Source organism: Triticum aestivum, chromosome 7B (genome assembly GCF_018294505.1).
Source record: "Triticum aestivum cultivar Chinese Spring chromosome 7B, IWGSC CS RefSeq v2.1, whole genome shotgun sequence".
NCBI lineage: Eukaryota > Viridiplantae > Streptophyta > Magnoliopsida > Poales > Poaceae > Triticum > Triticum aestivum.
This window is the reverse complement of record NC_057813.1, coordinates 576,755,776-576,827,864: the sequence shown is the minus strand read 5'-3', so window position 1 is coordinate 576,827,864 and position 72,089 is coordinate 576,755,776.

Here is a 72,089-nt window from a genome sequence, read left to right as displayed (position 1 = left end):
TTTGAGTTCACTCATCATTGACATCTCAAACTTCTCCGACATTAGCTTTCCAAACTTCTCACTAAAATGAGGGTTAGTTGAACCAAATATAATATCATCAACATAGATTTGGCACACAAATAGTTCACCATTAACCCTTTTAGTAAAGAGTGTGGAATCAATTTTCCCAATTTTAAAGCCTTTTTCAATAAGGAACTTGGTCAAGCATTTATACCATGATCTAGGAGCTTGTTTAAGACCATAAAGAGCTTTGTGAAGTTTGTAAACATGATTGGGTTTCTTAGGATTGACAAAGCCGGGAGGTTATTTAACATAAACTTCCTCCTCTATTTCACCATTTAGAAAAGCAATTTTAATGTCCATTTGGTACAATGTGATATCATGGTGATTAGCATAGGCATGTAAGATGCGAATAGACTCAAGTCTAGCAACGGGAGCATAAGTCTCACCATAGTCCATACCTTCGACTTGTGTGTAGCCTTGGGTGACGAGACATGCTTTGTTGCGAACTACTTGTCCATCTTCATCTTGCTTGTTGTGAAACACCCATTTGGTACCGATGATGTTGTGGTTGTTGTCGGGCTTCTCAAATAATGTCCAAACTTGGTTCCTCTCAAAGTTGTGTAGCTCTTCATGCATAGCATTTATCCAATCCGGATCTTCCAATGCTTCTTCGGCCTTCATAGGTTCAATGCTAGAGATGAAAGAATAGTTTTCACAAAATTTAGCTAAACGAGTTTCAGAGCGAGTGATTCTCCCAGTTTGAATATCATTGTAGATTTGCTCGACGAGATGGTCTTTAGCAATTCTTGCTCGAACTCGCGAAAGCTTTTGCTTGGATCTTCGTTGAACATCTTCTTCATCTTGTTCTTATTCTTGGCCTTCTTCATTGTTGGTGTTGTCTTTCTCTTGTCGTGGTGGATAAGGAGGTTGTTGACGTTCATCTTGATGCACTTCCTCGTTTCCTTCATCTTGGTGTGTCCCACTTGTGGATGCTTTCGTATCACCTCTTGGTTCACCTTGTCATGAAGTAGAAGCTTCCACTTGGACGGACGAGGTACTCTCCTTCACCTCCGTTGGACGAACCTTGCCAATAGACAAGTCTTGGATTGCTTCCGAAGGATCTTTGTCTCCTACATCAATTGGCAGTTGCTCTACTTGCGAGCCGTTAGATTCATCAAACTTCACATCTACCGTCTCTTCAACCTTTCGGGTGAAATTCTTATAGACACGGTATGTGTGAGAGTTTGCGCCATAACCTAGCAGGAAACCTTCATGAGACTTAGGAGCAAATTTAGAACGATGATGCTTATCAAGAATGTTGCACTTTGAGCCGAATACTCGAAAGTATCCCACTTGGGGTTTGTTACCGGTGAGGAGCTCGTATGCCGTCTTGCCGAGTAGCTTGTGAAGATACAAGCGATTTGTTGCATGACAAGATGTCTCAACCGCTTCTGCCCAAAAGTGCTTCAGATCTTGTACTCATCAAGCATCGTTCTCGCCATTTCGATGAGCGTCCGGTTCTTCCTCTCAACAACTCCATTTTGTTGAGGTGTGTACATAGCCGAGAACTCGTGTGAAATCCCTTCTTAGTCAAGAAAGGTGTCCACATTTACGTTCTTGAACTTCGTTCCGTTGTCGCTGCGAACCTTTTTAATCTTCACTTCAAATTGATTTTGAGCCTTCCTAGCGAAGTTCTTGAAGATCTTTTGGACCTGCGATTTATCATCAACAAAGAACACCCACGTAAATCTGGAAAAATCATCAACTACAACTAGACCAAAAGAATTTCCACCGAGACTCTTGTAAGAGTTGGGACCAAAGAGATCCATGTGAAGTAGCTCGAGTGGCCTCTTTGTGGTCATGGTGTTCTTCACGGGATTCCTTCCTCCAACCTGTTTACCAGCTTGACAAGCACTGCAAAGTCTATCCTTATCAAATATGACATCGTTAACTCCAAGGATATGATTTCCTTTAATAAGCTTGTCAAGGTTTCTCATGCCAACGTGACCTAGTCGTCTATGCCATAACCAACCTTTTGAGGATTTAGCAATGAAGCAAGTTTTAGGTTGAGCCTTTTTAGTGAAATCAACAATGTATAGATCACCTCTACATATGCCGGTAAAGACCATTTTATGATTGTCTCGATGAAACACTTGGCAATCTACTTTAGTAAATAGGACATTGAAACTGAAATCAGCAAGTCCAGATACTGAAAGTAAGTTGTATCCAAGAGATTCAACGAGCATGACATTTTGTATGGAGCTATCATGTGAGATGGCCACCTTACCAAGGCCAACCACCTTACCCTTTGAGTTGTCACCAAAAGTGACATACTTTCGAGGACTATCATTATCAGCAAGCTCACGAAACATGTCTTTATCTCCGGTCATGTGATCGGTGCATCCACTATTAAGGACCCATTCCTTTCCTCCTGACATATATCCCCGAAGATTTGCCATAAGACCAAAATGTCTCATTGCATCATCAAGAACGAAGTCACTCTCATCATCCTCATCATAGTATCCATGTTCGACATCGTCATGTGGTGGATCAAATCCTAGAGAGGGTGATTCGTTAGAGTGATTTTGACAATGATCTTGTCTATGAATTTTTATAGCTTCGGAAATAATATCACTAATAATACCAACATTTCCTTTGGCACGCATAAGGTTTGTAAGCTCAAATAGATGAGCACCAAACATAGGATCACTAGAATTCATCTTACTCAAGGCAATAGACTTATGAAGAATTTCATCAAGATTTTTCAAAGAGTAATCAGGAAATCGTTCCTCAAGAAATTTGCATATAGTGTAGGCACACTCAAGAGTAGGCAGTTTAATAATCAAGTTTCTAGGCAAGCCTCTAGTGATAAGCTTAACAGTTCTAACATTCCTAATCATGTCAATAGACTCATCAAGGGTAGGATGCATAGGATCAACACAAGGTGCACAAGGACTAGCAATGTACTTGTTCAAATGATATTGATTGAAAATTACAAGCATCTCTTTTTTCCACTCATGAAAGTACTCCCCATCAAGAACAGGCACTCTATGTCTAAGAATCCCCAAAGTAGACTCATCCATCTTCCTCCAATGGTGATTAAACCAAAGAAATGGAGATCAATGCTCTGATACCACTTGTAGGACCTTGAGAAGAGGTGTCTAGAGGGGGGGTGATTAGACACTAAGTACCAAAGTTACAGTTTTTAGCCTTTTTAAAGTTTAAGTGGAGTTTAGACACAATTTTGACATTCACAAGACATAGCAAGCAAGCATGCAAAGAGTATATGAGCAGCGGAAAGTAAAGCATGCAACTTGCAAGAATGTAAAGGGAAGGGTTTGGAGGATTCAAACGCAATTGGAGACATGGATGTTTTTGGCGTGGTTCCGATAGGTGGTGCTATCGTACATCCACGTTGTTGGAGACTTCAACCCACGAAGGGTAACGGTTGCGCGAGTCCACGGAGGGCTCCACCCAAGAAGGGTCCACGAAGAAGCAACCTTGTCTATCCCACCATGGCCATCGCCCACGAAGGACTTGCCTCACTAGCGGTAGATCTTCATGAAGTAGGTGATCTCCTTGCCCTTACAAACTTCTTGGTTCAACTCCACAATCTTGTCGGAGGCTCCCAAGTGACACCTAGCCAATCTAGGAGACACCACTCTCCAAGAAGTAACAAATGGTGTGTTGATGATGAACCCCTTGCTCTTGTGCTTCAAATGATAGTCTCCCCAACACTCAACTCTCTCTCATAGGATTTGGATCTGGTGGAAAGATGATTTGAGTGGAAAGCAACTTGGGAAGGCTAGAGATCAAGATTCATATGGTAGGAATGGAATATCTTGGCCTCAACACATGAGTAGGTAGTTCTCTCTCAGAAATGGTAAGTTGGAAGTGTAGGTTTAGTCTGATGGCTCTCTCCACGAATGAAGAGGAGGTGGAGGGGTATATAGAGCCTCCACACAACATCTAACCGTTACACACAATTTACCAAACTCGGTGGGATCGATTCAACAGACTCGGTCGGACCGATTTAGTAAACCTAGTGACCGTTAGGATTTTTGGTGGGACCGAAATGCAACTCGGTAGGACCGATATGGTTGGGGTTAGGGCATAACGTAATCTCGGTGAGACCGGTTACACAAACTCGGTAGGACCGATTTTGGTAATTAGCTAACTAGAGAGTTGGTCAGGCAAACTCGGTTGGACCGATTATCAAACTCGGTGGGACCGATTTTAGTAATGAGTCAACCAGGATGTTTGCATTATAATCTCGGTAGTACCGATTGCTCCAACTCAGTGAGAATGATTTTGATAATGGGCATACATAGAGAGATTACAATCCCATCTCGGTGAGACCAAGATCCCTATCGGTGAGACCGATTTGCCTAGGGTTTGTGGCAGTGGCTAAGACATCAAAACTCGGTGGCGCCGGATAGAAAGAATCAGTGGGGCCAAGTTTGACTTTAGGTTTAGGACATATGTGGATGTGAGGAAGTGGTTGAGGGTTTTGGAGCATATCACAAAGCACATGAAGCAAGAGGCTCATTAAGCAACACCTCATCCCTCCTTGATAGTATTGGCTTTTCCTATAGACTCAATGTGATCTTGGATCACTAAAATATAAAGTGAAGAGTCTTGAGCTTGACGCTTGAGCCAATCCTTTGTCCTTAGCATCTTGAAGGAGTTCCCACATCCTTTAGTCCATGCCACTCCAATGTTGAACTTATCTAAAATATACTAGATAAAAGTGTTAGTCCAACAAGAGATATGTTGACATTAATTACCAAAACCACCTAGGGAGCACTTGTGCTTTCACCAAGGAGCAGTGCCAGCTCGACAGGATCATTGCCATGGCAGGAGAGGCCTTGGCCGTGCCGATCCCGACCGAGGAGCCGGCTGACGAGGCCGCCTTCAAGCCTTCCAAGGAGACCAAGAAAGTGAAGCGAACCCGGAGGACCCCAGCTGCAGCAAGTACGTTGTCATAGGCACCCGCCTCGACAGCAAATAGGAAGGCGAGCTCGTCGACTTCCTCTGTGAGAATCGAGATATCTTTGCATGGACCTCCAAGGACAGGCCGAGTATCCCGAGGAAGTACGCTGAGCACAAACTCCATGTCCGCAAGGACGCCAAACCTGTCTGTCAACCCCTGTGACGTTTCTCCGAAGAGAAGAGAAGAACCATCGGTGAAGAGGTCGCCAAGCTTTTGACGGCTGGCTTCGTCATGGAAGTGTTTCACCCCGAGTGGATGACCAACCCAATCCTCGTCCTGAAGAAGAACAAGACCTGGCACATGTGTATCGACTACACCAGCCTCAACAAGGCCTATCCCAAGGATTTGTACGCCCTCCCGCGGATCGACCAAGTCATCAACTCGACCGCCGGGGGCGAGCTCCTGTCCTTCCTGGACGCTTACTCTGGCTACCACCAGATCAAGCTGGACCTGGCCGACACCCTGAAGAAGTCCTTCATCACGTCCTTCGGGGTGTACTGCTACATCACCATGTCATTCGGCTTGAAGAATGCCGGTGCCACATTCCAACGCTGCATGCAGAAATGCCTGCTACCGCAACTCGGCCGCAATATGCATGTTTACGTGGACGACATTGTGGTGAAGACCAAGCAGCACCTCACGCTCCTCGACGACTTGAATGAAACATTCGCCAACCTCCGTGAATACAAGGTCAAGCTCAACCCGGAGAAATGCATTTTCAGCGTCTCAACGGGAAAGCTACTCGGCTTCCTCGTCTCAGAACGCAGCATCAAGGCGAACCCGGAGAAGATCAAGGCCAATGAGCGCATGCGCAAGCCGGCTCAGCTGCGCGATGTCCAGAAATTCACTGGCGGCTTGGCCTCGGTCAGCCGGTTTCTCAGCCGGCTGGGCAAGAGGGCCCTACCCCTGTACCAGCTAATGAAGAAGACGATGCCATTTGAATGGAACGACCGGGCGGACGAGGCCTTCCGATACCTCAAGCACATGCTCTCCACCGCGCCAGTCCTGGCCGCGCCGGCCAACAAGGTGCCGCTGTTGCTCTACATAGCCGCGACCTCACGGTCGGTCAACACGGTGTTGGTGGTTGAGCGACCATAGAAGGGCAAGATCCAAGCCGTCCAACGCCCGGTCTACTACCTGAGCGAGGTGCTCTCCAACTCCAGGCAGAACTACCCGCACTACCAGAAGATGTGTTACGGCGTGTACTTCACCGCCAGGAAGCTAAAGCAGTACTTCCAAGAGCATGTCATCACCATGGTCAGCACGGCCCCTCTCGGCGAGATCATCGAGTGTCAGGATGCCTCTGGCCGGGTCGCCAAGTGGGCGCTCGAGCTAGCCGGCCACACCATCACCTATGAGCCCCGCACCACGATCAGGTCTCAGGCCCTGGCTGACTTCCTCGTCGACTGGACCGAGACCCAGTACCTGCCGCTGCCTCCCGACTTGACAAACGGGTGCATGCATTTCGACGGGTCCAAGATCCGACTCGGCCTAGTGGCCGGCATCGTGCTGTCGTCCCCAAAGGGCGACCGACTCTGTTACGCACTCCAGATCCACTTCGCCGCCTCCAACAACGTCGCCAAATACGAAGCCCTTGTGCACGGCCTCCGGCTTGCCAAGGAACTCGGCATCCGACGCATCCTGTGCTACGGCGACTCAGATCTGGTGGTGCAGTGTTCCGGTGAGTGGGACACCCACGACTCCAACATGGCAAGCTACCGCTTCCTCGCCCAGAAGCTGTCCGGGTCCTTCGAGGGCTGCAAGTTCCTCCATGTTCCGCGCGCGGAGAACGAAGAAACTGACGCGCTCGCCAAGATTGCCTCGTCTCGGCAGTCCATTCCATCCGGCGTCTCCATCGAGCACCTACACAAGCCGTCCGTCAAGACGTCTCCGGACTCCAAGTCCATCCACGTTCCAGATGACCCGGCCGCTTCTCAACCCAGCCTAGGGGCTACTGAACCCAGCCCGGGGCCTGCTCAGCTCGACCCGGCCACCATCATCCTCAACCTGGCCGTCGCCATCCCCGGCCCGGGGGCTGCTCAACCCGGCTCGGGGGCTATTGACCCGGAACCCACCCTGGTGGCCGTGTTCGTTGTGGTGACGGCTCCGTCTTGGGCCCTGCCAATCTCAGAATTCTTGGAGAACGGGGTTCTCCCCATGGACGAGGTTGAGGCCCGGCAAGTGCAACGCCGGGCATCCGCCTACAACATCATCAACAACGAGCTCATCAAGCGCAGCTCCACCGGTATTTTCCAACACTGCGTCGAGCAGGACAAAGGCATCGACATCCTCCTCGATGTACACTAGGGCGAATGCGGGCACCACGCCGCGTCACGATCCCTGGTGGCCAAGGCTTTCCGCCATGGTTTCTACTAGCCCATGGCCCTCCAAGACGCCGAGTCACTCGTCTTCAAGTATGAGGGATGTCAGCGCTTCAGCAAGCGCAGCCACAAACCGGCATCGAAACTCCGCACCATTCTGATCGCCTGGCCCTTTGCGGTCTAGGGACTCGACATGGTGGGACCCTTCAAACCTGCCCGAGGCGGCATGACACATCTGCTGGTGGCGGTGGACAAGTTCACCAAGTGGATCGAAGCAAGGCCAATCAAGAAACTGGGTGGGCCAACAGCCGTCCGGTTCATCAAAGACATCATGGTTCGCTACGACATGCCGAACAACATCATCATGGACAACAGCACCAACTTCGCCAAGGGCGTGCTCGAACAATACTGTTCCGCCTCCGGCATCCGCCTCAACCTGGCCTTCGTTGCACACCCGCAGTCCAACAGGAAGGTCGAGCGGGCCAACGGCCTCATCCTATCCGGCATCAAGCCGTGGCTCGTCGAGCCACTAATCTGCTCACCCGACAGCTAGCTCGACGAGTTGCCGGCCGTCCTCTGGAGTCTCCGAACTACGCCGAATCGGTCGACCGGGTTCACCCCGTTCTTCCTCATCTATGGAGCCGAAGCCGTCATACCGACCGACGTCGAGTTTGACTCGCCACATGTCACGATGTACACCGAAGCCGAAGCCAAAGAAGCCCGTGAAGACGGCGTCGACCTACTCGAAGAAGCTCGCCTCCTGGCGCTCAGCCGTTCGGCCATATACCAGCAAGGCCTGAGGCACTACCACAACAAGAAGATCAAGTCCCTCGCGTTCCGCGAGGGCGACCTTGTCCTACAACTCGTCCAAGAGCAAGCCGGCTAGCACAAGCTGTCCTCTCCATGGGAGGTCCCGTTCATCGTCAGTCGAGCCTTGTGCGACCGCAACGCCTACCTCATCGACGCACGCAATTCAAACAAGCACAAGAAAGACACCGCTGGTGAAGAAACGACCCAGCCGTGGAACGCGGAACTCCACCGCCCGTTTTACAGTTAGCCGCATGAGTGTATGTATCATTGCCCTTTGTAAACAGATGAAACTATGGGGTCCCCGAACGATGCTCGGGGGATGCCTTTTGCCGACCAAGATATTGTGTCCCCTACTCTTATGCATCACTATGCTCCAGAACCCGACCACCGGTCCGACTCGCTCGACCTGGAGGCTCGGGGGCTGGTCGGATCGATCGCCACCCGTAGCCTTCATTGGTGATTCCTGATAAGCAAAGGATGCCGCGGCACCCAACTTCGACCTAAGCCACAGACCCGGCTTCGGCTGTCGGCTGGCAAGCACAACGGGCCAAAGCTCTGGCGCGTTTCACACTCCAAGTCCAAAGGATGCCGGGTCGATCAACCCGGCCCATCACTTTAAAATATAGCAGCACGACCGATTGCTCGCCAACCGGCTCCACTGGGTTGCCGCCAGCCGGCCTAGTGGGTGTTTCGCCCGTGCTCAATGTTTTAAAAACCTATGTACTGCGTGCTCCTCTCATAGAGCCGAACTCCTTGTCACGGACCGGAGCCTCGGCCATCTAACTCGCGGGGGGGGGGAGGTTTGAGAAAGGAAAAGCGCAGGAAATCGGTTCAAAAAATGAAAAGCAAAAAGAAAAAAACACTCACGACATATACACATCACATAAATAGTTAAAGGCCCACGACCAGAGTTCAATACACCCAGCAACCCCCAGTGGGTGGGTGGACCTGCTACCTAAAAAAATCTACGAAGTCAACTCAGGCATCTCCAGCGCCGGGCCGCGACGTCGACGGCTCTCCCCTGGCGGCCTCCGGGTCCAGCGAGGTACCGGTGTCCTCCTCAGCACCCCCGTCACGGTAGATTCCTGTCTCATCGGAGTTGCCCTCTGGGTCTTGAGGAAGCAGGCCGTAGTCGTCACCGGCCACGACTCTGCCATCTTCCACCCACTCCAGGTGGAACTCGTCGTGGAAGGAGAACTCGGCGATATAGCTGGCCCGGGAGGCGATCCGGAAGGGCTGCTCCTGCAGCTACTGCTCCGAGCCGGCCCTCTGGCCCATCAACATGTCCAACTGCAGGTCCGAGTGCCAAGACAGCACAAACGGAGCACCATCTCGGCACAAGCACGAGCGGCGGAGACGTGCCACTGATGAAGCCGGTCCAGTCCCATCTCCAGCCAGCGCGCCAGCCACGTAAAGCTGCTCGGCGCAACCGAGCCCGGCCAGAGCGCCGCCGTTATCGTCGTGCCGTCCTGGGACAGCTGCCCCATCTGGTCGCCAAGGACCCGCAGGCGGGCCTCGGCGGTGGTCATGATTTCCGGGAAGGACCACGCCACCTGCGGATCGGTCCCAGAACTAACAGCCCCCAGCGGGTCGCGCTGGAAGCGGACAGCCTCCTCTGCCAGCTGACGTGTCTTCGGGAAGGCCCCTGTCAGAAAACAAAGCAAGTCAGAAGAAAGGACAACATAGACAAAAAATGGATCACAACCCGGTGAAACTCAAGAAAAGCACTTACTAGAGAAGGATTCTTCCAAGCGCTGCGCTTCGAGCAACATACCGTGCCGCTCCCGATCAATGGTGCGGTTGCGCTCCTGGAGCGCCCTCTCCAAGTCGGCCACCTTGGCAAGGGTTGCCTTGATCTTGGCGTCCTTGTCCTCGTTCGCTTTCTCAGAGGCCTCGCGATGGCGAGCCTCGTCCTGCCGGGCTCCCTTCGCCGCGGTGACCTGCCCCTTCAGCCGCTCCACCTCGGCCTGAAGCTGGCCCTTGTTGTCGACCAGCCTGTCACGCTGATGGTCCACCTCGGCCAGGGCCCGATGCACCTCCACCACCTTGGCGGCCCCCACCTTGAGGAGCTCCACCTCGGCCTTGATACGGCTCTTGTGGCCCGCCAGCTGCTCCGGCAGCTGGTTGGCCTCGTCGAGCGACCGCCGGGCCGCCGCCGCCTCCGCCCTCGGTTGTGCCACTTCAGCACCAAGATGGCCGGTTTCAGCGACAAGCCGGTCATAGTGATACCCGGCCCGTAGCAGCCGGGTCTGCCGGGACAACACCTTGGCTGCAAAAAAGAAGATTCAGAAAAGGAAAAAGAAGAGCAAGACTTAAGATTTGGCCCAACTGTTACACAGTTGGCCCGAATCTCGGGGGCTACACCCAGTGGGTGCGCTAGCGCGCCCCCACTAGAAAAGAGCATGAAGATACATGCGACGACGTGGAGCTCCTCCTCCTTGGCGACAAGCTGCTCCTTAAGCTCCAGATATTTGCCCAGGAGGCGGTAGAAGGCGCTAACACGGTAGGTGTCGAGTTGCTGAAAAAAGGCAGCGATCAGAACAAAGACAACATTCTATAGATTCGACCCAACTGCTACGTAGTTGGCCTGAACCTCGGGGGATACACCCAGTGGGTGCGCTAGCGCGCCCCCACAAAGAAGAAGATGCAGGAAAAAGCTTACCAGCACGGCGCGCTCCAGATCCCGCATCCGCTCTACCTCCGCCTGGGCGAAGGCCTGGAGCCGATCCGTCCGCCCGCAAAGGCGACGGCTGACGATGTCCCTCGCCGCCTCCTCCTGGGTCTGGGGCCCGAAAACCGTGGCGCCCCCGCTCTGCGCCGGCTGTGACACGGCGGCCCGACCCCCCCCTAGTCGGGGCACCGAGGACCCAGACGCCGGGACGACCGGCGACACCACCACCGGCTCGACAACCGGGGTAGCCTGCGGCGCCGCTTGTGGCGCCTCCTCCAAGACGGTGTCGTCGCCGCCTTTGTCGACCCCTGCCCGCCCGACAGCATCGATCCACGATGGGGTGTCGTCCTCCACCTCCACGACCTCCTGGTCAAGGACCACCATGTTAGCCCGGCCTCCTTGGCTATGCCCCCTCATTGACGACGGCTCGAAGACCGTCGCCGCCACCATCGTGCCCTCGGGCATCTCGCGCCATGTCGGCTCCTCGTCGGCTCACGCCCATGCCGCTGCAGCGTCAATCGAGGCTCGGACCGACGCCGCCTCCAGCTCCGCCTCGGCCCTGTTCCTGTCCCTCTAGGCCAGGCCTTCAGCGTCGGACGGGTCCATGCCGTGGTCCGGGTCTGCCTGCTCCCCCTCCTCGTCCTGGTCAACGGGGCCAGACCGGCTCCTCCGGAACGCGGCCTCCTCAGCGGCCACGACGTCCGTAGCCGCCCTCGCCAGCGCGATCGGCGACCTAAAAGAAAGACGAAATGAGCAGAAAGACGCAGCCGACTCGACTACTCGGAGGCAGGCAGAAGAAACTTACCCTGGCAAGACCAGGACGGTGGCCCTCCCCGGTCTCTCTCACCCGGCGCCACGCTTCCTCTTGGACGGCCTCACGCTCTCGGCCGGGTCCGCCGTGCACTTCGGTGCCCGGGCCCGCGGCGCATCACTGTCCTTCCTGTGCGGACGGCTCGCACCGCTCCTCGCGACGACCCAGCTCCCTCCGCGTCGCCGCCTCCGCCTAACGCCACTACATCGGTTTTCAGCGTCACCATCAACTTACTCAAGAAACACAAAAGAAAAAGCAAGAAGGCAGGACATACCCGCGCGACACCCAGCGCCAGTGTCGACCTCGTCCTCCTCCTCTCCGCCATGTGCCGCGGGCTCCTCCGACGCCGCCCGAACCACCTGGGACGGAGCCTAGGCGTAAGGGTGCCAGTTGGCATTTAGAAGCACCTCCCGTGTCGCGTCAGGACGAACGAGGAGGTGCGCAGCAGCAAAGTGAGATGGCCAAATACTCAACAGAGGCGCTGGATTCAGTTAGTAGTACGGCGCCTTGCTGAACCGCCAGTCGTCCCCAAGGTTGGCCTTGGAGATGTCATTTACCCAGCGTGCAATCTGGTCCACCGACAGGCGCGCCGACCCCATGCGATTAGGGTCCTGAAGACCGTCCATCTCGCCGATGAGGTAGGTGCGCCACTGCAGCGGGAGGACCCGACGCGTGATGAATGCGTCGATAAGGTCGATGCCAGTGAGCTCCTCCCGCGTCTTCATCACCGCCACCCGCTCGCATAGATTGAGGATCTCCTGCAACGGGTTCCTGGGGTAGTAGCCCCAGTTCATCTTCGCCCGCGGTGGCGTGATGGCGAAGGCCGGAAGGTTGATGCGGTCCGCGTCCAAGTTGCAGACGTATGATAATCCCCAAGTCCAGGGAATCATCATAGAAATTCCCAGAGGTGGAAATGATAAGTATGGAGTGTCGGACCCACAAGGAGCTAAAGGTAAGATCAATATTCTCTCAAGACCTATCTGTCACTGATACGACTCTACGTGCACCGAACCTTTGCTTCCAACTAGAAACAACAAATAAAACTGTGTTGCGGGTATAAAAAGGATAACTTTGTAAGATATCGGAGAGCTAAGATATAAAAGTAGGTGTTGTTATCATAAAGTTAGAATATACTACTAAATAATATAAGTAGCGAGTGTGGAATAATGGTGGATCGGTGTGCGGAATTGTCCTAAGCAATTGTTAACAAGATCGATAGTCGTCATTGCAATTTCATATGAGGGAGAGGCATAAGCTAACATACTTTTCCATCCTTGGATCATATGCACTTATGATTGGAACTCTAGCAAGCATCCACAAATACTAAAGATCATTAAGGTCAAAACCCAACCATAGCATTAAAGCATCAAGTCCCCTTTTATCCCATACGCAACAACCCCCATACTCGGGTTTGTGTTTCCGTCACTCACGCAACCCACTATAAGTGAATCATGCACGTATTGCAACACCCTACAGCGGGAGTCCCTCACGCTTGCGCGACACGGAGGGCACCATAGGACAGCATCAAAGTGAAACATACAACTCATACCAATCTAGATCATCAATCACCCCAAAGACAAAAGATATCTACTCAAAACATCATAGGATGGCAACACATCATTGAATCATAATATGTAGCATAAAGCACCATGTTCAAGTAGGGATTACAGCGGGGTGCGGGAGAGTGGACCGCATAAAAGAGATGAGGATGGTGATGAGGATGGTGATGTTGATGAAGACGATCATCGCGGCGATGATTCCCCTCCCGATGGCACTTCGGTGCCACCAAGAGAGAGGAGGAGAAGTTCTCCCCCTTGTGCTTCCTCCTCCATGGCTTTCCCCCTCTGGTCCGTGGCCTTCATGGCGATGATGGCCCCTCCGAGATCCTCCTTCATGGCCTCCGGTGATGATGGCCCCCTCCGGCAAGGTGCCAGAGAGGGCCTAGATTGATTTCTCATGGCTACAGAGGCTTGCGGCGGCGGAACTTCCGATACAGGTTAATTCCCGAGGGTTTCTGTATTTATAGGAATATTTGGCGTTGGTTTCACGTCAGGGGGGTCTATGAGCTGTCCACGAGATCGGGGGACGCCCCCACTCTCGTGGGCAGCCCGGGACTCTTCTGGCCCAACTCCGATGCTCCATGGTGTTCTTTTGGTCCATAAAAAATCCTCAAAATTGGCACGTCATTTGGACTCCGTTTGGTATCCCTTTTCTGTAAAACACAAAAACAAGGAGAAAACAGAAACTGGCACTGGGCTGTAGGTTAATAGGTTAGTCCCAAAAATCATATTAAATGACATATAAATGCATATAAATCATCATAGAAGGATAATATAATAGCATGAATACTTCATAAATTATAGATACGTTAGAGACGTATCAGCATCCCCAAGCTTAATTCCTGCTCGTCCTCGAGTAGGTAAATGATAAAAGAAATAATTTATGAAGTGTGAATGCAAGTAGGTGCATAAGTTTGATCAAAGATAATTTCAATCACCTTTTCTAGCATCAATATGTGTCATAATAATATCTTATCTCATAAAACTTTTCATGATCAAGTAACAATCTATTCACAATGTCAAGTATGGTTCAGAAACTTCATTGAGAACTAACAAACTATAATCTCAGTCATTGAAGCAATTGCAATTTATCATAACATCAGAAAGAGTCAAGAATAGAGCTTTTCAGCAAGTCCACATACTCAACTATCATATAGTCTTCTACAATTGCTAACACTCACGCAATACTTGTGGTTATGGAGTTTCAGCCAGACACTGAGAAAGATAGGGGCTTATTGTGTTGCCTCCCAATGTATTCACCTTTAGGTGATGTCAACAATAATAGCCCATGCTAACTTACATCCAATTTGATATATATATATATATATATATATATATATATATATATATATATCATGATCTTTCAAACATGAGGAGCTTGCCAAAGGATAAAATGAAAAAGGGAAAGGTTAGGATCACCTTGACTCAAGCATAAAGTAAAAGCATAAAGTAAAAGATAGGCCCTTCGCAGAGGGAAGCAGAGCTTGTCATGTGCTTTTAGAGTTGGATACACAAAATCTTAATGCGAAAGAACGTCACTTTATATTGCCCTTGTATGTGGACCTTTATTATGCAGTCCGTCGCTTTTATTACTTCCACAACAATATCGTATAAAGTTTATTTTCTCCACACTAATAAGTTATGCATATTTAGAGAGCAATTTTTGTTGCTTGCACCGATGACAACTTACTTGAAGGATCTTACTCAATCCATAGGTAGGTATGGTGGACTCTCGTGGCAAAACTGGGCTTAAGGGTATTTGGAAACACAAGTAGTATCTCTACTTAGTGCAAGGAATTCGGCTAGCATGAGGGAGAAAGACAAGCTCAACATGTTTGGAAGGTCAATGACAATATACTTTAACTGAGATGTCGAAAACATAAACCATTATGTTGTCTTCCTTGTCCAACATCAACTCTTTTAGCATGTCATACTTAATGAGTGCTTCACAATCATAAAAGATGTCCAAGATAATATATTTGTATGTGAACCTCTCTTTCCTTATTACTTCCTATTAATTGCAACGATGACCAAAACTACGTTTGCCAACTCTCAACAATTTTTATGCCTCATACTCTTTATACGTGAAGTCATTACTATCCATGTTGTAACCAAATGAAACATATATAAATTCAGATTCATGACATTCAACTCATTCAACCATTTACTCATAGGATATAAGTGAAGCACATGAGTAAATGAAAAACTACTCCAAAAGATATGAGTGAAAGACACTGAGTAGTCGAATAATCAACTAGCCATGGGAGCATTCCCTTTTTTATTCAATAATCAGATCCAATGATTGTATTCAAACAGCAAGTAAAATTGAAATAAAATTACAATGCAAGGATAGCACAACTCATGTGAAGAAGCAAAAACTTAGGCTCAACCGATACTAACCGATAGTTGTTGAACAAGAGAGGTGGGATGCCTACCGGGGCATCCCCAAGCTTAGATGCTTGAGACTTGTTGAAATATTATCTTGGGGTGCCTTGGGCATCCCCAAGCTTGAGCTTTTATGTCTCCTTAATTCCTCTCATATCACGGTTTCTCTTTTTATCAAAAGCTTCATTCACAACAAACTCAACAAGAACTCGTGAGATGGGTTAGTATAAACCAATACAAAACCTTATCATTTTATACTGTAACAAATCACTAAAGTTATTATTAAACATTGAATACTAAATGCCTCTGCATATCTAATACTCCTATCCTCAAATAGAATCATTAAACAAGCAAACATACGCAAACAATGCAAACATAACAGCAATCTGCCAAAACAGTACAATCTATAAAGAATGCAAGAGTATCAATACTTCCTTAACTCCAAAAATTATAAGAGAAAATTCCCACTGTAATAAATTTATCAGATATTAATATGCAAAAAGATTCAACATTATACCATTCTCTGAATTTTCTAGGTAATTTTTGCAACAGCGGTAAACTTTCTGTTTTGAAACAGCAACATGTATGCTAGGAAAATAAGCATGGTAAAGGCTATCCTTGACATTTTTATGGAAACTAAAAATGCAAAACATTATTCTAAATAAAAGAAATCAAATACTAACAAGAGGAAATGACTCTCCAAGCAAAACACATATCATGTGGTGAATGAAAATATAGCTCCAAGTAAAGTTACCGATGAACGTAGACGAAAGAGGGGATGCCTTCCGGGGCATCCCCAAGCTTAGGTTCTTGGTTGTCCTTAAATATTACCTTGGGGTGCCTTGGTCATCCCCAAGCTTAGGCTATTGCCACTCCTTATTCCATAGTCCATCGAATCTTTACCCAAAACTTGAAAACTTCAACCACACAAAACTCAACCAAACTTCGTGAGATAGGTTAGTATGATAAAGAGTAAACCATGCACTTTGGTACTGTAAAAGACAAGGTTCATAATTGTTTTCACATAATGCCTACTATACCATATTATTTCTACAATTTATATTTAGAAATATAAGCCATAGAAATTAGAAAACAAGCAAACTATGCAATGAAAACAGAATCTGTCAGAAACAGAATAGTCTGTAATGATCTGAACAATAACCATACTTATGCTACTCCGAAAATTATGAAATAAATTAGTGGACATGAGGAATTTGTCTATTGATCTTCTTCAAAAAGAATCAACTGAAAATCACTCTTCTGTAAAACATGACAGCTAATCTCGTGAGCACAAAGTTTCTGCTTTTTACAGCAAGATCACATTAACTTTCACCCAGGTCTTCCCAAAGGTCTTACTTGGCACTTTATTGGAACAAAAGCTATAAAACATGATTACTACAGTAGCTTAATCATGTAGACACACAAAAACAGTAAGGATAAACATTGGGTTGTCTCCCAACAAGCGCTTTTCTTTAATGACTTTTAGCTAGGCATGCTGATTTCAATGATGCTCGCATAAAAGATAAGAGTTGAAACATAAAAAGAGCATCATGAAGAATATGACTAGCATATTTAAATCTAACCCACTTCCTATTCCTAGGGATTTTGTGATCACACAATTTATAGGAACAAGAATCAACTAGCATAGGAAGGCAAAACAAGTAAAACTTCAAAAATTTAAGCACATAGAGAGGAAACTTGATATTATTGCAACTCCTACAAGCACATATTCCTCCCTCATAAAAATTTTCAGTAGCAACATGGATAGCAACTTTGTTCTCATACTTAATTGGAACCTCTTCTGAAATGGTGGAATACTAACTAAAGTTGACACTCTTCCAAATCCACTTTCAAAGATTCAACCTCCTCCAAGATAGTGGGATCACTAATTCCTAAAGTTGACACTCTTCCAAATCCACTTTAAATTATAGTATTATTCATACTCCAAAAGATATAAGTGAAGTTACTGGAGCATTTTACAATTAATATAAACTAGCCAATATCCAAGCTCAAAATATATAAGTGAAGAGCACGAAGCATTCTACAAAACCATACTCAAACGATTTAAGTGAAGCACAAAGAGCAATTCTATAAGATCATACTTAAAAGATATAAGTGAAGCACATGAAGCATTCTATAAATCAATGAATAGCTAGCTCATACCAGCATGATTCTTAAAGAAAAATACAAACACAAAGGACACAAATCATGTGAACAAAACAAAAACCGAGGTATACCGATATTTGTTGAAGAGGAAAGATGGGAAGCCAACCGGGGCATCCCCAAGCTTAGATGCTTGAGTATCCTTTAAAATATTTACTTGGGGTGCCTTGGGAATCCCCAAGCTTGAACTCTTGTCTCTCTTTATTCTTCTCACATCGGTAACTCCTCGTTCTTCAAACACTTCATTCACAGAAACTTAAACAAAAACTTGTGAGATCTGTTAGTGTAATAAAGCAAACTACCACTTTAAGGTACTGTAATTAACTCATTCTTTGTTTATATTGGTGTTAAACCTACTGTATTCCAACTTCTATATGGTTCATGCCCTACATACTATCCATAGATGCATCAAAATAAGAACACAACACACGAAAAACAGAATCTGTCAAGAACAGGACAGTCTGTAGTAATCTGGAAGATTAGTAAACTTGTGTAACTCCAAAAATTATGAAATAAATTTGAAAATTTGAACAATTTGTACATAAGTAATGTGAAAAAAGTTTCAGACCGATTTGACTTTCCAGTAAAAAAATTAAATTCATGCACTACAGCCAAAGTTTCTGTTTTTGTTCTGCACATAGAAAGCAAGCAATCTTATCATACTAAAACCAAAGCCTGGCACAATAATTTTATAATACAAAGGTTATATACAAGGGGATAATTATTTAAAGAGAAACTTACATGAAAAATTCTACATTGTTTCCGTGAGCATGAACACCAGTGCTCAAGGTCGACCCTCACTTCTTCAATGCATAACTTTCCAATCACTTCTCTTTTTGAAACACTTTTTTAAGCATGAGAGGCAAGTAAATATTTTTTGGTATTTTAATTATATTTAAATTTTTTTGTATGTTTCACCCACAACTAAACAGAAACAAAAAAGGAAAAACAAAATCTACTAAGTGAAGAAAGCAAACAAGCACACACGAGAATATCAACCCCACGCTATTGCTCCCCGGCAACAGCGCCAGAAAAGAGCTTGATAATCCCCAAGTGCAGGGAATCATCATAGCAATTCCCAAAGGTGGAAGTGATAAGTATGGAGTGTCGGACCCACAACGAGCTAAAGGTAAGATCAATATTCTCTCAAGCCCTATCAACCACTGATACGACTCTACGTGCACCGAATGTTTGCTTCCAACTAGAAGCAAGAAATAAAACTGTGTTGCGGGTATAAAGAGGATAACTTCGTACGATATCAGAGAGCTAAAATATAGAAGTAGGTGATGTTATCATAAAGTTAGAATATACTACTAAATAATATAAGTAGCGAGTGTGGAATAATGGTGGATCGGTGTGCGGAATTGTCCTAAGCAATTGTTAACAAGATCGATAGTCGTCATTGCAATTTCATATGAGGGAGAGGCATAAGCTAACATACTTTTCCATCCTTGGATCATATGCACTTATGATTGGAACTCTAGCAAGCATCCGCAAATACTAAAGATCATTAAGATCAAAACCCAACCATAGCATTAAAGCATCAAGTCCCCTTTTATCCCATACGCAACAACCCCCTTACTCGGGTTTGTGTTTTCGTCACTCACGCAACCCACTATAAGTGAATCATGCACGTATTGCAACACCCTACAGCGGGAGTCCCTCATGCTTGTGCAACACGGAGGTCACCATAGGACAGCATTAAAGTGAAACATACAACTCATACCAATCTAGATCATCAATCACCCCAAAGACAAAAGATATCTACTCAAAACATCATAGGATGGCAACACATCATTGAATCGTAATATGTAGCATAAAGCACCATGTTCAAGTAGGGATTACAGCAGGGTGCGGGAGAGTGGACTGCGTAAAAGAGATGAGGATGGTGATGATGATGGTGATGTTGATGAAGACAATCATCGTGGCGATGATACCCCTCCTGATGGCACTCTGGTGCCACCAAGAGAGAGGAGGAGAAGTTCTCCCCCTTGTGCTTCCTCCTCCATGGCTTTCCCCCTCTGGTCCTTGGCCTTCATGGCGATGATGGACCCTCCGAGAGCCTCCTCCATGGCCTCCGGTGATGATGGCCCCCTCCGGCAGGGTGCCAGAGAGGGCCTAGATTGATTTCTCGTGGCTACAGAGGCTTGCGGTGGCGGAACTTCCAATATAGGTTAATTCCCGAGGGTTTCTATATTTATAGGAATATTTGGCGTTGGTTTCACGTCAGGGGGGTCTCCGGGCTGTCCACGAGATAGGGGGCGCGCCCTGGGGGGGGGGGGGCGCCCCCCACTCTCGTGGCCAGCCCGGGACTCTTCTGGCCCAACTCCGATGCTCCGTGGTCTTCTTTTGGTCCATAAAAAATCCTCAAAATTGGCAAGTCATTTGGACTCCGTTTGGTATCCCTTTTCTGTAAAACACAAAAACAAGGAGAAAACAGAAACTGGCACTGGGCTCTAGGTTAATAGGTTAGTCCCAAAAATCATAGAAAATGACATATAAATGCATATAAATCATCATAGAAGGATAATATAATAGCATGAATACTTCATAAATTATAGATACACTGGAGACGTATCAACGTAGAAGAAGGAATTCTGCCACTTTTTGGCAGAACCCTCCAACGGAATCTTGGGGCAGTCCGCCCCCGACCGCTTCGACATGACGGCAACGCCGCAGTCGGTGAACTCCCCTGCCGTCGGCCCCTGCTGCTTCAGGGAGAAGAGACACGCCCAGAGGTGGATCGTGGGTTCGACCCCCAGGTACCCCTCGCAGAGGGTGACAAAGCCCGAGAGCTGGACGATGGCGCCGACGCCAAGATGGTGGGGCTGGAGCTCGAAGAACTCAAGAAACAAGCGGAAGAAGGTGCTCGCCGGTAGCCCGAACCCGCACTCGAAGTGAGGGAGGAAGAGCACGTGCTCCGTGCCCTGCGGTTGCGGCCTCTGCTCGCCCCATGGCAGGCGCACGGCAACCTCCATCTCCCGCGGCAACCGCCAGGAGGAGCGGAGGTAGGCGATGTCCTCGACGGTGCCGGTTGAGCCCATCCAAGAGCCCGCCGACTACGGAGCTCTGCTCGAAACAGCAGGCGTCGCAGCGCGGTGATCGCAAGAAGCAGACCAAGGGCGAAAAGGCAGGGGAGCGCGAGCGAGAATAATGTCCGCCACCCCCTCGCCCCCATTTATAGCCCTCGATTTGAACGTGGGGGATTGGGATCGTCTGCGTCCGCCTTTCCCACTACCCCGCAATAAGTGTGCACGTACACGCGCAATAATTTCACGGGGAAGAGCAACTGATCCTCGGACACTGCAATAAATCCGCACGCACGGGCCAAGGGCATGCGGCAGTGGGCCCCAGTCTGTCGCCCAGTCCCATCATGCGCGTGGCCTGTCAGGCCTCTTCGATTTCCGGGCACCACATGGCTCCTAGGCGAAGCCCGAGCGATTGCCCCAAGATTTGATGGACTCCTCGGTTCCCTCCGCGCCGGGGTGCCGCGATCCGATTTCCTGAAAAACTAGCACACAGTGGGTGTTGCCGGACGCGGCGCTCGCAGAATTCTCCTTACTTAAGGGGGAAACTGCGAAGGCCCTCCCTTCCGAAGACGACGGACCTTCACAACTTTCGGGACTATTGTAGGGGGGATGAACCCCGGGTAGGCAACGGAACCCGGATCCTTTTCAAAAACTACGGGGCCGGTGTCGCCCCTCAAGACGGCACGCGGTTGGCCGGATCGCTCGACCCGGCTGGACCCTGCGACCCGGTCGAACTATCCAACCCGGCCAGGAACCTCGACTCGGCCTCGACAACCAGTACAAGACAGTCGAACCCGGCACAACCAAGGCTTCCCAAACAAGTCGGCTCTACCCGTGTCGTGCTCCGCAACCCAACCACGGGTCAGCTCCCGTCCCATCTAGGCCGTGCGATGGGACGAGTCTTCATCCATCGATGACCAAGGCAATAGTGCCGCGCCCATGCCTCTGGTCAGCCGGAGCGTGGCAACAGTGCCCCTCACCTACCCGCTAACCAGGCCCGACATGACAACAGTGCCCCCATCATCACCGCTGACAACAGCAAGCGGCGACCTTACAGGGCGCCACTGTACCCGACTCGACTCGGCTACTCCATGACGATTGACAAGATGGCGCATAGTTCCCCTAGGCATGCGGGGCCCACACCTAGGGGAACCCGGTGAATCACGCCCCCCCAACAGGTCCTAGTCTGGGTCCTCAGACGTTAACGACCCAGTCTCATGAGCTCATAACATTACCATTGTACCCCTAGGGGGTTGGTCTATAAAACCCCCAGGAGCCCTTGCACACGCAGGTAGGCAAGTAAGGAAGCTGAATAGAGAAGCAGTAAACACATAGGAAACCAGCCACCGATCAGTAGAACGCACCAGGGAAGAGGGGGTAGCCTAAGCCCTGGCCGGCCTCCCTTCTTCCTCCAAACAGATCAAGAAGTAACCTTGTATTGTTGCATATCAACCAAACTCGGCAGGACTAAGGGTATTATCTCTCTGGAGAGCCCCAAACCTGGGTATGTCTTGCGTCCCGCACGCTCTCATACCAACCCCGCCTCTGGAGCCCACCAGTGCCCTCGAGCCTCCTCCTCTCTTTAGCCATCGAATGGCATCTGTCGTGCGCCCACCATGACACGTGTGCAGGGTGCAACAATTGGCACAAGAGGACAGAGGTTGAAATGGGCAAACACTTTCAGAATAGGGGTTTTACTCCAGATTATATGGTGTGGACATTTCATGGCGAGTCTGACCAACGCGCCGGAGCTAAGGTGCTTCGTCTTCGCACCGACGAGCATGGTACTGGGATGCAAGACATGGTGCAAGACTTTGATGATGCTCGGGACTCAGACGATGAGATGGAGGAATCTGTAAAGGCCTTCAATGCAATGTTGGAGTCTTCAAAACATCCTCTCCACAAGCACACTGAGCTTTGTCAGCTGGATGCCATCTCACAAATAATGGCTCTAAAGCACAATTCAACTTGCTTAGAGGATGCTACGACGCGATGATGACAGTATTTGGACGTTTTCTACCCAAAGGCCACGTACTACCTACAAACCTGTACAAGTCAGTCAAAATCCTCCGTGCTCTTAAGATGCCCTATGAGAAGATACATGCCTGTGAGAATGGATGTGCCTTATTTAGGCTTCAGTATGCGGACTTGAACTATTGTCCCATTTGCAAGTCATCCAGGTATGTGGTGGTAGACAACGGTATGGGTGAGAAGACACGGACCAAAATCACCATTAATGTTCTTTGGTATATGCCAATCGTACCAAGACTTCAATGTCTTTTCATGGTCGAAGAGATGGCAAGATACATGACATGGCACAAAATGGGCAAAAGAACCCAACTAGATGCAGATGGGAAGCTGATGATGGTGCACACATCAGATGGTGAAGCATGGAAGCGCTTCGATGCATTACATGACGACAAACCGGCAGATCCGAGGCATCCACGAGTCTACATCAGCACGGATGGGTTCAGTGTGTTTGGTCTGGCGGCAACCCAATACATTTGTTGGCCCGTATTTATCATTCCACTCAATCTCCCCCAGATAGATTATGCAAAGAAAGAACATTTCCTGACGTTGATAATTCTAGGGCTGAACTATCCGGGGAAGAATATGAATGTGTACATGCAACCGCTGAAGGACAAATTGCAAGAAGCCTAGGATAATGGGTTCAAGACATACGACGCCATTAGCAAAAAGAACTTCATAATGCGTGTGTGGTACATGTACTCGACGCATGACTTGCCAGCGTATGTGTTATTTGTTGGCTGGTCTATGCATGGAAGGTTCCCATGCCCCACATGCAAGGGATCATTGGCTTGAGGCCGGTCGCAAGTTTTCTTGCTCTGACATGCATAGACCGTTCCTGCATCCTCGCTATAAGTTCAGGAAAGACGAGCAGAACTTCATTAAAGGTAGAGTTGTGAAAGACTCTGCACCACCTCCGTCGATGGGCCAAGAGATCTTGGACCAGTTAAACGCTCTCGAGCTAGATCCAGAGTGTCCAGGGTATTTCAAGGGGTATAATTTGCAACACACCTGGACTCACAAGACATGCTTGTGGATCTGCCTTACTTCAAAGACCTCCTTTGCCCACACAACATCGACGTGATGCACACTGAGAAGAATATCATGGAGGCACTGCTACCTCTTGAGCTTGCGTTGGTTTTTCCCTTGAAGAGGAAAGGGTGATGCAGCAAAGTAGTGTAAGTATTTCCCTCAGTTTTTAGAACCAAGGTATCAATCCAGTAGGAGATAACGCACAAGTCACCTAGTACATGCACAACCAATCAAGAACCTTGCAACCAATGCGATAAAGGGGTTGTCAATCCCTTCATGGTCACTCGCAAAAGTGAGATCTAATAAAGAGAGTAAAGTAAATATTTTTGGTATTTTTGTTGTATAGATTGGGAAGTAAAGATTGCAAAATAATAAACGAGATGTGATATAATCGAAAAGACATGTAATATAATAGGAAAGAGACCCGGGGGGCCATAGGTTTCACTAGTGGCTTCTCTCAAGATAGCATGTATTACGGTGGGTGAACAAATTACTGCCGAGTAATTGATAGAAAAGCGCATAATTATGAAGATATCTAAGGCAATGATCATGAATATAGGCATCACGTCCGTGTCAAGTAGACCGAAACAATTCTGCATCTACTACTATTACTCCACACATTGACTGCTATCCAGCATGCATCTAGAGTGTTAAGTTCATAAGAACGGAGTAACGCATTAAGCAAGATGACATGATGTAGAGGGATAAACTCAAGCAATATGATATAAACCCATTCTTTTTATCCTCGATGGCAACAATACAATACGTCCCTTGCTGCCCCTACTGTCACTAGGAAAGGACACCGCAAGATTGAACCCAAAGCTAAGCACTTCTCCCATTGCAAGAAAGATCAATCTAGTAGGCCAAACTAAACCGATAATTTGAAGAGACTTGCAAAGATATCAAATCATGCATATAAGAATTCGGAGAAGAACCAAATAATATTCATAGATAATCTTGTTCATAAATCCACAATTCAGCGGATCTCGGCAAAACACAACAAAAGAGTATTACATTGAATAGATCTCCAAGAACATCGAGGAGAACTTTGAATTGAGAATCTAAGAGAGAGAAGAAGCCACCTAGCTAATAACTATGGACCCAAAGGTCTGTGGTAAACTACATCCGCTTCATCGAAGAGGCAATGGTGTTGATGTAGAAGTAATCCGTGATCGATTGCCCCTCCGGCAGATCATTGGGAAAGGCCCCAAGATGGGATCTCACGGGTATAGAAGGTTGCGGTAGTGGAAAAGTGGTTTTGTTGCTCTCCCTGATGTTTCTAGTGTATAAGAGTATATATATAGATGAAGGAAGTATGTCCGTGGAGCTACGAGGGGCCCACGAGGGTGGGGGGCGCGCCTACCCCCCTGGGCGCGCCCTCCTGCTTCGTGGATGCCTCGTGATGTTTATGACTTCAACTCCAAGTCTTTTGGATCGCTTTCGGTCTAAGAAAGATCATCGCGAATGTTTCATTCCGTTTGGACTCCGTTTGGTATTCCTTTTCTGCAAAACTCTAAAATAGGCAAAAAAAAACAGAAACTGGCATCGGGCCTCCGGTTAATAGGTTAGTCCCAAAAATAATATAAAAGAGCATATTAAAGCCCATTAAACATCCAACACAGATAATATAATAGCATGGAACAATAAAAAATTATAGATACGTTGGAGACGTATCAAGCATCCTCAAGCTTAATTCCTGCTCGTCCTCGAGTAGGTAAATGATAAAAACAGAATTTTTTATGTGGAATGCTACCTAGCATATTTATCAATGTAATTTTTTTATGGGGCATGAATGTTCAGATCCGAAAGATTAAAGACAAAAGTTTAATATTGACATAAAAATAATAACACTTCAAGCATACTAACAAATCAATCATGTCTTCTCAAAATAACATGGCCAAAGAAATCTATCCCTACAAAGTCATATAGTCTGGTTATGCTCTATCTTCATCACACAAAGTATTTAATCGTGCACAACCCCAATGAAAAGCCAAGCAATTGTTTAATACTTTTGATGTTCTCAAACTTTTTCAATCTTCACGCAATACATGAGCGTGAGCCATGAACATCTCACTATAGGTGGAATAAAATGGTGGTTGTGGAGAAGACAAAAAGGAGAAGATAGTCTCACATCAACTAGGCATATCAACGGGCTATGGAGATGACCATCAATAGATATCAATGTGAGTGAGTAGGGATTGCCATGCAACGGATACACTAGAGCTATAAGTGTATCAAAGCTCAAAAGAAACTAAGTGGGTGTGCATCCAACTTGCTTGCTCACGAAGACATAGGGCATTTGAGGAAGCCCATCATTGGAATATACAAGCCAATTTCTATAATGAAAAATTCCCACCAGTATGAAAGTGACAACATAGGAGACACTCTATCACGAAGATCGTGGTGCTACTTTGAAGCACAGTGTGGTAAAAGGATAGTAGCATTGCCCCTTCTCTTTTTTTCTCTCATTTTTTATTTGGGGCTTTTCTCTTTTTTTATGGCCTCTTTTTTTTCTTTTTTTTATTTAGTCCAGAGTCTCATCCCGACTTGTGTGGGAATCATAGTCTCCATCATCCTTTCCTCACTGGGACAATGCTCTAATAATGAAGATCGTCGCACTTTTATTTACTTACAACTCAAGAATTGCAACTCAATACATAGAACAAATATGACTCTATGTGAATGCCTCCGGTGGTTTATCGGGATGTGCAATGATTCAAGAGTGACATGTATGAAAAATTATGAATGGTGGCTTTGCCACAAATACGATGTCAACTACATGATCATGCAAGGCAATATGACAATGATGTAGCATGTCATAACAAACGGAACGGTGAAGAATTGCATGGAAATATATATTGGAATGGCTATGGAAATGCCATAATAGGTAGGTATGGTGGCTGTTTTGAGGAAGGTATATGGTGGGTGTATGGTACCGGCAAAAGTTGCGTGGTACTAGAGAGGCAAGCAATGGTGGAAGGGTGAGAGTGCGTATAATCCATGGACTCAACATTAGTCATAAAGAACTCACATACTTATTGCAAAAAATTATTAGTTATCGAAATGAAGTACTACACGCATGCTCCTAGGGGGGTAGATTGGTAGGAAAAGACCCTCGCTCGTCCCCGACCGCCACTCATAAGGAAGACAATCAATAAATAAATCATGCTCCAACTTCATCACATAATGGTTCATCATACGTACATGCTACGGGAATCACAAGCTTAAACACAAGTATCTCTCAAATTCACAACTACTCTACTAGCATGACTCTTATATCACCATCTTAATATCTCAAAACAACCATAAAGAATCAAACTTCTCATAGTATTCAATGCACTTTATATGAAAGTTTTTATTATAACCATCTTGGATGCCCATCATATTAGGACTAATTTTATAACCATAGAAAATTACGATGTTATTTTCAAAGTCTCTCAAAATAATATAAGTGAAGAATGAGAGATCAATAATTTCTATAAAATAAAACCACCACCGTGCTCTAAAAATATATAAATGAAACACTAGAGCAATATTTTCTAGCTCACAAGATATAAGTGAAGCAGTATTCTAATAAATTCCGATTCATGTGCGTCTCTCCCAAAAGGTGTGTATAGCAGGGATTATTGTGGTAAACTAAAAAGCAAAGTCTCAAATCATAAAAGACGCTCCAAGCAAAACACATATCATGTGGTGAATAATAATATAGCCCCAAGTAAAGTTACCGATAGACGAAGACGAAAGAGGGGACGCCTTCCGGGGCATCCCCAAGCTTAGGCTTTCGGTTGTCCTTTAATTTTACCTTGGGGTGCCTTGGGCATCCCCAAGCTTAGGCTCTTGCCACTCCTTATTCCAAAATCCATCAAATCTTTACCCAAAAACTTGAAAACTTCACAACACAAAACTTCAACAGAAAATATCATGAGCTCCGTTAGTATAAGAAAATAAACCACCACTTTAAGGTACTGTAATGAACTCATTATTTATTTATATTGGTGTTAAACCTACTGTATTCCAACTTTTCTATGGTTCATACCCCCCGATACTACTCATAGATTCATCAAAATAAGCAAACAACACACGAAAAAACAGAATCTGTCAAAAACAGAACAGTCTGTAGCAATCTGTAACTTTCGGATACTTCTGTAACTCTAAAAATTCTGAAATAAATTGGTGGACGTTAGGAATTTGTCTATAAATCATCTACAAAAAGAATCAACCTAAAAGCACTCTTCTGGAAAAAAATGATAGCTATTCTCGTGAGCGCAAAAAAATCTGTTTTTTACAGCAAGATCGCAAAGACTTCACCCAAGTCTTCCCAAAAGGTTCTACTTGGCACAAACACTAAATAAAACATAAAACCACATCTAAAAATAAGCTAGATGAATTATTTATTACTAAACAGGAGCAAAAAGTAAAGAATACAAAATAAAATTGGGTTGCCTCCCAACAAGCGCTATCGTTTAACGCCCCTAGCTAGGCATTGATAATTCGATGATGCTCATATGAAATACAAGAATTGAAGCACAAAGAGAGCATCATAAAACACGTGACAATCACATATAAGTCTAAGATACTTCCTATGCATAGGCATCTTATAGGCAAACAAATTATCATAGCAGGCAAAAACTAACATATGCAAGGAAGCGGAAAGAGACAATAGCAATCTCAACATAACTGGAGGTAATTTAGTAACTTGAAAATTTCTACAACCATATTTTCCCCTCTCATAATAATTACATGTGGGATCATAACCAAATTCAACAAAATAGCTATCACATAAAATATTTTCAACACGATCCACATGCATGCGAAGTTGACACTCTTCCAAAATAGTGGGATTAACACTAACCAAAGTCATGACCTCTCCAAACCCACTTTTATCAAAAATTTCATAAGATTGAACATTCTCAGAATATGTGGGATCCAAAGTTGACACTCTTCCAAACCCACTTTCAATAATATTGTAAACACTATTCTAAATCTCATATCCATCATGGGGCTTAAATAAATTTTCAAGATCATAAGAAGAATCACCCCAATCATGATCATTGCAACAAATAGTAGACATAGCAAAACTAGCATACCCAAGATTAGGGTTTTGCATATAACTAGCACAATTGACATCAATAGAATTTATAACAAAATCATTGAAATCATGCTTTTTATTCAAAGATCTATCGTGAATCACGTCATAAAGTACTTCATCACAATTTTTAGATTCACAAATTTCAAGCAAAACCTCATAAAGATTATCTAGTGCACTCAACTCACTAGAAATAGGTTCATCATAATTGGATCTCTTAAAAATATTAGCAAGTGGATGAGGATCCATAAACTTTTAGCAAGCGAAGATGCAAGCAAAAAGAAGGCACATGGTAACACAAGCAAACAAAAGATCGAACGGAAGAGGGGCGAAGAAAATGCAAAGGTTCTCGAAAATCGTTTTAGAGGTGGGGGAGAGGAAAATGAGAGGTGGATGGAAAATAATGTAATGCGAGGGAGAAGATTTTATGATGGGTACTTGGTATGTCTTGACTTGGCATAGATCTCCCCGGCAACGGCGCCAGAAATCGGGAAGTTGACGGGAGATCAAATCTTGTCTTGACTTGGCGTAAGTCTCCATGACAGTAGCGCTAGAAATACTTCTTGATACCTCTTGAGCTTGTGTTGGTTTTTCCCTTGAAGAGGAAAGGGTGATGCAACAAAGTAGCGTAAGTATTTCCCTCAGTTTTGAGAACCAAGGTATCAATCTAGTAGGAGACAACGCACAAGTCACCTAGTACCTACACAAACAATCGAGAACCTTGCAACAAATGCACTAAAGGGGTTGTCAATCCCTTCACGGTCAGTTTCCAAAGTGATATCTAATAAAGATAGTAAAGTAAATATTTCTGGTATTTTGTTTGTATAGATTGGAAAGTAAAGATTGGAAAATAGTAAACAAGATGTGATATAATGGAAAAGAGATGTAATATAATAGGAAAGAGACCCGGGGCCATAGGTTTCACTAGTGGCTTCTCTCAAGATAGCATGTATTACGGTGGGTGAACAAATTACTTCCGAGCAATTGATAGAAAAGCGCATATTATGAAGATATCAAAGGCAATGATCATGAATATAGGCATCACGTCTGTGTCAAGTAGACCAAAATGATTCTACATCTACTACTATTACTCCACACATCAACTGCTATCCAGCATGCATCTAGAGTATTAAGTTCATAAGAACAGAGTAACACATTAAGCAAGATGACATGATGTAGAGGGATAAACTCAAGTAATATGATATAAACCCCTTATTTTTATCCTCGATGGCAACAATACAATACGTGCCTTGCTGCCCCTACTGTCACTGGGAAAGGACACTGCAAGATTGAAACAAAAGCTAAGCACTTCTCCCATTGCAAGAAAGATCAATCTAGTAGGCCAAACTAAACCGATAATTTGAAGAGACTTCCAAAGATATCAACTCATGCATATAAGAATTCAGAGAAGAACCAAATAATATTCATAGATAATATTGTTCGTAAATCCACAATTCATCGGATCTCGGCAAACACACCGCAAAAGAGTATTACATCAAATAGATGTCCAAGAACATCGAGGAGAACTTTGTATTGAGAATCAAAGAGAGAGAAGAAGCCCTCCGTGAGGTCTATGGTAAACTACTCATGCTTCACCGGAGAGGCAATGGTGTTGATGTAGAAGCCCTCCATGATCGATTCCCCCTCCGACAGATCGCCGGAGAAGGCCCCAAGAAGGGATCTCACGGGTACAGAAGGTTGCGCGGTGGAAAATGGTTTCGTGGCTCTCCCTGATGTTTCTAGGGTATAAGACTATATATAGGCGAAAGAAGTACGTCAGTGGAGCTACAAGGGGCCCACAAGGGTGGAGGGCGCTCCTACCCCCCTAGGCGCGCCCTTAGGCCTCGTGGAGGCCTCATGGCGTTTTTGACTTCAACTCCAAGTATTCTGGATTGCTTTCGGTCCAAGAAAGAGCATCGCGAAGGTTTTATTCCGTTTGTACTCCGTTTGGTATTCCTTTTCTGCAAAACTCTAAAATAGGCAAAAAAAAGCAGAAACTGGCACTAGGCCTCCGGTTAATAGGTTAGTCCCAAAAATAGAGCATATTAAAGCCCATTATACATCCAAAACAGATAATATAATAGCATGGAACAATAAAATATTATAGATACGTTGGAGACGTATCAAGCACTTTTTGGTATAATGTTTGGCATAGATGGGAAGTCAAAGGGTAATCCTAAGGCAAGAGTCGATCAGGAGGCGCTATGTCATAGACCGTTACCAAACATGCAACCACCAAAGGGAAAGAAGAACTGGACAAAACCAAAGGCATGGTTCAATCCTGGAAGGCCATCTATGAGGGAAATTATCTTGTGGGTGAAAATGCAGTTGATGTTCCCCGATGGGTATGCCGTGAATCTAAAGAGGGGAGCGAGTCTTGAAAAATCGAAGATATTTGGTCTCAAGAGTCATGATTGGCACATATGGATTGAGCGGGTAATGCTGGTGATGTTGCGTGGATTCATCCCTGAGGATGAATGACTAGTAGATTTCACTAGTGGCTTCTCTCGAGAAAAATAGAAAACGGTGGGAAAACAATTTTTGTTGGGCAATTAATAGAACTTCAAATAATCATGATGATATCCAGGCAATGATTATTATATAGGCATCACGTCCAAGATTAGTAGACCGACTCCTGCCTGCATCTACTACTATTACTCCACACGTCGACCGCTATCCTGCATGCATCTAGTGTATTAAGTTCATGGAAAAACGGAGTAATGCAATAAGATCGATGACATGATGTAGACATGATCTATTCTTGTAGAAATAGACCCCACCTTGTTATCCTTAATAGCAACGATACATACGTGTCGTTTCCCTTTCTGTCACTGGGATCAAGCACCGTAAGATCGAACCCATCATAAAGCACCTCTTCACATTGCAAGATAAATAGATCAAGTTGGCCAGACAAAACCAAATATCGGAGAAGAAATACGAGGCTATAATCAATCATGCATATAAGAGATCAAAGAAGACTCAAATAACTTTCATGGATAAAAACATAGATCTGATCATAAACTCAAAGTTCACCGGATCCCAACAAACACACCGCAAAAAGACTTACATAATATGGATCTCCAAGAGACCATTGTATTGACAATCAAGAGAGAGAGATAGGAAGCCATCTAGCTACTAACTACGGACCCGTAGGTCTATAAAGAACTACTCACGCATCATCAGAGAGGCACCAATGGACATGATGAACCCCTCTGTGATGGTGTCTAGATTAGATCTGGTGTTTATGGACTCTGCAGCAGCTGAAATTGATTTCCGTTGACTCCCCTAGGGTTTCTGGAATATTGGGGTATTTATAGAGCAAAGAGGCGGTGCGGGAGGCCAACGAGGACAGCACAACCCACCGGAGCGCGCTTGGGGCCCAGGCGCACCCTGGTGGGTTGTGCTCCCCTCGGAGCTCCCCTCAGGTGCGTTCCTGGCCAACTGGATGTCTTCTAGCCCAAAAAAATGCACAAAAAGATTTGCTGCATTTGGACTCCTTTTGGTATTGATTTCCTGCGTTGTAATAAATGTGCAGAAAACAACAACTAACACTAGGCACTATGTCAATAGGTTAGTACCAATAAGTGATATAAAATGACTATAAAATGATTGTAAAACATCCAAGAATGATAATATAATAGCAAGGAACAATCAAAAATTATAAATACGTTGAAGACGAATCATCATCCCCAAGCTTAATTTCTGCTCGTCCTCGAGTAGGTAAATGATAAAAACAGATTTTTTTGTGGATTTCTGCCTAACATGTTCATCACATTTTCTTTTCTTTATAGCATGGACATTTGGACTTTTATATGGTTCAAATCAATAGTATAGTTTTGACATGAAAACTTTAATACTCAAGCATACCAACAAGCAACCATGTCTTTCAAAATATCGACACTAAAGCAAGTTATCCCTAGCCCGTTATGCTCAACCATTGATCCATTCATGAAACACACTCGGATATTAGCTACACCCAATGCTCAAATACGATCATAGTGCCCCTTAGTTGGTGCTTTATAAGAGAAGACAGCGACTCAAGTTCAAAATAAAAATTGCATAAAGTAAAAGAAAGGCTCTTCGCAGAGGGGAGTAGGGATTTACAGAGGTGCCAGAGCTCAAAGCGAAAATTGAGAGATAAAAACATTTTGGGAGGCATACTTTTCGCACCAACGAAAAAGACTTAGAGCTCCCAACATTTTCCATGCTAGATACATCATAGGCGTCTACCAAACAAAAAATAAAGTTTATTCCTTTCTCCACCATTACTTTCACTTTCCATGGCTAAACGTATCCACAGGTGCCCTCCATACCAACACTTTTCAAAGTAGTTTATTATTTCACAACATAAAGTAAATTCATTTTTCATTTCGGGACTGGGCATCCCTAATACCTTTGTCGTACTCACGTGCAATGACAAGTGAACGAACATTCATCATGAGAATAACACATCTAGCATGGAAAATATTGTCCACCCCTCACCGCCTCGCGAGCGGTAGAGCACACAAAACAGAAATTTATTATGAAAATTAGAGATGGCACATGCAAATTTGCTTAGAACGGCATGGAAATGCCGTATATAGGTAGGTATAGTGGACTCATATGGCAAAACTGGTTTAAAAGGGTTTGGATGCACAAGTAGTGATCATACTTAGTGCAAAATGAAGGCTAGCAAAAAGATTGAGAAGCGACTAACCAAGTAACACCAAACAATGCACCACAAGTAGGATATAAATTTCATTGCATAACTATTGACTTTCGTGCTTGCATAGGGAATCACAAACCTTCACATCAATATTCTTACTAAAGCACAATTACTCATCAACATGACTCACATATCATATCATCATATCTCAAAACCATTACTAAGAATCAAGTTTATTTTGTCTAGTAATATTCATGAAAGTTTTTATTATATCCTCCTTGGATATCTATCACTTTGGAACCATTTTCATATCTTGCTTTTGATAAGCTCAAACAAATTTAAGTGAAGAACACGAGCATAAATTTTCTTTCTCTCAAAATTATCTAAGAGAAGCAAGAGAGAATTTCTTAAAAAAATACTAACTCCCAAATAAATCTAAGTGAAGCATGAGAGCATTTCTTCAAAAATAAAAAAGCACACCGTGCTCAAAAAAGATATAAGTGAACCACTAGAGCAATTCCAAGGCCCTAGAAATTTAAGTGAAGCATAGAAGCAAGCATAGCATAATTTTTGGCTCTCTCAAAAAGGTGTGTCCAGCAAGGATTCAACACTTAAAACACAAAGCAAAACAAGCAAAGACTCATATCATACAAGACTCTCCAAGCAAAACTCATAATATGTAACGAATAAAAATATAGCTCCAAGTAAAATACCGATGGTTGTTAGAAGAAAGAGGGGATGCCACTCGGAGGCATCCCCAAGATTAGTTGCTTGCTACTTCTTGAATATTATCTTGGGGTGCCTCGGGCATCCCCAAGCTTAGCCTTTTGCTAATCCTTATTCCTTCATCCATCATAAGATCACCCAAAACTTGAAAACTTCAATCACACAAAACTCAACAAAACCTCCGTGAGATCTGTTAGTATAAGAAAGCAAACCACTACTATAAGTATTGTTGCAAACCCAATCATATTTTATTTTGCATTATTTCTACTGCATTCCAACTTTTCTATGGCAAAAACTCATCAAATAAAATCATAGAATCATAAAAACAAGTGCACAACACAAAGAAAACACAAACTGTCAAAAACAGAACAGTCTATAGCAATCTGACTACTTCGAATACTTCTGTAACTCCAAAAATTCTGGAAAATTAGGAAAACGTGAATAGTTTGTTTATTAATCTTCTTCAAAAAGAATCAACTCAAAAACACTCATCTAATAAAAACTAAAAATAATTTCATGATCGCAAAAGTTTCTGTTTTTCGTCAAGATCAAATCAACTTTCACCCAAATCATCCCAAAGGCCTTGCTTGGCACAAACACTAATTTAAACCACAAAAACACATCCAACCAGAGGTAAATTTGGGTATTTTATTGAAAACAGCAAGAAAACCAAAATGGAAAAAGATACAAGTTGGGTTGCCTCCCAACAAGCGATATCATTTTACGCCCCTAGCTAGGCATAACGTGTAGGATCTAAGTTTTGTCATCTTTGGTTCTAGATCCATATGATGCCCTCATGATTGATTCATAAGGTGGTTGAATTCTTGTTCTAGGGAAGTGTTCCATACCCTTCCTTAGTGGAAATTGAAATTTAATATTGCCTTCTTTCATATCAATCACGACACCAATAGTACGTAAAAACAGTCTACCAAGAATAATTGGACAAGACGGATTGCAATCAATATCAAGAACAATAAAATATGTGGGCACATAATTCCTATTTGCAAGAATAAGAAAACCATTAATTCTTCCCATAGGCCTTTTAATAGTAGAATCCGCCAAGTGCAAATTTAAAGAGCATTCTTCAATATTGGTAAGACCAAGCACATCACATAAAGATTTCAGAATTGTAGAAACACTAGCACCCAATTCACATAAAGCAAAACACTCATAATTTTTAATCTTGACTTTAATAGTAGGTTCCCACTCATCATGCAATTTTCTAGGAATTTAAACTTCTAATTCCAACTTTTCTTCAAAAGCTTTCATCGTGGCATCAACAATATATTTATAGTAAAAGCTTTATTTTGGTCATAAGCATGGGGTGAATTTATCATGCATTGCAACAAAGAAATACAATCAAACAAAGATAAACTATCATGATTAAAGTCTTTGTAATCCAAAATAGTGGGCACGTCACTAGTTAAAGTATTGACCTCTTCAAACCCACTTTTATCAACTTTCTCAACAATATTTTCACCCGCTGAATCATAGGGACGCCTTCTAACTAAAGTTGACTCTGCTCCAGTCCCTTTTTCATCAATCTTAATTTTACTAAACAAAGAATAAATAGAAGAGACACCAATCACTTTAAGATCTTCATCACTTTTATGAAAGTAACCACCAAAAAATGCTCTTTCCAAAAATTCTCTTTTAGCTCTAAGCATATAGTGGTTCTTTTCTTACTTTCATCCATAGAAATATAAAGAGATTTAACTGATTCTTCAACTTTAGGCACAAAAAATTTCATATTGAGAGTTTTTACATCATGAGAAATTCTATCAATACTTCTAGACAAATCATCAACCTTATTCAACTTTTTGTCTATCAAAGCATCGAAAGCTTTTTGAGTATTGGTAAATTCTTTAATATTGTTTTCAAGTTCAGAGGTGTTTCTATTATTATTACAACTAGGATTACCATAGGAATTACCATAATTATGAGAGGAATTACTAGGAAAAAGCCTAGGATTAAAATTACCTCTATAAGCATTGTTATTGAAATTGTTTCGTGAGATAAAATTCACATCTATGGCATCACAATTTTGCAAAATCAAAGTAGACAAAGGCACATCATTAAAATCAATAGGAGCACTTTTATTAGCAACCAACTTCATAAGAGCATCATCTTTTTCACTCAAAGAATTTATTTCTTCTACCAAATTGACTTTTTTACTAGTAGGAGCTCTTTCGGTATGCCATTATGAGTAATTTGCCATAATATTGTCTAGCAATTTAGTAGCTTCACCCAAAGTAATTTCCATAAAAGTACCCCCTGCGACGGAATCTAAAAGATTATGAGAAACAAAATTCAATCCTGCATAATTTTTTTGTATGATCATCCAAATATTTTATACATGAGTTGGGCAATTCCTGAGCATAAGTTTCATCCTTTCCCAAGATTGTGCAACATGCTCATGTTCAAGTTGCTTGAAATTCATGATCTAGGTTCTAAGGGAAATAATTTTTGCAGGCGGAAAATACTTAGTAATAAAAGCATCCTTGCACTTGTTCCAATAATTGAAACTATTGCGAGGCAAAGAAGAAAACCAATTTTTTGTGCAATCTTGCAAAGAAAATGGAAATAATTTCAAATTCACAACACCATTGTCCACATCTTTTTTCTTTTGCATATCGCATAATTCCACGAATGTGTTAAGATGGGACGCGTCATCCTCTTTAGGAGTACCAGCAAATTGATCTTTCATAACAAGATTCGGCAAAGCAGTATTAATATCACAAGACTCTACACTAGTGGCGGGAGGAGCAATCGGAGTGCTAATAAAATCATTATTGTTGGTATTTGAGAAATCACACAAATTGGTGTTCTCTTGAGTCATGATGACTACACAACAAGATTGCACTCAAAAATAGATCTGATGAGAAAACGACGAACGAAAAAGAGGGCGAATAAAACGGCTTTTTTGTGAAGTGGGCGAGAGGAAAACGAGATGCAAATGGCAAATAATGTAAATTGTGAGGAGATGGGATTTGTGATTAGAAACCTGGTTGATGTTGAAGATCCTCCCCGGCAATGGCGCTAGAAATTCCTTTTGATGTCTGCTAGAACTACGTCGCTATTTCCCGAAAAAGGAAGGAATGATGTAGTATAACGACAGTAGGTATTTCCCTCGGTGATGAGACCAAGGTTATCGAACCAGTAGGTGAACCTCCTAACACCACGAAAATAGCCCCTGCACACAAATAACAAATACTTGCAACCTAACGTGTAAAAGGGATTGTCAATCCCTTTCGGGTACGGCGCCTCAAGTAGGCAAGATAACGTGAAATAATTGTGGTAGATAGAATAAATAGATCGCGGAATAAATAAATTGCAGTAAGGTATTTTTGTATTTTTGGTTTAACAGATCTGAAAATAAAAGCAAAGGAAAATAGATCGCGAAGGTAAATATGATGAAAAGAGACCTAGGGGGCGTAGGTCTCACTAGCCTTCTCTCGAGAAAATAGCAACAGTGGGAAAACAATTACTATTGGGCAATTGATAGAACTTCAAATAATCATGACAATATCCAGGCAGTGATCATTATATAGGCATCATGTCCAAGATTAGTAGACCGACTCCTGCCTGCATCTACTACTATTACTCCACACATCGACCTCTATCCAGCATGCATCTAGTGTATTAAGTTCATGGAAAAAGGGAGTAATACAATAAGAACGATGACATGATGTAGACAAGATCTATTTATGTAGAAATAGACCCCATCTTGTTATCCTTAATAGAAACGATACATACTCGTCGTTTCCCTTCTGTCACTGGGATCAAGCACCGTAAGATCGAACCCATCACAAAGCACCTCTTCCCATTGCAAGATAAATAGATCAAGTTGGCCAAACAAAACCCAAATATCAGAGAAGAAATACCAGGATATAATCACTCATGCATATAAGAGATCAAACAAGACTCAAGTAACTTTCATGGATAAAAACATAGATCTGATCATAAACTCAAAGTTCATCGGATCCCAACAAACACACCACAAAAAGTCTTACATCATATGGATCTCCAAGAGACCATTATATTGATAATCAAGAGAGAGAGAGAGAGAGAGGAAGCCATCTAGATACTAACTACGGACCCGTAGGTCTGCAAAGAACTACTCATGCATCATCAGAGAGGCACCAATGGACATGATGAACCCCTCTATGATGGTGTCTAGATTGGATCTGGTGTTTCTAGACTCTGTGGCAGCTGGAATTGATTTCCGTCGACTCCCCTAGGATTTCTGGAATATTGGGGTATTTATAAAGCAAAGAGGCGGTGTGGCAAGACAACGAGGAGGGAACAACCCACCGGGGCGCGCTTGGGACCCCAGGCATGCCCTAGTGGGTTGTGCTCCCCTCAGAGCTCCCCTGAGTTGCGTTCTTGGCCCAGTGGATGTCTTCTGGCCCAAAAAATCCAAAAAAAGTTTCACAGCGGTTGGACTCCGTTTGGTATTGATTTCCTGCGATGTAAAAAACATGCAAAACACAGCAACTGACACTGGGAACTATGTCAATAGGTTAGTACCAAAAAATGATATAAAATGACTGTAAAACATCCAAGAATGATAATATAACAACATGGAAGAATCAAAAATTATAGATACGTTGGAGACGTATCAACGTCTCTGATGGTTTTGGATTATATAGGCCAAAAATTAGGGTTAAGAGACCTCCGAGGGGGCCACAAGCCTAGGGGGCACGCCCCTACGGCTTGTCGTCGCCTCGTGGGTCTTATGACTTCATCTCCAAGTCTCGTTTCTGGTCCAAGAAAAATCATCGCAAAAGTTTTATTCCGTTTGGACCCCATTTGATATTCCCTTTCTATAAAACTCAAAAACAAGGACTCCGTTTGGTGTTGTCTTCCCCAATTCTCCGTATTATCCCCTGAGAGAGAGTATCATGCCCATATAATATTGACCGTCATACGTGCGAGGGGCTTCCTCCTAGCTCTGCCTGAAGAAACTTAGTGGTAGGGAAATACTTCGCCATCAATATTCTGGCACTTAGCATTGTAGGATCAGTCAGTATGCGCCATGCTTGTTTCGCTAGCAAGGCCAAGTTGAACAACTCTATATCATGGAATCCTAAACGTACGCAATGTTTCGGCCTCGTCATCATGCTCCCCGAAACCCAACTAGCTTTCCTCTTGCCTTCCTTACTCCCCCACCAAAACTTTCATATCAAAGAATTTAGATGTTCACATAAGCCTCGGGGGAGTTTAAAACAAGACATGGAGTATACTGGCAGTGTTTGGGCCACTGATTTGATGAGTACTTCCTTTCCCCCAACAAAAAGAATTTTGTCTAGCCATCCCTTAACTTAATTCTAGACTATATCCTTCGAGAATTTGAAAGCTCTGTTTTTGCTGTTACCAACATCAGAGGGTATGCCCAAATATCTTTCTAACAAAGACTCATTAGTGACTTCCAAAGCCTGCATTACACTTGTCCAGAGCACATTGGGACAACCCTTACTAAAAAAACTAACGATTTTGAGAGGTTGATCCTTTGGCCCGAGGCATTATAGTAGCGATCTAAAATAGAAGACAACTCATTTGCTCCATCAACACTAGCTCCTACAAACAGCAGGCTATCATCCGCAAAAAGTAAGTGGCTTACCGGTGGAGCCGGCGGAGCCACTCGAATACCAATGAGGTGTGCTGATTCATTAGATTTCAAAAGGCATGAAAGGCCCTCCGCTGTAAGTAAAAATAGGTACAGAGAAATTGCGTCTCCCTGACGGATCCCCCTAGAAGGTGAAAATTGTTCGAGCTTGCTACCATTAAAGAGCACTGAAAATTTAACCAAAATCACCATCCTCATGATTAATGAGACCCAACCGGGCTCAAAACCAAGCTTGAGCATGATCGCTTCCAAGTATTCCCACTCGACCCTATCAGAGGCCTTCATCATGCCAAGCGCGCAAAATCTGTTCCTTTGTGGCTTGTTCCTTTTCATAAAATGCAAGCACTCATGGGCCGTGATAATATTATTAGTGATCATCCTCCCTGGTACAAATGCCGATTGTTCCTCTGAAATAATCTCAGGCAAAATCTGTTTTAATCTATTTGAGATTACCTTCGAAGCTATTTTGTACAACACATTACAAAGACTTATCGGTCTAAATTGGGTTAATTGGGTAGGATCCCTAACCTTGGGAATAAGAACAAGTGTTGTTTCATTGATTACCTTTGGGCTTTCCTCTCCCCGATCCGCAGCACCACCTCTGTGACCTCAGGGCCGCACAAATCCCAGTGATGTTGGAAGAATGTGTTGGGTATCCGTCGGGGCCCGGCGCTTTTGTCGGATACATTTGGAACAGTGCAGTTTTCACCTCCTTTGCCTTATATGGAGACATTAGCATAGTGTTCATCTGGGGAGTCACCTAGTTGGGAACCGAGTCCAGCACTACTCCCATAACCAATGTGCCTCCTGAAAGAAAAAATTCCTGATAAAAGGAATTAGCAAGGGAAGCCATCTCGGCCGGGTATTGTGTTAGAGAGCCGTCATTTTGCTATAGAGATCAGATTGTGTTCTGGCGTCGATGCATGCTCACACGTCGTTGAAACAACTTGGTGTTCTTGTCACCATCTGTAAGCCAATCCACTCTAGATCTCTGTCACAACAAGTTTTCTTCCATGTGATACAGCTCAGTTAGTGATCTGAAATTTTTAGCTCTGCATGCGATGGGTCGACTCTTCTGGGATCGTTTTGCAAATTTGCCAGCTCTCTCTTCATTTTTTTAATCCGCCGGGAGACTTGTCCGATAGGCACTCTACTCGGCTAGGTAAGGGAAATAGAAACGCCCTAGGATTGAAATTCCCTCTATATGCGTTATTACCAAAATTGTTCATACCAACAAAATTCACACCCATAGATTCATTATTATTTCCAATCAAAGAAGACAAAGGAATATCATTAGGATCAATAGGTGCACTATTACTAGCAAACAATAATATTAATTCATCCATCTTTCCACTCAAAGTATTTATTTCTTCAATTGCATGCACTTTTTACTAGTGGAAGATCTTTTGGTATGCCATTGAGAGTAATTTGCCATTATATTATCAAGGAGTTTAGTAGCTTCTCCTAATGTGATTTCCATAAAAGTACCACCCGCAGCGGAATCCAAAAGATTTCTAGATGCAAAATTTAATCCCGCGTATTTTTTTTATATAATCATCCATAAACTCAAACCATGCGTAGGGAAATTCTTATCATCAATTTCATCCTCTCCCAAGATTGTGCAACATGCTCATGATCAAGTTGCTTAAAATTCATTATATCGTTCCTAAGGGAGATGATCTTAGCGGGCGGAAAGTACTTGGAAATAAAAGCAACTTTACACTTATTCCATGAATCAATATGTCGGTGTACATTAGTAGGGGCTCTGCTTTTGACCCTTTACTTGTGCACGGGTAGTCAGAGCCACCCGCCACAGCCACGCATAACAGGGCAGGAAAGGGAAGCCGAAGAGAAGCCAAAGGCACAAGACAAACAAGGCAACATCAAGGACCAAGGCCACAAAGTACAGATGGGCGAAGCAGGTTTCCCCGGCAAGACCCTTGCCGAGGGCAGCCCCGGCAAGCCCCTTGCCGGGGCGGCTCACCCACACCAGTGGAGCGGGCCACCCTCGAGCCACGGTCTCCAATAGCTATGTTGGACCAGGGCTCGGGAGGCACCTCCATGGCGGCATGCAGATCTTTGTGAAGACATAGAATGCTCAAGATCAAATGAGGATTGGAAAGCAACAATACTCACCAAGATCCTTACCAAAGGAGTCCATGTCTTGCCGGGACGCCAGCACACCACGGCAGGACCCTTGCCGGGCCACCCGGCAAGACCCTTGTCGGGCCACCCGACAAGACCCTTGACAGAGGCGACAGCAGGGCCACTGCCAGGCCCAAACCAATCAACTCCCCGCCGCCGTTCGCATACAGCTTCCAGTCCAACCAGCTGGGCAGGCACCTGCGTGGCAACATGCAGCTTCCAGGCCAACTCAGCACGCACCTGCATGGCGGCATGCAGACCTTCATGGAGGCTCCACCTCCGCGCCACCTCAGATGCTTGCCTACCTACATGGCACCAGATGCATCACTGGCCAGGGCGCGTGTCGAGGCGAGGAGGAGCGGCGACGGACGGGACGGGACTCGCTCCCGTCCCCGATAAAGTGAACGGGCACCTAAGCCTCGCATTAAATGCGCTTTGACCTGTAATACCAGCGATAAGCTCACAGCATTGTAGCACTTTCCACCTCCTGTGTGCCACTGTGGCAGCCCCTTTCGCTTATAAAAGGAGGCCCATGGCGCACTGGAGAAGGATTCGGCTCTTTAGAACCTAGCACCACCCGGAGCTAGTTCAAGACTCAAGAACACTAAATACATCCACCAAAGCAGGATCGTAGGGTTTTATGCACCATTGCGGCCCGAACCTGGGTAAAATCCCCTTTGTGCTATCTGTTAGTCCCGCTCTTCTCACGATCCCGCGCCCCGCAACCGTAGTAGGGATTCCAGTGATCCCATAGGTCTCGTTTCCCACTGACATCTTTGGCGCGCTAGGAAGGGGGCGTGCAAATGTGAGAATCTGGTCTAGCAGTTGACCTAGTTATTCTTCATCGCCATGGCTCCTAAGAAGAAAACGACCACGGTGATCGGTTTGTCCGGGACCGGATTGCCAGTACCGGTGCGGACCAGTAGGGGGCCAGTCGCGGAGAGAACCCGTGGTGCGGCCCGCGAATATCCGCATCAACCTGGCGGTCCAGGCCCGGTGAGTGGCGTCGTTCGCGCGCCAGGCGACGAGCCACCAGTCGCGGGCTCTAGAGACGGAGTCAGGGCCCCCGCAGGTGGCGCGGGGTCCTCCAGGGGCGCCGCCATCCCGCCCGACGGCGGCACAGCGACCTCCAAGACGCCAACGCCGGCGCCCATGGAGCGCTCTTCTCAGGTTGTGCGTGATGAGCAGTGTCACCCTGCCGGTGACCCTGTGCGCCGCCCTAGGAAGAGTCCCGTGCGCCCATCACATGATGAGGAGGGCCAGCACACGCGTCGAGGTGTTGACGGAGGTGCCGAACGGCCGCGGGCCTGTGACGCAGCTCCTTCTAACGTGGTTAGAAGTCGAGGCGCATCGCGGTCCACCCAAATTTCGCCGCCACCCACGTGAGTGGAAGCCCTAGCACGCGCGCAGCTGCTACTCGATTTTCCTCCCGCCGCGGAGAAGCTCGACGAATGGAGGGCCACCGTCTGGAGCCTCGTCGGCATCGCCAACAACGATGAGTTGCGGCCGGCGGGACCCGTAGGCCGTCGCTCCGTCGAGCCACCGCATGCCAGCGGAGGACGTGCTAGAGGTGATGCGGCCACGGTGCACTCCCCTCCTCCATCTCGGCCACCCAGGGCGTTGGTCCGTCACGACGACGCTCGTGATGATATCTCCATCGCGTCGTCCGACCCGCGAACCAACCGCGACCAGCGCCAAACTCTTCGAGAGCGGGCTCACGAGGACGCTCGAACCACCATCGACCGTCACGTGATGTGCGCCACCAGTTGGACAGGCGGACAGGGCCCGTTACAGACCACCCAGCACCAGGAGGCTACGGTGGCCTACCCTACGAGGTGGGTTGTCCGGCTTTCACTCGTGAGCTATGGCAGTTCCAGTGGCCCTCCCACCGTATGTTCAAGCCTGACGTCGGCGAGAAGTACAACGGCAAGACTCACCCGTCAGAGTCCTCAGCATCTACACCATCATGATGCAGGCTGCTGGGGCCCGCGATGATAAGGTGCTTGCCAACTACTTCCCGTTGGCACTCAAGCCTAATGTTATGTCATGGTTGATGCACTTGCCGATGGATTCCATCTCTTCTTGGGTGGATCTGTGCCATGAGTTTGTTGGCGCCTTTACCGGAGGTCACCAAGCTCATGGCCAGGCGAGTGATTTACACATCATCCCCCAGAAGGAAGGAGAAAATTTGCGCAAGTACATCCCAAGGTTCAGCCGGGTGCAGTACAACATCCCCGATGTTCATCTCGCCGCCGTGATCAGTGCATTCCACCAGAATGTGCGCAACCGCAAGATGCGCGAAGAGCTGGCGATGAACAAGGTCAAGGATGTGGCTGAGCTTTATATCCTGGCCGATCGATGCGCTCGCACCGAAGAGGGAAGGAAGTACCCCGGCGAAGATGCCGGTGCGGAAACCGACTCCACTGGCGACACTGCCACCCCAGCGAAGAAGGGCCGGCACCGTAACAGGAAGTGCAAGGGCAAGGTTGTGCTTGCCATTGAGGGATCCGATGACATCGGCACCACCAAGAAGACCAAGGCGAGCAACCCCGGCAAGGAGGTTGCCGGGTGTGTCGCTTGCCGGGCCTTGGCGGATGCCGACAAGCTAGGAGGCTCCGGCAAGTAGTATTGCAAGATCCACCGCACCAACGGCCATGACCTCCAAAACTGCCAGCAGTTAGAGCTGCTCGCTGAGAAGCAGAAAGCCGAGTATGAGTGGCGGGACAAGGAGAAAGGCCAAGATGGTGTCGAGGGGTCCGGCAAGAAACGTGGCAGCCAAGGAGGCCACCGCAGCAAGGATAATCAGCAGGAAAGGCCCGCTCGGGGCCGCGACAAGAAGCAGGAAGATGATGATCATGACGAGCACGACGAGTCCGGCGACCACGAGTTTCAAAAGGCCATAGAGGCCATGTGTGTCGATGGTGGCACCTCGCTGCATACGTCCCACCGCCATCTCAAGCAGTGGGCGCGTGAGATCACGGCGGTGGAGCCATCGTTCAACGCACGGAGGCCGCTGAAATGGTCCAGCACGCCCATCATCTTTGACACCGAGGACCACCCTGACCGCACTACTGCTGTTGGTTATTTTCCATTGTTGGTTTCACCAACAATCCGCAACCTCAAGGTGACGAAGATGTTGGTTGATGGTGGGGCCGGCCTGAACTTGATCTCGCCTGTTGTGGTCAAAAGGCTGCAGATCCCTGATGGAGACCTCGAGGAGATGGGCACATTCCAAGGGGTTAACCCGGGGAGGAGCCAGCCAAAGGGAAAGGTCATGCTGCCCGTAACCTTCGGGGGTGAGCTGAACCATAGGATGGAGAGGATTGTTTTTGATGTAGCCGAGATCCCCTTGCCTTACAACGGGATCCTCGGCCGCCCGACGCTAGCCAAGTTCATGGCGGCTTCACACTACGCCTACAACATGTTGAAGATGCCAGGGCCGATGAACATCATCACCGTCCCCTCCGACAAGAAAGATGCATTGATTTGCGCCGACCAACTCTACCGGGAAGCAGTTGCAGCAGCTGCTGCTAAGGCACCTGCTCCTGCCGACGGAGCCCCGAGAAGGAAGAAGACCGGCAAGACCCCTCCCACCCACTTCGGTGAGCACACCTCTTCGGGGTGTTGCGCTCCTGTTGAGGACGTGCCAGAGAGCTCCACCGGCAAGAGCAAGAAGGCCAGAGCTGCACCACCAGAGACCAAGAAGGTGCCCGTCAAGGAGGACGGCATGGGGGGAGCTTTTACCATAAGCTCCACCCTCAACAGCAAATAGGAAAGGGAGCTCGTCACTTTCCTGCGGGCGAATGTCGATGTGTTTGCGTGGCAAGCTTCCGACATCCCCGGCGTTCCCAGGAAAGTGATTGAGCACCATCTTGCCGTCTGTCCTCATGCGCGGCCCGTCAAGCAGAAGGTCAGGAAGCAAGCTCTGGAGAGGCAAGAGTTCATCATGGAGGAAATCAGGAAGCTAGAGGCGGCAGGCTTGGTAAGGGGAGTATTCCATCCGACGTGGTTGGCCAATCCGGTAGTAGTGCGCAAGGCAAATGGTAAGTGGAGGTTGTGTATTGACTACACAGACATCAATAAGGCTTGTCCAAAGGATCCCTTCCCGTTGCCGCGCATCGACCAGATTGATGACTCCACGGCTGGGTGTGACCTGTTATCATTCCTCGACACCTACTCAGGGTACCACCAGATCTTCATGATGAAGGAGGACGAGGAAAAGGCGTCATTCATCACCCCATCTGGTACGTACTACTTTTTACGGATGCCTTTCGGGTTGAAGAGTGTTGGCTCAACCTTTGCAAGAGCAGTCCAAATTGGTTTTGAACCCCAGCTATATAGAAATATGGAAGCTTATATGGACGATATAGTGGTCAAAACCAAGGACAAAGCAACACTTGTGCAAGCTCTGGAGGAAACATTTGGGAACCTGCACAGGATCAACCTCAAATTGAACCCTGAGAAGTGTGTCTTCGGTGTCTCGTCCGGCAAGCTTCTCGGGTTCTTTGTGTCGCAACACGAGATTGAAGCAAACCTAGATAAGATCAAGGCCATTAAGCAGATTGAGGCACCCAAACGGATCAAGAACGTGTGTAGGCTCACTCGCTGCATTGCCTCCATGAGTCGATTCATCTCCAAGTCCGCGGAGTGTGCCCTTCCTTTTCTCAAGATCTTGAAGAAAGCGGGCCCAGTGGAGTGGACCCCAGAGGCCGAGGCGGCGTTACAAGACTTGAAGAAGTACCTCTCCTCTGCCCAAGTGCTGGTTACGCCCAAACCACAAGAACCGTTGCTGCTATATCTAGCAGCAACAAACCAAGTGGTTAGCGCCGCATTGGTGGTGTAGAGAGTGGTCGACGAGGAGACAGCAGCAGCGGCAAAGTCAACAGTTGGCGGGCCAGAACCTTCCCTGGCAGGGCTCGGTCCCGGCAAGACTGAGCCCCCGGCAAGGCTCGGTACCGGCAAGACTGACACCAGTACGGCAGGACCCGCGTGGTCGGGTGAAGTGGTGCAAAGGAAGAAGATGGTGCAGCACCCAGTTTACTTCGTCAGCTCCCTCTTGCAGGGAGCTAGGTCGAGATATTCAGGTGTGCAAAAATTGCTCTTCGGCCTCCTTATGGCCTCGAGGAAGCTGCGCCACTACTTCCAAGCACACGAGATCACCGTGGTTACCCGCCTTCCGTTGCAACGGATACTGCATAAGCCAGATGCAACAGGAAGGATCATGGAATGGGCCCTGGAGCTGTCAAGTTTCGGCTTGAAGTTTGAAAGTACCTCGACGATTCAGAGCAGAGTCTTGGCAGAGTTTGTTGCAGAATGGACCTCGACGCCTGACGAAGAGGTACAGGAGACCACTCTCCCCGACGAGGAAACGAGTGGCAACTGGATCATATACTTTGATGGGGCTTTTTTGCTACAAGGCGTCAATGCTGGTGTGCTACTTGTCGCACCCACCGAAGAGCACCTCAAGTACGTCATCCAAATGCACTTTCCCCGGGAGATGTCAACCAACAACACTGCTGAGTACGAGGGTTTGCTTGCCGGTCTCAGGATCGCGGCGGACCTCGGAGTCAAAAAGCTCATCGTCAGGGGCGACTCACAACTCGTCGTCACACAGGTCAACAAATATTATCAAAGCCCGTTGATGGAAGCCTACGTGGATGAAGTGAGGAAGCTGGAGGAGCGCTTTGATGGTATACGAGCAGAACACGTCCCTCGGGCGGAGAACGACATTGCCGACTACTTGTCAAAGCGCGCTACCCTCAAGCTACCTGTGGAACCAGGTAGTTTCATGCTTCAGTTAACTCAACCGTTCGTTGAGCCGTCAACCGGGAAGAATAAGCGAAGGAAAAGCTAGGCTCCGGCAAGTACTTCCCCATCGAGCTCCCTGGAACCGCCGATGAAGATGTTGCCGTGGATGCCGATCCTGCCGCAGGATAACCGACTCCGGCTGGACCGGAGGTCATGGCCATAGAGACAGCCGTTCCCATGGCAGAAGAGATGCCTTTAGTCCTTGTCGTTGAGCCACAGGCTCCAGCATGGGCGCAGCACACCGTCCGATTCCTCCAAATGGGAGAGATTCCTGAGGAGCAAGAACAGGCAAAGAAAGTAGCCCACCGGTCCGCTCTCTACCAATTCATTGATAACATTTTGTACAGAAAGAGACCGAATGGGGTGAAATTGAAGTGCATCTCCCGGGAGGAAGGACTAGAGCTGTTGGCAGAGATACATGGAGGCATATGTGGCCCCACATAGGGTCAAGTGCCCTTGCCGGCAAGGCATTCTGGCAAGGCTTCTTCTGGCCCACCGCCCTCCAGGATGCGATGGCACTAGTAACCAAGTGTGAAGCATGCCACTTCCATTCAAAGAAGGTTCATCAACCAGCCCAAGCCCTTCAAACCATCCCTCTCTCCTGGCCCTTCTCGATCTGGGGGCTCAACATATTGGGCCCCTTCCCCCGCACTGTCGGGGGCTTTGAGTACTTGTACGTTCAATAGGCAAGTTCACTAAGTGGCCAGAGGTGGAAGCAGTGAGGAAGGTGACGGCGCAGTCAGCCATCAAGTTCTTCAAGGGACTAGTGTGCCGTTTTGGGGTGCCCAACAGGATCATCACCGACAATGGCACACAGTTCACAAGCCACGCCTTCATGCAATACATTGAGGATCTCGGCAACAGGGTCTATTTTTCCTCTGTGGCACATCCACGGAGCAACGGCCAAGCAGAGAGAACAAATGCAGAAGTCCTGTGAGGCTTAAGAACGAAGACTTTTGATAGGCTGCGCAAAAGTGGAAGATGCTGGATTAATGAGTTGCCGGCGGTTCTTTGGTCGATCAGAACGACACCAAATCAAGCCACCGGCCAGGCACCCTTTGCCCTGGTTTATGGGGCAGAAGCAGTTCTCCCCACGGAACTCATATATGGGTCAGCTCAAGTGCTCTCTTATGATGAGCTTGAGCAAGAGCGATTGCAGCAAGATGACGCAACGCTCCTTGAGGAAGATCGTCTCCGTGCGGCTGTGAGAGCAGCATGCTACCAGCAAGCCTTGCGCTGCTACCATAGCCACAAGGTTCATGCCCGGAGCTTTGAGGAAGGCGACCTTGTTCTTCGGCACGTTCAGTCGGCCAAAAATTCCAACAAGTTGACGCCGAAGTGGGAAGGCCCTTATTGGGTAACACAAGTCACCAGGCCCGGTGCAGTCCGTCTGGAGACCGAAGATGCTGTTCCAGTGAGCAACTCCTGGAACATCGAGCATCTTCGCAAGTTTTACCATATGGCGCAGCTACCGAACCTCTCGGCTAGCCACCCTTTTGTACGAGCCTTGCCAGCAAGGCATGTAACCCTTTGTACAAAGCCAGGCGCAGACCCTGAGCACTAATAAACGAAGCGCTGGCGCCCTAAGTTATAGTATGCATGCTAGGTCGAGTCTTCTCATCGGTTAGGGTTGATAGTGCTTGGCAGCGGCTAACACCTAGCTCAGAGGTCAAGTATGCATCTCTCTGTTTCTTCCCTGTCCTTTTTGGTTCACAGGACATGTAAGTATTTCTGTTGGGCTGTTTGGAAGAAAGGGACGGACCGGTGCCCCGACCCCGGCAAGCCAAGGTTGCCGGGGGCTGCAAATACAAAGGCCCGTTCACGGCAAGCCAAGGCTTCCGGGGGCTGCAGGTCCAGATAAGTTTTTTTATCCTCTATCATGCATTTCGTTATGAACTGGGGTATGTGAAACCGCGTTTTATATCCAAGCTACCATGCTCCCCTCTTTCCGAACCCAAGGATTATCTCCTGGGTCTGAAGTTGGTCGTAGATGCGGCAGCAAAAGGATGGAACATGGAGCCCAAACTCATCTCATCCCTGCCTCCGCCAAGATGAGAAAGGTCGAGCGAGATGGGGGAACGACGAGGCCTGTTGCTGGGCGAAAAACGTTTACCTTAGATAGTAACAAGGGTTCATTCCTTGTCGTGGGTTTCTCCCGTGAACAAAAAACCCGGCAACATCCCTTTTTTCATTAAAAAACATCCCGTGCAGGTACATTTCGTACGAAATGAAAAACATGAGCAAGGATATTACAAGTTCTAAAGTTAACAAAGGCCCGAAGGCTTACAAGACTAAAAAGAGGTAAGGTGCCCATAATCCCTTTCTTGTCCCTCTCCTCAGGAAATGGAACAAGGAAGCAGAAGGGCAAAAGGGGCGCCTAGGCAAGCTACGGGTGGTAGAAGACACCAAGGGAACATCTCGGTGGCCGTCCAAGGGCTGGATGGTGATGGCACCGCCGGAGGAAGAGCTGGAAGACGAGGCGGCACGACTATCAATACGCTACGAAGGCGACGGTGCCCGCGTACTCTGACTTGACGACCTTGCTGCCCGCCCTCTTCCTCTTACACAGCCTCCCCACACCAGCCGCCTAAGGAGGCGGCCCCGAGAAGTTCAAGGAGCCGGCGACACGGATGATGGGGTTGCCGGTGCCGCCCGGAGCGGCGCCCGACACCTAGTCGGACCCGTCATCCTACCGCCCGCCACCCTCGTCATCGCTGCCGCTGTCCTCCTCGTCACCTTCGCTCGAGGAGGAATCTTCATCGTCGGAGGAGCTCTCCACGCAGCACCTTACGTGAGTCCCGTAGTGCCTGAAGATCTTGACAGAGAGGAGGCCACTCTCCATTAATTTGAAATGGAGAGTGAGCCCCTCCGTCAAGCTATGGACGTGGGCAAAGGTCTTCCACCCTCTACATGACGTGAGGGGCGGGGAACCCGATGTCGGCCCATATCTCGATGTTCCCACAACCCCTCATATGCAGCCGCAACGCCTAAGGTGGATCCAGCTCCATCTCCCGCGCAAACGGAGTCGGGAGGCGGTACGATGGTGCGGCGGCTAGCACAGCCTGATGAAAAACTCACAAGGGTTGTCCCCGACGTGGCCCTCCATCGGAGGAGGGGCCACTAGCGGAGACGAAGCTGATCTGCCGCCCTGTCCTCCCCTCCCTCGAGCACCAAAACAGCCTCGACCTCGCCCCCTCCCCCTCCCTCTGACGGGCGGCTCCGCCGCTATGAGCTCTTGGGGAGGAGCAATGCGTTGTCGAGCCGAGACCCTCGCCACCACCGATGAAGCATCGCCACGCCCCCTCACCATGACGGGAAGAAGGAGAGAGCAAGGATGGGAAGAGGCAGATGACAGAGGATTGAGAAGCACCGTTCCTCCCGCTCCCCTCTTTATAAAGGGGCAGGGGCGAGGCTCGGCCGCCCCCTCTCGGCCAATCCTGCCCGTTAAATTGATAGCAAGCGGGGCCGTCGACCGCCCTCCCCACTCCATTAAAGGCGCGTGGGAATCGACCCGCACACACGCACGACCTCCCAAATCCCGCGCGCCTGTTATTCGCCCTGCATCGTGCATGCAGCGAACGTGGCGCAAGGGATAGGCACAGTGGGACGCGTGGAGCGACGGTTCCCAAGTGAGGGCAATAAATGAGCAGCGGCCCTGCGTATTCAAAGAGACACGCAAGCCGCCTCTTTACTGTCCACCACGGGATGACGCCAGCACTCTTCCATCATGCACGCACACGACCCCCATGTCGCGCGTTCAATGCAAGTCGTGGGGGGAAGCGCAGCGGATGGAGCAGTTACCACGGTAAAAATCCGCCCCGACTTCCCGCGCACCGTTCTGGGCCTGGCCCAACAACATGCTGCGCTTATGTATGCCCAGGCCTGGGGGCTCCTGTCCGTGTACAAAAGTAGGGGCTCTGCTTTTGACCCCTTTACTTGTGCACGGGCAGTCAGAGCCACCCGCCACAACAACGCATAACAGGGAAGGAAAGGGAAGCCGGAGAGAAGCCAAAGGCACAAGACAAACAAGGCAACATCGAGGACCAAGGCCACAAAGTGCAAATGGGCGAAGCAGGTTTCCCCGGCAAGACCCTTGCCGGGGGCAGCCTCCGCAGCACCGGCAAGCCCCTTGCCGGGGAGGCTCAACCACACTAGTGGAGCGGGCCACCCTCGAGCCACTGTCTCCAACAACTATGTTGGACCAGGGCTCGGGAGGCACCTCCATGGTGGCATTCAGATCTTTGTGAAGACATAGAATGCTCAAGATCAGATGAGGATTGGAAAGAAACAATCGTCACCAAGATCCTTACCGAAGGAGTCCACGAGACCCCCGGCAAGATCCTTGCCAGGATGCCAGCGCACCACGGCAGGACCCTTGCCGAGCCACCCGACAAGACCCTTGCCAGAGGCGACAACAGGGCCACTGTCAGGCCCACACCAATCAACTCCCCGCCGCCGTTCGCATGGAGCTTCCAGTCCAACCAGCTGGGCAGGCACCTGCGTGGCAATATGCAGCTTCCAGGCCAACTCAGCACGCACCTGCGTGGCGGCATGCAGATGTGGCACCCCGGCTCAGAGCGACCGGTTTACCTTGCATTGCCAGCCCAGAGACCTTGTGTTCTGGCAACACACAACAACTTGGTACAGAAAATCAACCGCTTTATTCATGCTAGCGGAGCACAGTTTATATTACAACAGTTAGCGAGGCCAAGCGGCACACATGGTGCGGCTGAACAATATGTACATTATTTAGTGAACATAAAGGGGGCCTCGATCATGACATCTACGCGGCAGCGGAACAACGTCGTAGCGGAACTCCATAGCACAGGGACACCGATGTGGAGACGATCTAGATTCGAACAGCACTACTTTGCAACGAGACTTTCCTGAAAACTGGCATGACACACCAGGTCAGTACATTGAATGTACTTGCAAGCTCACAACAAGCAAAAAGATAATGAAAAACAATATCATGATATTTAACCATTTAACATCAATGCAACAATATATCCAACATGCTGTGATTATACTTAACCGATACTCATCCCATGGTCTTGCTTACCGAACATGGTCATCCACAGACCACCAACGTGCAGATTTCAAAATCAAACCCGTGATCCTTACGGTGATCACAACCCGACCAACTCATGGCCCTTGATCCTTACGGCGGTCACAACCCGACCAACTCGTGTCCCGTGATCCTTACGGCGATCACAACCCGACCAAATCGTGGCCCAACTCAACACGACAGCCTTACTGCCATCCTCCTTACAAACTTAGTGTGCAAATTTATTAAGTGTTGACCCATGGTGTGCCCTACTTTCGAGCGTGTCCGTAACCGTGGACTCGGCTATCGATAGATTAATATACACTCTGCAGAGGTTAGCACACTATACCACACTATGGAACCCATGGCCTCGCACTCCCATTTGGGTGGAACAACGGCATTCCAACGAAACCATTTCATTGTCATGACACTCTCCCGGCGACTCTGACTCGGTCCCCATCGGGCTAGTCCTGGGTGGCCCTGTGTCTACCTCCGGACACCTCGACCACCATCGTGGCCACGATCCACTCTAGGACCCGGTACCAAAACTTAACTTAACAACGGGCTCACAAGGTTATGCCTGCCTACCGGGATAGGGTACAGCACGCCCATAACCTTCCCTAAATAGAGGCACCGACCAGAGGCACGACAATGAAACGCATTAAGTCCGTCCCATACTGGCAAATGTGGTTGCACTGGGAAAGACTCGTTTCAGCGGCACCATGACCCGGTCAACAACATATTCAAGTTGAGTTATTTATCAGGTTCAACTTAAAATGAACACAACCGATGTCACAATGCCATGCTATGTACCACTAAAACATGCATCACATAATCATGAAAATAACTAAGTCAACTGCACTCCCACGGAGCCATCATCAACTCAAGATGCTTCTCTGGTTAAGATCAAGACACCCTTAAACCAGAATCATTTCTAGCAATATCATCATTCATCATGCAAGAATAATAATTAAACTAATTATTAAACTCCATGACCATATCATTTATTCCTTACTCATCACTAAGTTCTTCTTAGCTTATCAACAAGTTTTACTTCAAACTTTCTGTAAATCAAGCATTTTAACATGAGAAGCCTTTTGACAGAATATAATTATCATATAAATAATTTAAATGCATGAATAATTATGAGTTGTTGTGGCTTTCTTTAGTGCTGATGACGTTCACAAAGCTCCTGGTGATCCTCAAGACAAGCTGGCTCTTCTGAAAATAAACAAACCCACAAAAAGGAAACATCAAGAAACCTTTTGAAAATTACCAAAAAATCTAGACAGCAAGGAAAAATCCCATCTTTTGGGTGCTGTTAGATTTTTGGTCAAAGAACACAATGCAAAAAGAATCAATGCATTTGGACTTATAGGTAAAAAGTTGTGGTTGTTTGAAGGTTCCTGGAATTAAATGAATTTGAAATAAATATTAAACAGACAGGGGGTGATCTCAAAGGCCTAAACAACCGGGGCGACACCACTCATACCGCTTCGCGCGCGTAATGAGTGGCTGACCAGAGGGCCCCTCGAGTCAAGCCAAAGGGAGGGGAGAGGGAAACAGGGGAAGGCGGTGCCTCGCTGGAGCACACGCCGGCCATGAGGCGTCTTGGAGTCAAACTAGAGGGGGGATCGATGGAGGAGAAGATTGCGTACCTGCCCGTACCCGTAGCGTGGCTAGAGGTGACCGGACGGCGTCAGAATCGTCCTCTCTAGTGGAGGCAGAGGGCGGAGGCTGCCGGAGACGAAGATGACGGCGGCTTGGAGCGGCTCCAGGGGCTCCAGCGGGGTGGAATGGCCTCACCGGTGAGTGGCGGAGGCCCTGGCAGGGTCGCCTTGGCTAGGGAGGGGTGGGAGCTGCGGGGACAATCAAGAGCGGATCGTTGGCGAGCTCGGCTTCATGACGGCAGCCCGTGGCCTGCCCGGTCGGGCTGCGGCTTCTAGTGGCTTGTGGAGGGTGTGAGAGTGGCTACGGGTGCTCCAAGAGGCTAGGGTTGGCGGCTTTATATAGGCGGGCGGAGAGGAGGCTCGGGCTCCACCAAAGGACACCTTTCCATGGCGCCAGGCGACAAACGGCGCCAGAGAGAGAGGGAGAAGATGACTGAGGTCACGCAGGAACTGTGCACGGGCGCGGACGAGCACAGGAGCGAGGGGGAACACGACGAGCACAGTGCGATGTGCACTATGTCGTTGGTCGGACCGTGCCCGTGCTCGCTGCGGCGAGCTCCGGCGTCAGCGAGCGCCAGGGGGAGTTAAGGTGGTTGGAGACGAGGATGGTGGCGAGGGGTGGTAGGCTTGGGCCGGCTCGGCAGCGAGCACGCGCTCAACAGAGCGTCTGGCGGCATGCAGAGCGCACGTTTGGCATGCCAGCACGCTCGGACGGACGCGGTCACCGCGTGGACCGTGACATCAGGCCACCCTAAGCACTAATCAAGATGTATTGCGTGTAGTCCTTAGTAAACTGATGTGTTACCACGGTTAGGCTAGGATCCAGGTGCAGTAGAAATAAATATGTACTACTTGTAAGTTTCTGGACAATAACTTTGGAGAGTTACTGTGGTCAAACTACTGGGAGTCAAGGGCTGAGCTTTGGGGTTTTACTTACACTTACTAAGGTAAATAGGCACAGGGGAAGCCAGCTACAATGGAGCTAGTAAAAAGGTAGTTGTTGTAGAAACTACCATTTCTTCCCAGAAGTGAGTTTATTTTCTGTAGCCAAAATATTCCAAAGAGTGGTGAAATATTTTTGCTCAGGAAGGTGCCCTAGGGTCCAAAGAATAATTGGGATTTTTCTCAAGATTTTTTGGGCAAGGAAAATTAGGGTTGCTTTGGAGCACAAAGGGCTGACTAGGGTTTTGGAGGGCAAAAATGAATATTTTTCATTTAAGAAAAATATTCCAAGTCATATTTTGGTTTGAACTAGAGGTGAAATGATGGTTTTGAGGAGGAGAGGGAACACTTGGGTGAAAATCAAGGGGTACCCAAGTGGTTAAGTCCAAATGAAATGATTCAAAACTCCAAATTCAAAACCAACTCAACTGAAAATCAAGCAAAAGAATGGAGGGCAAAAACCAGGCTGTCACAAACCTCCCCCACTTAGAATGAATCTCGTCCTCGAGATTCGGTTGCTTGGGAAAACCATTCTGGATAACATGCCCTTAGAAATTCTTCCGATTCCCAAGTTGATTCTGACTCAGTATGATGCTTCCATTAGACTTTGTAAAATTTTGTGCTTTACTGCGAGTGACTCTTTCCATTTGATCCAAAATTTTCACCGGCCTCTCTTCATAGGTTAAGTCCTTTGCCAGCTCTATCTCGGTCAAATCAGTATTTTTCTCGGGCGGGGATATGCACCGTCGCAATTGTGAAACGTGGAACACGTTATGCACGTCTGATAGTTCAGGGGGCAACTCCAACTAATATGCCACACCACCTACTCGTGTCATAACGGGAAATGGACCAATAAATCTAGGTGCCAACTTTCCACGGGTTTGAAACCTCTTGATACCTTTCATAGGCGTGACTCAAAGATAGACATGTTCTCCGGGTTCAAAGCTGATCTGTCGGTGTTTTGCATCGTAATAACTTTTCTGGCGTGATTTGGCCAATTGCAATCTGTCTTGGATCTCTTTGACTTGTTTCTCGGCTTCCAGCATGAGATCCGTTCCGAAAATTCTGCTATCACCGGTTTGAGACCAATTTAATGGAGTGCGGCACTTCCGGCCATACAGAGCTTCATATGGTGACATCTTTAAACTGGTCTGGAAGCTATTGTTATACGAGAACTCGGCGTATGGCAAGCAATCTTCCCATTTTGGGCCTTGGGACAAAACACAGGCTCGGAGCATATCTTCGAGTATTTGATTTACCCGTTCGGTCTGTCCATCCGTCTGAGGATGAGAAGCGGTACTCAATTTCAATTCCGTTCTGAGGGCTTGATGGAGACGGGACCAAAAAGTGGAGGTGAACAATGAACCTCAGTCGGAAGAGATGGTCCGGGGAACTCCATGCAGACTGACTATTCTGGATACGTACAGCCGTGCAAGCTCATCTGCTCGTTATGAGGTTCTGATAGGGAGGAAGTGGGCTACCTTGGTCAATGTATCCACTATAATCCAAATCACATTATTGCCCCGTCGGGTCTTAGGTAGTCCCGTGATGAAGTCCATACACACATCTTCCCATTTCCATTGTGACATGGGCAGCGGTTGGCGAAGTCCGGCTGGCTTCTGATGTTCTGCCTTTACCTTATTGCATATGTCACAATAGGCCACAAAATAAGAAATATCTTTCTTCATTACATCCCACCAGAATATTTGTCAAAGGTCTTCGTACATTTTTGTACCCCCAGGGTGAATAGAATACGAGGATTCGTGGGCTTCTGACAGGATTTTCTACTTCAAAGTTGCTTGATTAGGCACACAAATCCTTCCCCTGAACCAGAGGGTACCGCGCTGATCCTTCGAGAAATCGGAAAGCTTGGTTTGCTTCTGCAGATCGGCATCACCGGGCTGGGCTTTGCGGATCTCTTCCTCAAGAGTAGGGGTGATTTTCACAATATTGGCGAGGCCAGCCTCAACTATGACCAGGTTTAGCTGAGCAATCTCTTCTTTAAGTTCGGGAGGCAAAGATTCCAATATGAAATTTAAACTGATGGGTTTTCGACTGAGTGCATCTGCAACCACGTTGGCCTTGCCCGGATGGTAATTTATTCCAAGGTGATAATCCTTGACCAACTCAAGCCATCTTCGTTGATGGAGATTTAAATCCGGCTGAGTAAATATATATTTGAGTCTTTTATGATCGGTAAAAATTTGGCACCTTTTTCCGATGAGGTAGTGTCTCCAAATTTTTAAGGCATGAACTATCGCGGCCATTTCCAAATCATGAGTGGGGTAATTCCCTTCGTGGGGTCGTAGCTACCGTGAGGCATAGGCTACTACCTTGCCATCTTGCATAAGTACGCATCCGAGACCCTGCCTAGAAGTGTCGCAGTACACATCAAAGATGCGGTAGATATCTGGAAGTGTTAATACTGGTGCAGTTGTCAAGTGCTTCTTTAACTGAGTGAAACTTCTCTCACAGTCCAAAGTCCATTCCAACTTCTTACCTTTTTTGAGCAGCTCTGTCATGGGTTTAGTAATTTTGGAGAACCCTTGAATGAAGCAGTGGTAGTATCCGGCTAGTCCAAGAAAACTCCGGATCTGAGATACGGTGGCGGGTGGCAACCAGTCGAGAACATCTTTTACCTTGCTTGGGTCCACGGCTATACCTTCAGCGGATAGCACATGCCTAAGGAATCCAACTTGCTTGAGCCAAAACTCACATTTACTGAATTTGGCGTACAACTGATGCTCATGAAGTCGTTGCAACACTGCTCGGAGGTGTTCCTTATGCTCTTCTTCACTTCTTGAGTAAATAAGTATATCATCGATGAAAACGACCACGAACTTATCGAGGAAGTCCATGAATACTTTATTCATCATGTGCATGAAGAAGGCGGGGGCGTTGGTGAGGCCGAAAGGCAAGACTGTATATTCATAGAGACTGTAGCGAGTGGTGAACGCGGTTTTGGGAATATCCTCCTTTTTAATTTTGAGCTGATATTATCCAGTTCGTAAATCGATCTTGGAGAACACCTTGGCTCCACTGTGATGATCAAACAAATCATCAATTCTTGGCAAAGGGTACTTGTTTTTATTGTAACATCATTTAACTGACGGTAATCCACACACATGCGGAGGCTGCCATCTTTCTTGTCCACGAAAATAGCAGGTGATCCCCATGGTGAGGAATTGAGGCGGATATAGCCTTTTTGAAGCATTTCATCAAGCTGTTTCTTTAGCTCCACTAATTCTAACGATGGCATTCGATAATATTTCTTGTGTATTGGTGTTGTTCCGGGCACAAGATATAATGCAAACTCAAGCTCTCGATCAGGAGGCATGCCCGACAGTTCTTCAGGGAATACGTCAGGAAATTCGCTGACAACCGGAATTAATTCCATTTCAGTTATAGCTGTAAAGGCCATCTCCTTGGAGGGTTTGCTCCTACGAGCAATAAATTTGGTAGTTTGTCCCTCTTGGCTGGTCAAGTTGACTTCTCGGGTTGCACAATTTATGCACACTTGGTACTGAGTCAGCCAATTCATACCCAAGATAACATCCAACTTATTAGACTCAATAAGTATCAAAGAGGTTGGAAAACGGACTTCGTTGATACTGATTTCCAAATTGCGACAGACTAGATTGCTTCTGATAAGGGATCCCGGGGTTTGTACCAGCATATTCTTACCCAAAAGCGAACAAGGAAATTTGTTTTGGGCAACAAAACTCCGAGAAATGAAAGAGTGGGAAGCCCCGGAGTCATATAAAATTACGGCAGGTATGCTATTAACAGGGAACATACCAATGACGGGATTCTCTTGGGTTCGTCGGCGGATATGTGATGAACGTATCCCAAGATATCGTGTTGATTAGGTCCTACCTCCAGATAATGGACTTGTGGCTTGATTATTGCATTAGTCCGGTTATTCTTGGGACACTGTTTGGCATAATGTCCGGTTTGTCCACAACTGTAACAAGAATTGTTGCGCAGGCGATTCTCTAGAACTGGGTTGAGTACGTCATTCTTGACTTGGGTGGTAGTGTTGTTAACATTTTGTTGCCAATTGGGCTTGTATGCTACCTGAGTCGGCTGCCAGGTGCGAACCTTCTGCACTGGCTGCATTTCCTTTCTTGGCTCAAATTTATGCTTGTGATCACTATGAGCAGGCTTATTATCTGATACAAGCTTGTGTTCCCTTTCAGCAATGAAAGCCTTGTTTACCAGAGTCTGGAAATCTGGCAAATCGAACATACTAAGAGCACAATGAAGTTGAGGGTTTAATCCACCAAGAAACATGTCCATCTTCCTTTCTTCAGTGGCCACGTCATATTGAGAGTAACGTGACAGGTGATTGAATTTCTGCAAATATTCTCCCACAGACTGACTTCCTTGGAGGAGCGCGAGAAATTCATGCTGCTTAGTCTTCATAATTCCCTTAGAGATGTGATATTTCTGGAATTGCTCCTTGAATCTTGACCAGGTAATTTCTTCCTCAGCAGTCCCCATGGCTTTTTCATTTTCCCACCATATAGCAGCAGCGCCTTCAAGATAATGTGTTACAAATGGAACCTTATCCTCTTCATCAGTTCAAGCAACTTCATGCTTGTTTCCATTGTTCTCAGCCAATCATCTACATCCAAGGGATCCATGGCCTGACTGAAACTGGGAGGCTTAGTCCTTTGAAAATCACATAACTTGGAGTGATGGCCGGGCTGATTTTCCATTCTGCCCAACCATTGCTTGAATACTTCTGAATATTTCCATCAGATCATTGTTTCATCTTTCCTCGAACATACGCATAATTTTCTCGGTGGAGGGCGGATTTGGCGGTGGAGGCGGTGGTGGAACGTACGGCTCGGGTGATTGTCCTGCCTGTCGTACGGAACACCGAAGAGGGGAACCCTCGCGAACATTGCTACTGCAGCCTCCCCGCGTCATCCTAATATGATTTTTCCCAAGTCAATGCAACCGAGATGAGAAGCCTTCAAGAATAAACTGGGGATAAGCCAGCAACAAAACCCGAATAAAACCAAAATGGCAAAGAAAATATAGCGAATAAAGTACAACATAATTATACATAGACTCATACATGAATGATAACAACATGCCAGGTCCTCATACATGAAACGAAACATCATGACTCGTACGACTGCATCCATACTCCATCCTGACGACTGCGAATACTCGGAAGCTCTACTACTCTGCTGGTGCTGCGGGGTCCTCTCCTGAAGCGGACTCGGATCCTGAACTGACGGGGTTAACTGAGACCTTCGGCTTAAATGTGACACGACGATGCTGCCTCAAGGGCTCTCCCTCTGGGGCAGGTGGAGGGTGAATCATCGGGGCTACAGAAGTGGCGAGGAGTGAAACCCACTCAGCAGGAGCACTAAGTGGACTCACAGTCACGGTGCCCGAGCTACTCGGAGGAGTAACCGGGGAAACAGGGGATCTAGAACTGGCAGGAATATAAGGAGTAAATCCTATAGAAGGTGGAGTAGTGACTGAGCGAGCAGAGACTAAAGCATAGGCTAAAGCAGTATGGGCACGACTCAGCTCACGAGCCAGCTCATAGATCAGAAGATAGCTAGCAGTGATGTAGCGAGAAAGGTGGCTAGCTAAACTATCAGATTCTATATCAATGATAGGGAAACGAACACGACCATTATCGTGGAGATAAGGATAGAAATGGAAACCTGGGTGGCTCTGCATCTGGACCTCCTTGTAGCGAAGCTCAACAAGTACCTCGAATGCAGCAAACTGGACAGCCTGAGAAGTGGTAGAAGTGCGGCCGCTTCGAGAGATACGAGTGTAAGAGCCAAAATCGGAACTGGTGCGCAGAGTAACCACGGCGTGATACTCGTACACTAAGTCACATAGGCGCTCTCGGTACACACGATAGACTGGATCGTCACCGTGAGGGTACAGCCGATGCCACACGTTACGAAGGAGATGCGGCGACGTGTACGGCATCAGCTGCAACTGGCACGGATACATCACCGGAGCCATCTACACTCACAGCCATTAGCAAGTTAGCATAAAAATAGAATCAGTGCATGCAATGCAACAACCAGCTACAAATATTACCGACACTCGGCTACAACTCGTATCTAACGTCCAGTTAACTCGGCTTAGTCTAGCATGGCCTACTGTCAACGCAGCTCTGATACCAAGCGTTGTGGCACCCTGGCTCAGAGCGACCGGTTTACCTTGCATTGCCAGCCCAGAGACCTTGTGTTCTGGCAACACACAACAACTTGGTACAGAAAATCAACCGCTTTATTCATGCTAGCGGAGCACAGTTTATATTACAACAGTTAGCGAGGCCAAGCGGTACGCATGGTGCGGCTGAACAATATGTACATTATTTAGTGAACATAAAGGGGGCCTCGATCATGACATCTACGCAGCAGCGGAACAACGTCGTAGAAAAACTCCATAGCACAGGGACACCGATGTGGACACGATCTAGACTCGGACAGCACTCCTTTCCAATGAGACTTTCCTGAAAACTAGCATGACACGCCAGGTTAGTACATTGAATGTACTTGAGAGCTCACAACAAGCAAAAACATAATGACAAACAATATCATGATATTTAACCATTTAACATCAATGCAACAATATATCCAACATGTTGTGATTATACTTAACCGATACTCGTCCCATGGTCTTGCTTACCGAACATGGTCATCCACAGACCACCAACATGCAGATCTCAAAATCAAACCCGTGATCCTTACGGCAATCACAACCCGACCAACTCGTGGCCCGTGATCCTTACGGCGGTCACAACCCGACAAACTCGTGGCCCAACTCAACACGACAGCCTTACTGCCATCCTCCTTACAAACTTAGTGTGCAAATTTATTAAGTGTTGACCCATGGTGTGCCCTACTTTCGAGCGTGTTCGTAACCGTGGACTCGGCTATCGATAGATTAATATAGACTCTGCAGAGGTTAGTACACTTTACCCACACTACGGAACCCATGGCCTCGCACTCCCACTTGGGTGGACCAACGGCATTCCGACGAAACCATTTCATTGTCATGACACTCTCCCGGCCACTCCGACTCAGTCCCCATCGGGCTAGTCCTGGGTGGCCCCGTGTCTACCTCCAGACACCTCGACCACCGTCGTGGCCATGATCCACTCTGGGACCCGGTACCAAAACTTCACTTAACAATGGGCTCACAAGGTTATGCCTGCCTACCGGGCCAGGGTACAGCACGCCCATAACCTTCCCTAAATAGAGGCACCGACCAGAGGCACGACAATGAAACGCATTAAGGCCATCCCATACCGGCAAATGTCGTTGCACTAGGAAAGACTCGTTTCAGCGGCACCATGACCCGGTCAACAACATATTCAAGTTGAGTTATTTATCAGGTTCAACTTAAAATGAACACAACTGGTGTCACAATGCCATGCTATGCACCACTAAAACATGCATCACATAATCATGAAAATAACAAAGTCAAGATGCTTCTCTGGTTAAGATCAAACCTCACTTAAACCAGAATCATTTCTAGAATAATAATTCATCATGCAAGAATAATAATTAAACTAATTATTAAACTCCATGACCATATCATTTATTCCTTACTCATCACTAAGTTCTTCTTAGCTTATCAACAAGTTTTACTTAAAACTTTCTGTAAATCAAGCATTTTAACATGACAAGCATTTTGACAGAATATAATTATCATATAAATAATTTAAATGCATGAATAATTATGAGTTCAAGTAGGAAAATCAAAAATATTGAAGTGGCACTATGAAAATGTTGTTGTGGCTTGCTTTAGTGCTGATGATGTTCACAAAGCTCCTAGTGATCCTCAAGACAAGCTGGCTCTTCTGAAAATAAACAAAACCACAAAAAGGAAACATCCAGAAACCTTCTGAAATTTACCAGAAAATCTATACAGCAAGGAAAAATCCCATCTTTTGGGTGCTGTTAGACTTTTGGTCAAAGAACGCAATGCAAAAAGAATCAATGCATTTGGACTTATAGGTAAAAAGTTGTGGTTGTTTGAAGGTTCCTGGAATTAAATGAATTTGAAATAAATATTAAACAGCCAGGGGGGTGACGTCGAAGGCCTAAACACCCGGGGCGCCACCAATCATACCACTTCGCATGCGTAATGAGTGGCTGACCAGCGGGCCCCTCTAGTCAGGCCAGAGGGAGGGGAGAGGGAAACAGGGGAAGGCGGTGCCTCGCCGGAGCACACGCCGGCCATGAGGCGTCTTGGAGTCAAACTAGACGGGGTCTATGGAGGAGAAGATTGCGCACCTGCCCGTACCCGTAGCGTGGCTAGATGTGACCGGACGGTGTCGGAATCATCCTCCCCAGTGGAGGCAGAGGGCGGAGGCTGCCGGAGACGAAGATGACGGCGGCTTGGGGCGGCTCCAGGGGCTCCAGCGGGGTGGAATGGCCTCACCGATGAGTGGCGGAGGCCCTGGCAGGGTCGCCTTGGCTTGGGAGGGGTCGGAGCTGTGGGGACAATCCAAAGGGGATCGCCGGCGAGCTCGGCTTCGGGACGGCAGCCCGCGGCCTGCCCGGCCGGGCTGGGCTTCTACTGGCTCATGGAGGGTGTGAGAGTGGCTACGGGAGCTCCAAGAGGCTATGGTTGGCGGCTTTATATAGGCGGGCGGCGAGGAGGCTCGGGCTCTGCCAGAGGACACCTTTCCACGGTGCCCAGCGACGAACATCGCCAGAGAGAGAGGGAGAAGATGACAGAGGTCATGCAGGAACTGAGCACGGGCGTGGACGAGCACAGGAGCGAGGGGGAACGCAACGAGCACAGTGCGCTGCACACTATGTCATTGGTCGGACCATGCCCATGCTCGCTGCGGCGAGCTCCGGCATCGGAGAGCACCAGGGGGAGTTAAGGTGGGTGGAGACGAGGATGGTGGCGAGGGGTGGTAGGCTTGGGCCGGCTGGGCAGCGAGCACGCGCTCAACAAAGCGTGTGGCGGCATGCAGAGCGTGTGTTTGGCATGCCAGCATGCTCGGACGAACGCGTCACCACGTGGACCGTGACATCAGGCCACTCTAAGCACTAATCAAGATGTCTGGCGTGTAGTCCTTAGTAAACTGAGGTGTTACCACGGTTAGGCTAGGATCCAGGTGCAGTAGAAATAAATTTGTACTGCTGGTAAGTTTCTGGACAGTAACTTTGGAGAGTTACTGTGGTCAAACTACTGGGAGTCAAGGGCTGAGCTTTGGGGTTTTACTTACACTTACTAAGGTAAATAGGCACAGGGAAAACCAGCTACAATGGAGCTAGTAAAAAGGTAGTTGATGTAGAAACTACCATTTCTGCCCAGAAGTGAGTTTATTTTCTATAGCCAAAATATTCCAAAGAGTGGTGAAATATTTTTTCTCAGAAGGTGCCCTAGGGTCCAAAGAATAATTGGGATTTTTCTCAGGATTTTTGGGGCAAGGAAAATTAGGGTTGCTTTGGAGCACAAAGGGCTGACTAGGGTTTTGGAGGGCAAAAATGAATATTTTTCATTTAAGAAAAATATTCCAAGTCATATTTTGGTTTGAACCAGAGGTGAAATGATGGTTTTGAGGAGGAGAGGGAACACTTGGGTGAAAATCAAGGGGTACCCAAGTGGTTAAGTCCAAATGAAATGATTCAAAATTCCAAATTCAAAACCAACTCAACTGAAAATCAAGCAAAAGAAAGGAGGGCAAAAACCAGGCTGTCACAGCAGACCTTCATGGAAGCTCCACCACCGCGCCACCTCAGCTGCTTGCCTACCTACATGGCACCAGATGCATTGCTGGCCAGGGCGCTTGTCGAGTTGAGGAGGAGCGGCGGTGGACGGGATGGGCCTCGGTCCCGTCCCCAATAAAGTGAAGGGACACCTAAGCCTCGCATTAAATGCACTTTGTCCTGTAATACCAGCGATAAGCTCGCAGTGCTATAGCACTTTCCACCTCTTGTGTGCCACTGTGGCAGCCCCTTTCGCCTATAAAAGGAGGCCCATGGCGCACTGGAGAAGGATTCGGCTCTTTGGAACCTAGCACCACCCGGAGCTAGTTCAAGAGCTCAAGAACACTAAATACATCCACCAAAGCAGGATCGTAGGGTTTTACGCAACTTTGCGGCCCAAACCTGGGTAAAATCCCCTTTGTGCTGTCTACTAGTCCCGCTCTTCTCACGATCCCGCGCCCCGCAACCGTAGTAGGGATTCCAGTGATCCCATAGGTGTCGTTTCCCACCGACACAATACTATTTTTAGGCAAAGATGAAAACCAAGTTTTAGCATGATCTCATAGTGAGAACGGAAATAGCTTCAATTTAACAATATCATTATCCACATCTTTTTTATTTTACATATCACACAACTCAACGAAAGTATTTAGATGGGATGCGACATCTTCACTAGGAAGGCCAGAAAATTGATCTTTGATAACAAGATTCAACAAAGCGGCATTAATCTCATAGGATTCTGCACTAGTGGTGGGAGCAATCAAAGAAATAATAAAATCATTATTATTAGTGTTGGAAAAGTCACACAACTTAATATTTTCTTGAGTAATCGTGACAAAGCAAGCAATCTAGCACACAAGCAAACAAAAAGACGAACAGAAGAAGGGCAAATAAAAAGGCAAATCTTTTTGTGTTTTTCTAAAAAATCGTTTTAGAAGTGGGGGAGAGAAAAATGAGAGGTAAATGGTGAATAATGTAATGCAAGAGATGAGAGTTTATGATGGGTACTTGGTAGGCATTATGTAGAACCTCCCCGAAAACGGGCCAGAAATTATTCCTGCTACTTCTTACGCTTGCGTTGGTTTTTCCCTTAAAGAGGAAAGGGTACGGTGATGCACCAAAGTAGAGATAAATATTTCCCTCAGTTAGAGAACCAAGATATCAATCCAGTAGGCACACAAGCAAGTCTCCAATCTATGCACCTGCACAAACAATCAAACACTTGCACCCAATGCGATAAAGGGGTTGTCAATCCCTTCACGGTCAATTGCAAGGGTGAGATCTGATAGAGATAGATATAAAAGATTACTAAAACGTAAAACAAAATAAAAACATATAAATTGCAGGAAGGTATTTTTGGGGGTTTTAGTTTATAGATCTGAAACTATATGATGGTAAATAGACCCGGGAGCCATAGGTTTCACCAGAGGCTTCTCTCTTGAAAGAAAGCATACGGTGGGTGAAAAAATTATTGTTGAGCAACTGATAGAAAATCGCAAAGCTATGACAATATCCAAGGCAATAATTATGAATATAGGCATCACGTCTGTGTCAAGTAGACCGACTCCTGCCTACATCTACTAGTATTACTCCACACATTGACTGCTATCCAGCATGCATCTAGAGTATTAAGTTCATAAGAACCAAGTAACGCCTTAAGATGACATGATGTCGGGGGATAAACTCAAGCTATATGATGAAAACCCCATCTTTTTATCCTTGATGGAAACAATGCAATACGTGCCTCGCTACCCCTACTATGTCACAGGGTGAGGACACTACAAGATTGAACCCAAAACTAAGCACCTCTCCCATTGTAAGAAATACCAATCTAGTTGGCCAAACCAAACTGATAATTCGAAGAGAAATATAGAGATATCAAATCATGCATATAAGAATTTAGAGAAGATTCAAATAATATCCATAGATAATCTGGTCATAAATCCACAATCCATCAGATCTCGACAAACACACCACAAAATAATATTACATTGGGTAGAACTCCAAGAACATCGAGGAGAACGTGATATTGAAGATCATAGAGAGAGAAGAAGCCATATAGCTACTAGCTATGGACCCGTAGGTCTGTGGTAAACTACTCACGCTTCATCGGTAGGGCAATAGGGTTGATGTAGATGCCCTTTGTGATCGAATCCCCCTCCGGTAGATCACCTGAAAAGGCCCCAAGATGGGATCTCACAGGAACAGAGGCTTGTGGCAGTGGAAAAGTATATTCATGGATGCCTCTGATGGTTTGGGAATATTTGGTAATATATAGGCAAAATATTAGGGTTAGGAGACCTCTGGGGGGGGGGCACAAGCCCAGGCCCCCCCCCCCTAGGGCGCTCCCCTACGGCTTGTCGTCGCCTCGTGGGTCATCTGACTTCATCTCCAAGTCTCATAGGTTTCTTCTGGTCCAAGAAAAATCATCGCAAAAGTTTTATTCTGTTGGACTCCATTTGATATTCCTTTTCTGTAAAATTCAAAAAAAAGGAAAAAACAAAAACTGGCACTCGGCTCTAGGTTAAAGGTTAGTTCCAAAAATAACATAAAATAGCATATTAATGCATATAAAAGATCCAAAACATATATTATAATAGCATGGAACAATAAATTATAGATACGTTGGAGATGTATCATGGGGCGGGGCAGGGAACTCGCTGGGAACGCTGGGTGGGCGCGCGGGGAGGCCGTGCGGGTCAGGCGGAGACGACGGGGATGCACGGCTTCGTGGGGGCTGAGCGGCGCGGGAGGAGCAGAGGTGGCATGAGGTGGAGGATCCGGGTGCGCGCGGGCATGAAGGAGGCGTCCGGAGCTTGGCACAACGGGGAAACACGAGGCGATCGGGAGCGAACGCCGCAACACGGCGCAATATTGGTGGAGGGAGCGCGGCAGAGCGGGCGGTCGGCGACCGGCGCGGCCCACCGACGTAGGGTCCCAGCACTGGTGAAGCCGCTCGAGCGCGAGGGCTGGGACAGGGTGAGCGCGGGAAGGAGGAGCACGGCCGGGCGCCCGCTCGAGGGGACACTGGTACACGTTGGTGCTATACAAACAGTTTTAAACCCCTTTTCGGGACGGCATTTGGAACCATCACCTAGTGAGTGTGGGCGATTAGGGGGTCCTTCGCACACGACCCAGAAACCGTCGGGGATATGCCCTCCTGGCACACATGCTCGGCAAAATAAGGCCATGTGCGACCGCGAGCGAGCAAATATAGTTATACGTACAGTTGTGCTAAAAAAATACAATTATATAGGCGAAATCATTTCCGGCCGTAAGTTCATCCCACACAGTCAGTCCCCGTGAAACTTTTTCGTTCGTACGTACATCCCACACCGTCGTTGCAAGGAAAATGTTTCCGTTCGTAGGTACATCACACACAATTTCCCTCGTTAAGTCGTTTGTGATGGCCTTCCCATCGCACACAATATTAAAAAATTTATCATTTGTGTTATTGAATGCATCACACACGATGCATAGAAGAAACTGTGTGTGTTGCCTTAGGTCATCGCCCACGGTATTTTCTCAGTAACCACTTGCAATAGCAAAAACCAATTAGCAGGCTAATTGCCCTATTATTAATAATCCATTTATTAATCTAATTGACATTCATATTAAACACATAATATATTTATTTCCCATATTAAGGAAGCAGGATTTCATAATTGAAATACATCAGAGTACAACATGATATAGCTTCAGCACTCAGCTACCCCATTACACAACTGCACCAGCACCAAGTTTCACGTGCAACATCTAGAACCTTTCAAAATTAACATCATAGACGGTACATAGGCAGATGCATCTCATCGGGAAAACTGCTGAAGCGGAAGGCGAATATTGAGCATTAATTGATTTTGAAGGTCTTTGCAACTTTAGGCCAGTGCCTGTGGATGATTGACCGTCCATCCTTCGTCCTCTTCAGGAACGCTTCAATACTGAACTGTGGGTGTTGTATGAAAACCTTCCTCGCCTCCTGTCCATACAGGTGGTTTGAGAGGTAATCATCAGTGAATTGTTTTGGAAAGGTCTGAAAACAAGGTTGTGCATAAATATCTTCTCTATATTGGAAATGGGGAAAAGGAATAAAAAACAAGGTATAATAGTATACAATAATAGAATGCAGCCACAACAATTGAACATCGCATTGAAGAATTGAACCAAGCAGTTAACTAAACACAACAACAAATGAACCAACCGTTAACTCAGCGCCACATTGCACAAATATAACATACTCCTAATAGAAGATCAGACAGTTAACCAAACCAAGCATGCTTAACAACTTGGAAATATAGCAATTGTATTTGTTTCTCATGTATTTAGTACAGCCAAATTCGATTTATTTCTCACATGGTATACATTAACAGAATGCAGCCACAACAATTGAACATCGCATTGCAGAATTGAACCAAGCAGTTAACTAAACACCACAACAAATGAACCAACCATTAACTGAGCACCACATTGCACAAATATAACATACTCCTAATAGAAGATCGGATAGTTAACCAAACCAAGCATGCTTAACAACTTGTAAATATAGCAATTATATTTGTTTCTCATGTATTTAGTACAGCCAAATTCGATTTATTTCTCACATGGTATACAATAACAGAATGCACACACAACAATTGAACATCATATTGCAGAATTGAACCAAACGGTTAACTAAACACCACAACAAATGAACCAAATGTTAACTGAGCACCACATTGCACAATATAACATACTCCTAATAGAAGATCAAACAGTTAACCAAACCAAACATGCTTGACAACTTGGAAAATTGCACCGTAAAGAATTGAACATCACATTTGCAGAATTGAGCCAAACAGTTAATTGAACACCACATTGCACGACATATAGAACATATACACTAGAGCAGAAGATTGCATGGTAAAAGTAGATAGCACAATTCACTAAAATATGTTAAGGAAAGGTAGTAGCTAGCAAACTGAACATGGGTCCTTATAGTGAGATAATAAGACAAGCTACTCATTGTCGGAGATATCAATGATGATTGGCTCCTTGGACATGGAAGAGGGCGAGGCCTCCGCATCGTGGGTGCCCTCATCATAGTGGTGAGTTGCCTGAGCCGCTCCAGGCACCAACTTGCTGGCTCCCGAGATTAGGTAAGCACTTGCACGCTGAGAAAACACCTCGTAGTCTTCGTCGAAGGCACCAACGGTGGCCTCGAGAAAACGGCACGAACTGTCGTCTAAAGCAGCCAACCGCACCGCAGCATCGGTGCGCGAGGCGTTGATGGTGGCCTGGACGGCAAGGTGCTCCTCCAAGATCTGGGGGTCGGCACGAAGGGCAGCCATCATGACCTCATCCACGCGTGCGGCCGCGATTTTCTTCTCCGCTGCCAAATGCTCCTTCAGATGTTGGCTATACTGCGTGCACCATGGCTTTGGACGGCGCTTATTTGGTGGAGGGGTTGGTGATTTGGGTGGAAGGTGTCGCGCTCGTGCCGGTGGTCGGGGCATGTGGGATGTGGAAGGAGGAGGAGGACGGGGTTTGGGTGTGGATTACCTACCTGGATAGGCGAGGCCGAGCAGTGTGAAGGAGGGTCGCCGGTGAGGAGGCGGCACTGCAAACAAGGAGTGAAGGTTTCAAATTGGAAAGGAAGTCGGAAACAGGGGAATTGTGGCTTTTAGTAAGGGGGAGGGGCGGGGAGGTAGATATTTCCGCGGAAGCCAAAAATTTGGAATTGCTTCAGTGAGAAAACTGGCGTGCAAAGTGTCATCAGACACGGTCCCTTATTCACATCGGGTTGTGGACTGTAGCCGGCGTACCTTCTCGAGTAAGACATAGGCGTACTATACACCAACAGTGCTCCAGGATATTTTGTACTGCATCTCACACAGTTGGCGATAATAAACTGTGTGGGATCTACTTGATTTTTCATCTTGAATTGAATTACATAATGGGGTCACAGCTGCAAAGGATGGTGTTTGAATTTCTAGAACTTCTATCTGTAGTGAACATGCAACTATAGGTGTGTCGTCAAAAAATTTGGAATTATTCAAGGTTCGTTTGGACATTTTTATACGATAACTTGGTTTTCTTGGAATTTCAGGTGCATAATTCAAAATTAAACCACATGCACATGCTCCGGTGCACCAAAATTGGTTGTAAAATAATATATGTGTCCATGGATTAATGCTTACGTCCCGTTCAAGAAATTGGAATGAATTTCAAACACCACGGCACTGTGGCTCTCCGGCAAATGTTGAGGTGCTTGCTTTTGTAATTCTAGTAAATACAAAACTCGTCTGAAATTCCTGAACCTTGGCATGCTATCATGGAACAGCATCAAGATGCTAGGGTAAAAAAATGTTGTCCCATTTGGGCCAGGTTATGGTATAAGCTTCTCGTAAACCAGAGCTTCTCTCACAACAAGCATGATGGTTTTGGTAGGGAACATTTCACCTTTCTGGACGAAACGATATCCATTGCATCTTCTCGATTTCAAATTTTTTTCCTAGTGTCAACATAGAACAACAGGGGTGTTGTGTCAATTTTTGGGATTTTTCAGGGTTCGCTTGGACATTTATATACATTAACTGAGTTTTCTATGCATTCATGTGTATAATTCAAATTTGAACTACATGCACATGCTCTAATGCATGTAAATTAGTTGAAATTCAAATCAGTGTCCTTGGTTGCATGCTTAATTAGCTCCCATGCAAAAAATGATAATGAATGCCAAACACCCTACCACCATCACTTGGCCGCAAACATTGAGATATATACCTGGTTTTTAAATTCTAGTAAATCCAAAGCTCGTCTGAAATTCATGAAACTTGGCATGCTTCATGGAGCGGCATCACATGTCGTAGTAAATTTTTTGTCCCATTTGGG